This window comes from Vitis riparia, chromosome 13 (genome assembly GCF_004353265.1).
Source record: "Vitis riparia cultivar Riparia Gloire de Montpellier isolate 1030 chromosome 13, EGFV_Vit.rip_1.0, whole genome shotgun sequence".
Lineage (NCBI taxonomy): Eukaryota > Viridiplantae > Streptophyta > Magnoliopsida > Vitales > Vitaceae > Vitis > Vitis riparia.
In genome coordinates this window covers 29182328-29252012 of record NC_048443.1, presented here as the reverse complement: position 1 = coordinate 29252012, position 69685 = coordinate 29182328, and the positions used below count along the sequence as shown (strand labels likewise).

General features: G+C 37.4%; 9 protein-coding genes and 1 pseudogene across 15 annotated transcripts in view; 8 read left to right on the top strand and 2 right to left on the bottom strand.

Moving 5' to 3' along the window:
* LOC117929117 (probable zinc metalloprotease EGY2, chloroplastic) overlaps positions 1 to 2255 on the top strand; it is a 5721-nt gene extending 3466 nt beyond the window's left edge. The window contains exons 10-13 of the mRNA XM_034849332.1: positions 501 to 654; positions 1065 to 1272; positions 1461 to 1621; positions 1770 to 2255. Of these exons, the coding sequence (XP_034705223.1) occupies positions 501 to 654; positions 1065 to 1272; positions 1461 to 1621; positions 1770 to 2018 (772 nt within the window). The 3' untranslated portion in view covers positions 2019 to 2255. The remainder of the gene's footprint in view (positions 1 to 500; positions 655 to 1064; positions 1273 to 1460; positions 1622 to 1769) is intronic.
* Positions 2256 to 12826: 10571 nt separating this feature from the next.
* LOC117927613 (anthranilate synthase alpha subunit 1, chloroplastic-like) lies at positions 12827 to 21736 on the top strand. 3 transcript variants are annotated; one of them, XM_034847225.1, is made up of 11 exons: positions 12827 to 13072; positions 13584 to 13771; positions 13961 to 14150; positions 16131 to 16282; positions 16705 to 16820; positions 17107 to 17152; positions 17261 to 17317; positions 17505 to 17657; positions 20297 to 20377; positions 21038 to 21124; positions 21345 to 21736. In XM_034847225.1, exons 1-11 carry the CDS (start codon positions 12925 to 12927, stop codon positions 21666 to 21668), a joined length of 1542 nt encoding a protein of 513 aa, XP_034703116.1. In that variant the 5' UTR covers positions 12827 to 12924; the 3' UTR covers positions 21669 to 21736. The 3 variants fall into 3 exon arrangements, with proteins under 3 accessions (XP_034703116.1, XP_034703113.1, XP_034703114.1); XM_034847223.1 differs by having other exon boundaries at positions 12828 to 13072; positions 16906 to 17152; XM_034847222.1 differs by having other exon boundaries at positions 16906 to 17317.
* Positions 21737 to 32875: 11139 nt separating this feature from the next.
* Positions 32876 to 36394, top strand: LOC117927776 (putative receptor-like protein kinase At3g47110). Of its 2 annotated transcripts, none has more exons than XM_034847450.1 (2): positions 32876 to 35668; positions 35765 to 36394. In XM_034847450.1, the coding sequence occupies exons 1-2, from the start codon at positions 32965 to 32967 to the stop codon at positions 36154 to 36156; spliced, it is 3096 nt and encodes a 1031-aa protein (XP_034703341.1). In that variant the 5' UTR covers positions 32876 to 32964; the 3' UTR covers positions 36157 to 36394. The 2 variants fall into 2 exon arrangements, with proteins under 2 accessions (XP_034703341.1, XP_034703340.1); XM_034847449.1 differs by having other exon boundaries at positions 35753 to 36394.
* Positions 36395 to 40017: 3623 nt separating this feature from the next.
* LOC117927513 (pleckstrin homology domain-containing protein 1) lies at positions 40018 to 40734 on the bottom strand. The gene has a single exon (XM_034847043.1). It carries the CDS (start codon positions 40645 to 40647, stop codon positions 40216 to 40218), a length of 432 nt encoding a protein of 143 aa, XP_034702934.1. The 5' UTR covers positions 40648 to 40734; the 3' UTR covers positions 40018 to 40215.
* A 2149-nt stretch (positions 40735 to 42883) lies between these two features.
* Positions 42884 to 46263, bottom strand: LOC117928521 (annotated as a pseudogene).
* Positions 46264 to 48258: 1995 nt separating this feature from the next.
* On the top strand, positions 48259 to 49403 carry LOC117929296 (putative disease resistance protein At1g50180). Its single transcript, XM_034849571.1, has 2 exons — positions 48259 to 48871; positions 49342 to 49403. Exons 1-2 carry the CDS (start codon positions 48259 to 48261, stop codon positions 49353 to 49355), a joined length of 627 nt encoding a protein of 208 aa, XP_034705462.1. The 3' UTR covers positions 49356 to 49403.
* A 512-nt stretch (positions 49404 to 49915) lies between these two features.
* LOC117927859 (putative disease resistance protein At1g50180) lies at positions 49916 to 54573 on the top strand. Of its 4 annotated transcripts, none has more exons than XR_004653425.1 (3): positions 49916 to 51025; positions 53464 to 53562; positions 54197 to 54573. XR_004653425.1 is itself a non-coding variant. In XM_034847553.1 (2 exons), the coding sequence occupies exons 1-2, from the start codon at positions 50101 to 50103 to the stop codon at positions 53487 to 53489; spliced, it is 951 nt and encodes a 316-aa protein (XP_034703444.1). In that variant the 5' UTR covers positions 49916 to 50100; the 3' UTR covers positions 53490 to 54573. The 4 variants fall into 4 exon arrangements, 2 of the variants coding, with proteins under 2 accessions (XP_034703444.1, XP_034703443.1); XR_004653424.1 differs by adding an exon at positions 51296 to 53078 and having other exon boundaries at positions 53464 to 54573; XM_034847553.1 differs by having other exon boundaries at positions 53464 to 54573.
* A 251-nt stretch (positions 54574 to 54824) lies between these two features.
* LOC117928032 lies at positions 54825 to 56566 on the top strand. Its single transcript, XM_034847783.1, has 2 exons — positions 54825 to 56059; positions 56338 to 56566. Exons 1-2 carry the CDS (start codon positions 55234 to 55236, stop codon positions 56373 to 56375), a joined length of 864 nt encoding a protein of 287 aa, XP_034703674.1. The 5' UTR covers positions 54825 to 55233; the 3' UTR covers positions 56376 to 56566.
* A 4439-nt stretch (positions 56567 to 61005) lies between these two features.
* On the top strand, positions 61006 to 66557 carry LOC117928520 (putative disease resistance protein At1g50180). Its single transcript, XM_034848397.1, has 3 exons — positions 61006 to 62047; positions 65774 to 66459; positions 66513 to 66557. Exons 1-3 carry the CDS (start codon positions 61006 to 61008, stop codon positions 66555 to 66557), a joined length of 1773 nt encoding a protein of 590 aa, XP_034704288.1.
* A 258-nt stretch (positions 66558 to 66815) lies between these two features.
* On the top strand, positions 66816 to 68320 carry LOC117929177 (disease resistance RPP8-like protein 3). The gene is made up of 2 exons (XM_034849409.1): positions 66816 to 67592; positions 67876 to 68320. Exons 1-2 carry the CDS (start codon positions 66994 to 66996, stop codon positions 67883 to 67885), a joined length of 609 nt encoding a protein of 202 aa, XP_034705300.1. The 5' UTR covers positions 66816 to 66993; the 3' UTR covers positions 67886 to 68320.
* Positions 68321 to 69685: the final 1365 nt, after the last annotated feature.

Genomic DNA, 69685 nt, shown 5'->3' with positions numbered 1-69685 from the left:
ATTTCTAGTTCACCCAGGCACGCTTTTGAGATTATTTATTTATTTATTTTGAGTGAGGAGATAACATCCAGATGGTTTTGTTTTGCCTTTATTTTGTCCCTTCTTAGCTCTTTTGAATGATTCTGTCAGAATATGATGCATGTTGTGGGTCCAAATCTTGATAGCTTAAGTTTTTAGAAAAGTTGATCACCCTGTATGGTATCAGTCAGAGCTCTAGCTAACTGGAGGTCTCATGTTCAAATAAGAATCCTCCCCCATCGATTCATCTGCCAGCTCTCTTCACGTGCAACTACCTTAAGCTTTTAGATAGTTGGTAGTTCAACAATTTCTTTTATTTTAAAAACCTTGGTCAATTGTGCTCCTCAGTTTACGTTTTTTGTAAATTTGTCGCTATGTTTTTTCGATCTGTCGTGGGTCCTTATGTGCTTTGAACTGTGAGATTTTATTGTCAGACTATTTTGTGATAATTCCCTCTAACACTGAATATTTTAATGTCCCAGATCAGTGTTTGACAATCCAAATTTGTTAATGGATGGCCTCCCTGGAGCCCTTGTAACTGCACTTGTTTTGGGTACACATGAGATCAGCCACATTTTAGTTGCAAGAAGCACTGGGATTAAGCTTGGAGTGCCATACTTCGTTCCTAGTTGGCAGGTACAATATATGGTTGCTTTGCAATAATTTTTTAGAGGGGAATTGTTTTCTTTTATCTTCTTTCTTTCTTTCTTTATGTTTATTTTTTTCTTCTCTTTTTATTGGTTGGATTCAGTAAGGCTAAATATTTGCTGCCATACAGGAGGCAAGTCCCCTCTAGGGTTCACAAAGCAATAACTCTTTTGAGCTTTGTTATTAAGGATAGCCTTTTTGGAATCTTAAGATGTACCTGACACCAACTAATTGGTTTCTAACTACCACAAGATTAATGTCTAATGTCCTGTTTGGACATGTATGATCTTTGTATTTTTTGGGATTACTTACCCTTCTTTGTTCCTAACACTTCTATTGAGTTATTTTGTTCTTGTGCAAAGGTGCATTGAAATTCTAATGTGCTATTTTGGTGGCAGATAGGCTCTTTTGGTGCTATCACAAGGATTTTAAACATTGTTCCCAACCGTGAGGATCTTCTGAAGGTTGCAGCAGCAGGACCTATAGCTGGCTTCTCCTTGGGACTTGTTCTTTTGCTTCTAGGATTCCTTTTACCACCCAGTGATGGTATTGGTGTTGTTGTTGATGCTTCTGTGTTTCACGAGTCACTTCTTGCTGGGGGTATTGGTAAGCACTTTATGCTTCACATATTTGCATCTGTGCATTTGTGCAACCAAGGAAGGACCTTCTCAAGCTTGACTGATGTGGAATATCTCATCTTTGATGGCTCAATATGTTGTTACTACTCTAGGTTGGCTCCCGCTTTATTAAGCTATGATCATAATTGAAAGTGAGTTTTCCTTTTATTTATGCAGCAAAGCTTCTTCTTGGAGATGTTCTCAAGGAAGGGACTCCCATATCTGTTAATCCACTTGTAATATGGGCATGGGCTGGGCTTCTCATCAATGCCATCAACAGCATCCCTGCTGGGGAACTAGATGGGGGCAGAATTTCTTTTGCCATATGGGGAAGAAAGGTAAACGGGTGCCAATCCTTTAGGAAATCTGATCTTGCTCCTGGCTGTCTACAGAAAATAGAAGGATAAAAACAGAAGAAAAAGAAGTCTTTTAAGTCTTAACAGAATTGGGGTGTTATATATAGTAATCACACTTTTCATGTGGCAGGCTTCAGCTCGCTTCACAGCTGCCTCAATTGCACTTCTAGGACTATCCTCACTGTTCAATGATGTGGCATTTTATTGGGTGGTGCTGATATTTTTCTTACAAAGAGGGCCAATTGCTCCACTCTCTGAGGAAATTACTGATCCTGATGACAAGTATGTTGCCCTTGGAATTGTAGTTTTACTCTTAGGACTTTTGGTATGCTTACCCTACCCCTTCCCTTTCACAAATGAAGTCACCGTAAGTTTCTAGCTCTATGTTCCTAGTACAGTTCATTGTATAGTATCTCATAGGGATATCAGAGACTCCAGGCTACCAATATGCGTCAAAGAAAATTGTTAAAATTTGATTGGCTTATGAAGTAGCTGACAGGTAGTCCATGTCATATGGATTATTTTTGTGGGTTGTAATAAAATCAATGAACGCCTGTCATATATGTTGCCTGCCTATATTTGTGGAAAGTTTGAACAGTACATAATAATTGTTTCATTGCTGTTCTTCTCAACTAAAACCACTAATTAGCGAGTACTTCACACACTCTCCTCTGGTTACAAAACCAACTGTTGGATGAACCGCACAGGAAAGCCTCAAAATTAGGTGAACTCAGGGATTCAAACTTAACAACTGGGTCTATAACTCAAGACAGCAAGTGACTTCGATTTTTGATATTATGTCTTGGATAATGTCATTTAAACTTTGAAGCTATATGCTTGATGATGGGACTAGTTCATCGAAGCTTGGGAAACTGAAATTTTTATGCTTTTTCATTGACATGTTCGCCTTACCATGTATGTATATATATATCAGAGCTCACAGCTTGTACAGAACATGGTAATTAGTATTATGAAATCTCTTCCACAGTAGTTTCTTGGTATATATATGCATATATGTTTCTGGTTTCTGCAGTAGGTGTCGGTTTCAGTGGGAATAGATAGCAATGGGTTAAATTGAAAGTGCATACTTCGCCAGATTGCAAATAAATGGGCATACAGGGTCAAGATTATCCATTGTGTCATTCATCTGTCTCCAGAGCTGCGTAGTGGACTGCCATTAACCTACCTCACCCAAGCTCATAAATTGGAAATGGCCCTACATTACTTTTCTGCCTTTGTTAACCTTATCTTTGAATCTGAAACCAAAGGAATGGCAAATAAGGAACTTAGGCTCTGCAGTCTGAATGAAGTCTCTGGTAAACTTTAGTAGGAATGCTTGGTGTTTGCTGCTTAGCACTCATATTCGCGAGATGCTCTTATATTGCCTGTTGAAGCCACAGCTCTCCAAGCCTCATGCAGCATAACGCAAGCCCATATGATTCTGCTTTGTTACTTGTATTCTCAAAAGATTTGCAACCAAAGGAGAAGAAAAAGACAATACACTTTCATGTCCTAATCTTAAAGCCATGGGCCATCAAATTTTATGTGAAACTGAACAAAACACGGAGGAAGTTGGTACCCAATGTTATTGGCAATTAAAGGCAGTGAAATAACCAAAGACTGAAGTACTTTGGAAGTTGTTACTGACCAGTAATGGCAAAATTTGGCCAATAGTGAATATGCCTTGCAACTTCAATACTATTATTATGTTTCGTGGTTGAGTTCTGATTGAGAAAAAAATGTGAATATTTGGTGAATGTCAAGTGAATTTTTGCTGTCAGCGTCCTGCTGGGGAGCTAGATGGGGGCAGAATTTCTTTTGCCATATGGGGAAGAAAGTCTTTAAGTCTTAAGAGAATTGAAGTGTTATATATGGAAATCACAATACTTTTCATTTGGCAGGCGTCAGCTCGCTTCTAGGACTATCCTCACTGTTCAATGAAGTGGCATTTTATTGGGTGGTGCTGATATCTTTCTTACAAAGAGGGCCAATTGCTCCACTCTCGAAGGAAATTACTGATCCTGATGACACATGTATGTTGCCCTTGGAGTTGTAGTTTTACTCTTAATTAGGACTTTTGGCATGCTTATCCTACCCCTTCCCTTTTCCAAATGAAGTCATTACAAGTTTCTACCTAGCTATATGTTCCACAAACAATTCATTGTATGGTATCTCATAATCAGGTAGTCCATGTCATATGGCTAATTTTTGAGGGCTATAATAAAATCAAGGAACGCCTATCATGTATGTTGTAGGCCCTAGTGTATATTTGCGGAAAGTTTGAAGAGTACATAATGTTGAAGGCTGATGTTACCAGGATCACTCCAATTTCCTGATTTACTTGCCTCCTCAACTGAAGAAGATGCTTCCTTCCTTTGACCTGCAAAAGATGTCCGGACAGGAGGTCCGGACACACCCTCCGATGCCTTTGTTAGTTTTGCTTTCTAGCATATTGATATTTTTATGGGGTCCTTCTCCTTAGAAAATGCTTATCTTCTTTGATTGTGTGGGGGCCTTTTATAGTGCCAGAAGCTTTGTCCGTTTGAATGGTGGGAAGACTTTTTGGCTGTCATGATGGTGCTTAGAAGGTGGTAGAGTCATCATTATCCTACAGGCGACTGTCAGAGATTGCCGGAGGGATGGTTTTCCGTCATCCTTGTCTTTTCACTCTGCACGCGGCGTAGGGCAGGTCGTGGCAGGTCGCTTGAAGTGACCCAGAAAGGTAATGTCAAGCATGCTTTTGGTGAAATGAGTAATGATTGCCTGCGAAACACGGTTAAGAATCTTGTTTGAGATGCTAGCCACTGGGTCCAAACTAGACATCTAGACAGGGGATACGTACTGCATGTCAGTCCATGTGAACATCCGGACAGAGGGTGGAACGTGCCACGTGTCTAATGGAGGAGTGCCTTGTGAGGCCACCACGTGTACGCTTAAGGGTGGTCCCTACAATGCCCCCATTTTAACCCGACTATTTTGCCCGGGCAGAAAAGACGGGTTAAAAATGATGCCTTCAGCCTCATTTTTTCTTTTTTAGGGGTGGGTGCCTCCATGACTGCCTTAATTTGATCAGGGCTGACTTCTATTCCTCTTTGGGTGACCATGAATCCTAGGAATTTTCCTGCGCTTATGCCAAAGGCGCATTTCAATGGGTTCAGTTTCATGCCGTATCTTCTTAGCAGGTGGAAGACTTCTTGCATGTGGTGCGTATGATCTTCTCTAGTTTTGCTTTTGACCACTATGTCGTCAATGTATACTTCTATCGTGTGCCCAACCAAGGGTCTGAAGATCTTTGTCATCAGTCTTTGATAGGTGGCGTTGTCGTTTTTGAGTCTGAATGGCATGACTTTGTAACAATAAAGCCCATGTGACGTTATAAAGGCAGTTTTTTCTTCGTCCGCGGGGGCCATGGGGATCTGATGGTATCCAGAGAAGGCGTCTAGAAAGGAGAGCATTCCTTGCCCGGTAGTGGAGTCCACAATTTGGTCTATCCGCGGCAGAGGGAAGTTGTCTTTTGGGCATGCATTGTTGAGATTGGTGTAATTCACACACACTCGCCATTTCCCTTCCTTTTTGGGGACCACCACCACATTTGCCAACCATTCCGGGTCCTCAACTTCCTTGATGAACCCGACGTCCAGTAACTTGTCCACCTTATCCCAAATGATTTTTTGCCTATCCAGATGAAATCGCCTAACCTTTTGTCGGATAGGTCTTGACGAGGGCAAGACGTTAAGTCGGTGGGAGGCAACCGATGGATGGATTCCGGGCATATCGGAGTGTGCCCATGCAAAAACGTCTTGGTTTTGCCAGAGCGCCTCCTCGATGTTTTGAGTCTCCTTGGGCTCCAGGAGGGAACTAATGTAGGTGAGGTGATTGTTCTTCTCTGAGATTTGGATGGTTTGCAAGGGATCTGCCATCGGGGGATCTTTATCCACCGGGTTTTGTAATTGCTATTGGTTGGGTGCATTTACATGCTCAAGGGGCGGCTCGCGATCCGTTCTGGGTCCAACCTCTCGTGCTATTTGATAGCATTGGCGGGCTGCTAACTAGCTGCTGTATAGATCAATCTATCCATCTTCGGTGGGGAAGCTTACCATCTGATGGTATGTGGAAGGGATGACCTTCATGTAATGCAACCAGGTGCGTCCTAAAATGGTGTTGAAGGGGGATAAATCTCCCACCACTGAGAATTGTACGTTAAGGATGATTGGGCCTGCTTGGAATGGTAACACAACGTCTCCACGGGAGGTTGTTGCAGCTCCATTGAATCCTAAAAAAATCCACCCCGAGTTTTCTAGGTTGGAGGGCTTGAGTCCCATTTGTTTGATTACTGATACCTGCAAGAGGTCGGCCGAGCTGCCTAGGTGGACTAAGATCCGTCTTACGTCGAAGTCTCCAATCCCAAGAGATAGGATAAGGGCATCTCAGTGTGGTTGCAGTATTCATATGAGGTCTACTGGAAGAAAAATGATTGTCCCATCTATTGGGTGGGCGCTCCCACTGGTTATCCTTGGCCGGATGGAATTGATATGTTCGCGTACCAATGCTGCCCGCAACAACTTTTGCCTCTTTCGTTTGGAGTCGTACTCTTCATCCAGGGGTCCTCCATGAATGTAGTTGATTACGACCTTGGGGACGATCGGGGCCTTGGGGACTCCGAAGGCTTGACTCCGAGAAGTCTCTTCCCCCTGGCTTCTGAGATGACGTACTGTTTTAGGTGCCCCGCTCTTATGAGTCTTTCTACCAAGTAATGGAGACTTCTGCACTACTCCGTAGTATGCCCATGCTCTTTATGATAAACACATTTCCTGTTGTGATCTCTCTTGTTGGGTCTGCTTTGATGGGTCTAGGCCACTTAAAGTCGGACAACTCACGGATCATTAGAAGAAGCTTCTCATATGACACGGTAAGGGGTGTAAGCGGTGGCAGCTCCGGGTGGCTTTGCTCGCCTTGTCTGCTGCCGGGCAGCCTCTACTGGTTAAGAGGTTTGGAACTCCTTTCTGCGTTATTCCTGACTTGCTGTCCGGTAACCAGGACTTGTTGGGTGGCTGCGCGTACATCATCTTCCAGCATTGAGTACTTGTTTGAGCGCCAGAACAGGTCGTCCATAGTTGTGGGGGGTTTTTTAACGAGTGATTCGAAGAACGGTGTGCCTGGACATATGCTTCGCTTAAAAATTTGGAGGACAACGTTCATGCTATAGACTTCTACTTGCAGTACAACTTGACCAAACCGTTTCACGAATTCCCTCAATGATTTATTTTCTTGCATTTTTATGTTTTGTAGGGTGTTGATATTCTGTTTATGTCTTGAAAAACATAGGTATTGTCCTACAAAAGCTTATGATAGATCCCAAAAGTTATTAATAGAATTCATAGGGAGTTGATGAAACCACGAAAGAGCTTGGCCTTGTAAGTTGGCGGGGAATACCTTGCATAACAACACGTCATTCCTTATATCGAGAGTCATGAGCTACCGGTAGTGCATGATATGATCAAACGGATCGCTAGACCCGTCGTACATAGAAAATTTTGGCACGAGAAACCCTCTTGGGGGATTGTAATTGATAATACGCGAGCTAAAAGGCGTGGAAAACATGTCGTCCAATCGCCTACTGATGGAGCCTTGGGGGAGGAGGGAGGGGGGGAGGGGGGGGGGGGGGGGGGTTCATTTGATGAATTCTCTCCGGTTTGTCGTATTGCTTGATGTGGGGGATTGTCCCGTGTGATGGGTGCGACTGGGGGTTTAGGATACGTCTCCCAGGTGGTGGCCGTAGGTGGCCTATCCTTACCAGGTGCTTGTGGTCCCAGCCTCGCACGCATTGCGTCAGATAGCTGGGGTCTCTTGTTGCATTGTCTCTTTGATGAGACACGAGTAGAGTCCGAGCTTTCGTCTTGTGGAGCGTGATACGTAGGTAAGGGTCGTTCACCAGGCCGCTCATTGCGCATATCAGGGGTGACCCCGATGATTTCAGGATATGCAACTCCCTGGTTGTGCCTAAAGTTTGCCCCTTAACCTCTTGATCGTTGGTCGTGGGGAGGTCTTGAGGAAGATACCTGGATTCGCAACATATCGTTTTCCTCCCTGAGCCTCCTTGTTTCTTAGAGCAGGGTCTGCATTTGCCGTTCGCTTTCCAGCTGTCCTTTTTCCATGGTTTCGCGCCAGTCAAAATAGCCCTCATCTCCCATGGCTGACGAACGACTTCTGGAGGGTGTAGACATCTTCGCAAATGCTGGTTTCCCACAGACGGTGCCAATGTTGAAGGATGGCGTTACCAGGATCACTCCAGTTTCCTGATTTACTCACCTCCTCAACTGAAGAAGATGCTTTCTTCCTTTGACCTGCAAAAGATGTCCGGACAGGGGGTCCGGACACACCCTCCGATGCCTTTGTTAGTTTTGCTCTCTAGCATATTGATATTTTTATGGGGCTCTTCTCCTTAGAAAATGTTACCTTCTTTGATTGTGTGGGAGTCTTTTATAGTGCCAAGAGCTTTGTCCCTTTGAATGGTGAGAAGACTTTTTGGCTGTCATGATGGTGCTTAGAGGGTGGCAGAACCATCATTATCCTGCAGGCGGCTGTCAGAGATTGCTGGAGGGATGGTTTTCCGTCATCCTTGTCTTTTCACTCTGCAGGTGGCACAGGGCAGGTCATGGCAGGTCGCTTGAAGTGACCCGGGAAGGTCTTGTCGAGCATGCTTTTGGCGAAATGAGTAATGATTGCCCGCGAAACACGGTCAAGAATCTTGTTTGAGACGCTAGCCACTGGGTCCGAACTAGACATCCGGACAGGGGGGTACGTACTGCATGTCAGTCCATGTGAACATCCGGACAGAGGGTTGGACGTGCCACATGTCCAATGGAGGAGTGCCTTGTGAGGCCGCCACGTGTACGCTTAGGGGTGGTCCCTACACATAATAATTATTTCATTGCTGTTTTTTCAACTAAAACCACTAATTGCCAAGTAATTCACACACCCTCCTCTTTACAAAACCAACTGTTGGATGAACTGCACAGGAAAGCCTCAAACTTAGATGAACTCAGGGATTTAAACTTTTAGTACTTGGGTCCTTGATATTATGTTTTGGATAATGTCATTTGATCTTGGGAGCTATATGTTTGATGATGGGACTAGTTAATCAAAGCTTGGGAAAAAGGACTAAAAATTTTTATGCTTTTTTTTATACATGAGACCTCTTCCACAGTAGATTCTGTAGTAGGTACCGGCTTCGGTGGGAAGAGTATAGCAATTGGTTCAATTCAAAGTGAGTACTCCCCAACCCTGCCTCACCCAAATGGGCATGTCTATATATGTATAAACAGATTGCACATAAAGGACATCCCGGGTCAAGATCATCCAATGTGTCCTCATTCATCTGTCTCCAGAGCTGCTTATTCACTGCCATCAACCTACCTCACCCAAGCTCATAAATTGGAAGTGGTCCTACATTACTTTTCTGCCATTGTTTTCCTTTTCTTTGAATCTGAAACCATAGGAATGACAAATATGGAACTTAGGGTCTGCAGTCTGAATGAAGTCTGTGGTAAACTTTTGTAGGAATGCCTGGTGTTTGCTGCTTAGTACTCGTATTCGTGCAGATGCACCATGGCCTGTTGCAGCCACAGCTCCCCAAGCCCGATTCTGCTCTGTTACTTGTATCCTCAAAAGAGTCGCAACCAAAGCAGAAGAAAATGACAACTGTTTTCATGAATGCGAGCATCTACTCTCAAGTCCTAATCTTAAAGCCATGGGCCATCAAATTTTATGTGAAAGCAGGAGCATCGCCCTTTATGACCACCCCCTGCTAAGCCCACCAGCTCAACCGCAACCCATCCTCACCATTTATTTGTTGGCAGCATTTGTACCTAAAATTTTATTCATTTGTTATCCTCCATTAATGTGATGGCGAAGGAGCTCAGTGATTGCAAAGGGGAACTGGGTCATGTGACCATAACTCCACCACCTACACTTTCTTATTTATTCTATCCTGTGAAGTACACATGAACATAGTCAAGACTCATCAGCCTAGCTAGCAGGGCTACTACGGGAAGCTGAGGATGTGGATAGCGCGTGATTATGTTATGTGCGGGTGAGGTCTGATTTTAATTGTGGAATTAGAAAGAGGGTATCTTCGGATGTATGACAAATTCCTGTGTGGAAATTGTTGATGTTGTGAAACGTGAGGCGTCATTTCATTTCAACTGTCAAATTGTTTTTATAAGTATGTGACGAAGTTGCTGCGGCCAAACTTTTTATGTTCTCTCTCCACAGTCCACATGAAGATTGTGCTTCATTATAGAATGAGGAAATGTGGATTTATTTAATAATACTCATTTTAAATTTAAAACATTCTCGTCTTCCCACATCTAATTTGGCCTCGTCGTTCCTCTTTCCATTTATATTGTCAAGATTGATGAGGCGTCTTTTCCACAAAGAATCCAGCACTCAAGAGTTAAAAAGAACTTGGATGACAAAAAATATTTTAAAGTTTTGTGCTAGAAAGGAATGAAAGAGATAACTGATATTTTATAATTTAATTTGTGCCAGGAATGCACTGAACGAATATGTCTCATACCCTGAGTCTCAAGTTAGGTGGTGAAGGCTTAATAATAATATTGAATGGTGGTTCCTCTTTTATAATAGTGACACATGGATCAAGGGATTCTCAAAATCCACACTTTCCACCATTTCCCATGCTTTACAGGGAAAAAACATTACCAACTAACTTCCATCCTACTAGAAAGGCTTTGAAATTAGTCTCATTATTGGTGCTAGAATATGTTAGCTTTAGAGTTTGGTTCATTTCTACTCAATTTGGCTTGCTGTATAGGATTCATATCCTCACGCCTTCCTTTGTAAATGCTCTTTCTACCCTTAGTATCCATGCATCAACGTAGCCGCCTTCTTCACCATTTTTTTTGGTTCATCTTGTCCTTCTCAAGTATGATGACAAACTCTATCATGAAATCAATTAGCACTTGAGATCTAACTGTGGTCTCATATGGTGTAGCATATCTTGAATTCACTTAACTCTATAGGTCACTTTACCATTCATTTGAAGAGGGTGAGCTTGGACCACTTTACCATTCATTCGAAGAGGTTGAGTTTGGATAGGTCAATCGAAAAGGATATTCCATTACCATAATGGTGACAATTGGTTTACATGGGTTGGTGTTGTGTTAAGATTAAAAAAAAATTCATAAAATTTAATATATTTGAGCATGAACTTTTTAATAATTGTGCTAGATTTACTTTTTGACACAAATGTGACATGTTTAATAATCATGTTAGGCTAACATGGTACAATTCATGTTACTTATTCCATAAATAAGTCGAATCAAATCATATAGAAATATAAATTATCATAAAAATTGTATAAATAATCCATTTAACCTGGATATGATTATGATCCATGCACCACAATTATGAGTCAGTTACCATGATAAAACTTTGTGCAACCTATTTAATAAGTATGTAAATTTGGATTGAGTTAAAGTATATTAAATAAATATGAAAATTACATAAACACCTATGTAACAACATTATGAGTTGTTTAATTCCTTCAAAGCTTTAAATCTACATTAGGTTATTTTTCAAAATAATTATAAAAAATAATGAAATTTGCAACTATGTGAATAAGTGGTTATTTATGGTCTGAGGTATAATTGCATTGATATAACATTACAAATTACACATATGAAAACAGGTTGTTTTCATACTAAAGATTTAAACTCAAATACAACCAACTTAATAAAATAGATTAAGTGAATCGACATAAATATGATACAAATATGATTAAATTCAATTGAAACCATTAATTTTATATTGTTTACAAGTAGTGTTTACCATTCATGTTAAAATTTACAACCTCTACCTTTTTCTTTCATAGTATTGGATTTTTTTTTAATGTTTTCAAAGATATATTAACTTCATTTAAGTAATATTGTAAGTACACAATCTAAAATTTAATATCAAGATTTGGGCCTTACCTAACATTGTAGTGATGGAGGGAAAAAGATTTAACTTGATTTCCATTTGATATGTTGCTAATCAATTATACAATCAACTTGACCATACACAAATTTGGAATGAGTTAGAAAGAATGCCACAAAATTTTCTATTGGCCAATCATTTTTTCATTATTAATTCAAATTTGGATGGGGGCTTCCTATAGCAAATTTCAATTATAAATACTTAAAAAGAACTTACAATATATCTCATTACTTCAAATTGAAAACCTTTTACTTTCAAAATTTGATGATAAAGATTAAAAAGTTAAGTGAAATAAAGCCTTTTTATTTCCAAAATGTTTATTTTTTTTTAAAACAGAGAATTTAAGGGGAATTAAAATTTTTTTTTTTTGAAAAATAGATTTTAAAAACTAGTTTTGAACTTGCTTGTGTGATTTAAAAATATTTTTTCATTTTTAAAAATAAAAAATATTTTTAGCAATTTCTAATATTATTTGGTTCGTTGTTATCTGAAAACAATTTTTAAAAAGAAAATGAAATAAATAATAATTTTTAGAGAACAAGTAAAAATCATTTTCATCGGTTTTTAAAAATAAAAGAAAAATATGTGTTCATTTGATGATATTTTTTAAAATTTATTTTTAAAAACTGTTTTTAGGAACTCAAACAGGATAAATTATTTTTCAACTTATTTTTTTGTAATGATATATACAATGCAAAAGTTGATCAGATATGCTAAATTATCAATTATTGTTAAAAAAGCTTAAAAAGGAATCATATTTATTGTAAAAATAACATATTTTTAGTAAAAAATTTACCCACCAGACAGATTGTTTAATATTTTTAGAAGCTAATAATTTGGTGTTTCAAAACACCTTATCAAGTATCTGGACAGATCATAATTTGTTGCTAAAAAGGACGTAGATTTGAATCTCTTATGGATTGTAAATAATAAATATACCTAACATTTATATCTCTATTATCCATTTTAAAATAACAAAAAAGGACAAAAATCCACTAGCTTTTTATTTTTTTAAAAACAATTATTTCAACGACAACGGAGACAATTTTTTGTTGTTTTATTATGTTTTTTAGTCTCTCATGGTAAATTGCAAGAATGCAAGGGTGATACGGTGGTGACCTGGCGGATCCTTTCCCCAAAATGGACGGGCGGGCCGCGTGGACATGACACTGCATAAAGACCAGTCAGAGGTTTTATTACAGATACGAAGCCGTCTCCCACTCACCAGTTTTCTCCGTTTTCCATCTCTCCAAACACTACTTTCCCTCCATTTCCTCTGCTTTCTGACGATGGAAGCCCTAGCAGTTTCTTACCGTTCTATGCCTTTCAGTGACCGGATATCGCATGTTCTTCTCGCCGGAGTTTCTACTAGAAGTTCCGTCTCGGTTCCGTGTCAACGTGCTTTCAAATGCGTGTCTCTGGCTGCTCCCTCACTTGGTATTGCTGTCTTGTGGTGTTTTCAGCTATGTTTGGATTCAGAGAAACTGAGGGAAACACTAGGAAGTGAAATTTTCGAATATGGATGATGTGAAGAATGGTTTAAGATGCGGAGTCTGATTTCTCTTGTTTTTGTTAACTTTTGTCGGCACCCAAACGGAGCGTTGCGGGTGTTGTGAGATCGGAGCTGCGCGCCGTTTGGTTGAGGATAAAATGCGAGGAAGAAATAAAGAAATTCTGTTTTTTGGACTCGTGTTTTTATGTTGTTTTCGTTTTCTGTGTTGATGGAAAACTCAACTCAAATAAGCCAAACAGTTGCCCAAGGCTCAGTTTGGCCTAGTTGAGTGGAAGTTTTTTCCTCTTTCGTTTCCTCTGTTCTCACAGCAGAAATAATGGAAAGTTCTGAAAAATTCAATATTGATTTTGTTTTGTTATTTCTCCTGCATTATCTTAGCAAGCAATCGGAGCTTTTATTCTGAGTGATTTTGTTGTTCTGTTTTGGTTTCTTCAGTGAAGGACAATCCAGTGAAGTTCAAAGAAGCTTCTAGAAATGGAAATATTGTTCCGCTTCACGCCTGCATATTCTCTGATCAGCTGACTCCAATCCTGGCTTACCGCTGTTTGGTCAAAGAAGGTGATCTTGAGGCTCCGAGCTTTGTTTTTGAATCAGTGGTTCCCGGCTCTCAAGATTCAAGTGTTGTAAGAGCCCTCTCATTCTTTGTATCGCATATGAGAATCCTTGTCATTGCATAGATGATTGAACATCGATTTTGCTTCTTGGTTGTTTTGTATACGTCGTGTATACTTTTAAATTTTCAATACAATTGCTTTTACCTATGAAAAAAAAAAATTAGATGACTGAACATCGAGATGATGGTATACTATTAGGGACGCTACAGCGTGGTAGGAGCACAACCATGCATGGAAATTGTGGCTAAAGAAAATAAAGTTATCACAATGGACCATGAGGAAGGGCTGAGGACTGAGGAATTGGTCGAGGATCCAATGGTGATTCCGAGAAGGGTTGCAGAGGGGTGGAAACCCCAGCTTCTTGATGAACTTCCAGATACATTTTGCGGTAAGAGGACACTGTTAATTAATTATATGTTTGTTTATGATTCAGTTTAAATTATTTGAAAACCAATGACTCAAGCTACATGCTTTACCTGGAAATTGTCTTGAAGTGAAGAACCAATGATTTTTATTTGGGATAAATTAAAAAAGAAAGCATGATTTTATCAAACCAGCTGTTGTTTTCTTTTATTATATGTTGTAATGCCTGCAAATAGTAATGTTGCCTAAACATGCGGATCATAAGTTGTTTGAATTTTGTGTGAAGTTGGGTAGTCGTAGGAGTTCTTGGATCAGTTAAATAGATTTACTAAAAATATATATACAGCAGCTGTAATTATTTCATGTACTGTCATTCAGAATTTTGTATTTCTCATTCTCACCAGTGAAACCAGAAAATGAACAAAACACTGAGGAGGTTGGTGTATCAGCAATTAATGCCAGTGAAACAACCAAAGACCGAAGTACTTTGGAAGTTGTTACTTACCATTAATGCCAAAATTTGGAGATAAAAAGCTTTGAGCGCTTAAAGGGAAAATTTGGTCAATAGTGAATATGACTTACAACTTTAATTCTATTACTATTTTTGGTCGTTGAGTTCTGAAACAAGTTTGACTGACTTCTGCAAAGGAGTGAATATTTTGTGATCTGAAATTTCATCTCTATTTTGTGAAGCATCGACTTTTGAACATCTTAGAATATATAGCAAATCCATACTAATCTAAAAATTACCACAGGATGATTCTAGTTAAGAAATTTCATTTCTAAATAATAATCTTGTTGCAATGTTTTTTAACTATCTGATTGGAAAGCTTTCTCCTATTGGGCAAGGTTTGCTTTCATCTAAAGGAACAAGCAAGAAATTAGATAGTCCTCAATGATCTCATCGTCCTATTTTTATGCATACAGATCTTTCCAGTTAACTGTGATTAAAACTAAGATGGTTGAGATTGTGCACTCTTTGATTTTATCCTATCATTGTTTGATGGCTAAAAATATTTTAAGAAAGTGGATAACAAAGTTCTCAAAACCTAGATGGGCAAGTAATTTTCAATCATGATAGCTATCATTCTTGGAGTCTTTAATTTTGACTTATATAATTCCCAAATATGGTGCTTTACAACTTTGTCATATTCTGTGCATACAAACAATAAATTTTAACACTAGACTATGGCATGCCATTTGGAAATAGTCGCAGCAAGGGTCATAGAAAACGCAACTATGGAGTGTACATGCCCAAATGGATGTTCTTCTCTGAACATGGATGAAACATGTGATGTTGCAGGAGACTTAACACCTTTTGGCAGCTTGAAGGGTAGATTTGGATTAGGCAAGAGCGGTGGTGAAGTTGAAAATGAATAACTAAAATTCTATTGATGCAAATATGACATTAAGATATGTGAAAATCTTGAGGCAGGATGACATTTTCCCTATCTTTAATATATCCTCAATTTAGATGCTGTCCCCAATACATCCTCACTTTGTGACACATCCCTCAATATGTTAGACCACTAGGATAGATAACAATTCTCATAAACATTCCTTTAATCATGTTCACTAGTAAGGTTAGTGAGGCAAAGCAGGTGGAGAAAAGAGAAATTATGAACTATCTACTCCTGCAAAGAACCACAATTACTGAATGCTGTATGTTAAAGATGAAATTAAATAGAGGGCCTATACTCCCAAGAATGTACAATTCAACAACTAACCTCCAATTTTCATATCATCTGTGCTTTGTTGGTGTAGGTACACATGCACACACTGTAGCGAAGTTGATAATTGTTATATAGAAAAGCTAACTTATGGCATTTAATTGTTGATGCATGGTATATTTGTTACATTTGCATTTTGCTGTTAATGCATTATAGGCTGTGGATCTGTAGAAGTAGATATATGTGGGTTATGTTCCTTATTGTATTCTTGATCAATACTGGTTCCTTTAAAATATGAAAATCCATGCTTAGTAATTAACTACCGTTTTAAATAGGTGGATGGGTTGGTTTTTTCTCATATGATACGGTTTGTTATGTGGAGAAGAAAAGGCTGCCATTCTCAAAAGCGCAAGATGATGACAGAAATCTCGCAGACATTCATCTAGCCCTATATGATGATGTGATTGTGTTTGATCATGTGGAAAAGGTACTCTTTTTTGGTTGGTCATCAATGTTTGTTCTCTTAAACAGTGTATATCATTGAAAATCCTCCCTTCTACCACTTTCCTGCTTAATTCAACACTTGGAATGGATATTCTCCTATTTCCAATTCTTGATGTTGGAGAGAAGTTGTTTTCAATCTCTGGCTCCTTTGACATGCAAAGACTTTATTGGAAAGAAGTACATGGTTGGATGATCATGTCATTGAGGCATAATTAGGATATAGCTGTGAAGACAGATATGTCAGATAATTAGTGTTTTACTTTTTCTGTGTACTTTCCGAAAAAATTAATTTCCCATTTTAGTGCTTCAATGCTTGTCCCATAAGAACCACAATATTGATTCCTTTGCTACAAAGCATTTTTATCACAATGATTGAGCACTCATTGGCATTCTGTTCACTCCCAGAAAGTACATGTCATTCATTGGGTTCGGCTAGATCTGCACTCCTCTGTTGAGAAGGCATATGTTGATGGGATGAAACGCCTGGAAATATTGTTGTCTAGAGTACAAGACATTGACCCGTGAGTGACTATTATGCTGTTTAGTCTACACCAGTATAGTCTTGTGAAATTAATTCAATTTTTGATCGGATTTCAATTGTGCTAGACCTAAGCTATCTCCAGGTTATGTAGAGTCACATATTCAAAGTTTCAGTTCTTCCTTGAATGAGTCAAACATGACAAGTGAAGCATACAAAAAGGCAGTAGTACAAGCAAAAGAACATATTCGGGCAGGGGATATTTTCCAGATAGGGTTAAGTCAATGTTTTGAACGCCGAACATTTGCTGACCCATTTGAAGTTTACAGGGCATTCAGAGTTGTGAATCCGAGTCCATTTATGGCGTACTTACAAGTATGTGTGTGCTCCTCCACAAATACATTACTGTACTACTTTTACATGTATTTTTTTAGTAGTTCTGGGTTTGTAATTTTTTATATTTATCTTCTATTTCTCAATCAGGCTAGAGGATGTGTCCTTGTTGCTTCAAGCCCAGAAATTCTCACGCATGTAAAGAAGGTTAATTGATAGAACTATTTACATATATTACTTTGATTTGATGCTGTTGATTGAATTGATTCCTCAGCTTAGAAATGGTTTTTCTTACTCTATACGAACAAGGTTTTGATTTTAAGATTCCTAGTTCACTAAGTATAATGTTGATAACTTTTACGTCCACCAACAGTGAAGTTCAATTTATGGGCAGAATAACATTGTTAATCGACCATTGGCTGGAACTGTTAGAAGAGGGACAACGATCCATGAAGATGAGATGTTGGAAGGGCAACTGCTAAATGATGAAAAAGAACGTGCAGAACACATTATGCTGGTTGATCTGGGGCGAAATAATGTTGGAAAGGTTTCTCTTAACCAACTTCCTTTATGAAAGCATCTATTATGTAGTGTTTAAAGCTTTAAGCCCATAGCTTGCTCGTTTGGTGTTTCTGCTGAATTCTATCTCTCATAATTAGCTGGTGCATGTGATCTTTCACCATAATACTATCTTTCCTCGTGTCATCTATGTTGCCTTAGGTATTGTTTGTTTTGGATATTGATTTTCAGAGAATTGAAGTGCCATATCTGAATTTTTAAAATCTCAAATTAATCGATAAATGGCAATTGGCTAATATAGAATAAGGTAGCATTCTTTAACTGAGCCATCATACCCATCCTCTATACTGTCACCAGTTGCTCTTAACTGTTTAATTGCTTTTAGTTTGTTGTTCGAAATTTCAAATTCAGAGATCAGGTATTTCACTGTGTCAAGTTTTGTTTAGAAAACTTCCTAGATACTTTGTCTTGTGTTTGTGTTTATTGCATAATGAATATAGCATTATGGATTTTCCTTGTTGGGATTGCTATCTTAAAGATACATTGCTGAAGAAGTGAAGATTATGTTGAGTTTTTGTCATTGTATGTAGACAGTTTTTTCTGTTCCATGGATTGGGGTGCTTTTCAGCTTCAGTCTTGGGTGGAGAAAGTGAAAATAATAAGTATTGGTTTTTCTTTTCCTCTGATGAGAAATGGACTAGTAATACATATATATATATACATATATATGTATGTATGTATGAATGTATGTATGTATGCATATATATAAAGGAAAGATGAGATGTTCTTCAAGCTATGAAAAAGTACGGGAAAAGAAACATTAAAGGTCCTAAAGAAGCAACTGAGATCTGACAGCCTCTCCCCTTCCATTGCTAGAACAAATCTCACGTACCTAGCAAGATACCACTGAGGGATGCCCTAGAAAATTGCTTGCATACAAACATCCCAAAGGAAATGACATGGCATTTGCTATCCCAAGAATTATCCGCTGATTGCCTCCTATACTTAAAGATCCTGGCATTTCACTCAAGCCAGATAATCCAAGGTGATTGGAATAGCTTCCCCCACAAAGCTCTCCCTTCAGGATTTCTCTCCAACCTCTGAAAGATTTTGTTAAAGTGAACAATATCCCCATAACCTTAGTGCACAAGGGCAATGGAGGAGAAGGTGGTCCAAATAATGCCCACTCTCCAAGAATAATAAGCAACATTCAGAGCTAATTGTTCTATAGGGCTTCAAAAAACATTACCATTCACCTCTTATCAACCACCAATCAAGCAAAGGCTCTGACTTTTGGAGTTGTCTTAGCTAACCATATAAATTTACCATGACGGAAATGAGGAATGCCTAAATCATTTCTAAAGAGCGCAGGAAAAGGATTTGGATGAAAAACTACCACCAGAAGACAAACCTAAACAAATCTCATCTGCGTTTGGGGATTGAGTGGGTTTCTTAGCAAGACAATACGGGAAGAGAGGTCATCGATTCACTATTCCAAAGGCTTCCCCAAAAATGAAAATTCCAAGAGGAGTCATTAGTCAAAGAACAAAGTTAGAAACAGGGGAATCTCTTAATCTAGACCAGCTATGAAGAGGAGGTAATAGGATGCTAGAAGTGTTGGTTTCCTCATCAAGTATCCTCCCAAAATTGGATTTGTGAACCATCACCAACATTGTGTGGTAGGACTTGATTGAAATTATAAGATCTCAAGATATAAATGGTAGGATGTAAGAATCATGGGATTAGGTTTGAGAGGTTTTTTTATTGGGTCTGCTCATGATTGAACCAAGTTATGATTGGATCAGATATGTGACTATGTGACCAATGGTACTTCTTGTTTCTTTATTTTTATTAGGCTTATGCAATGGCATTTTTCACGTCTGTATTCCTAGGTCAATACTTAATCTTGTGTTCCTTTTTCAAATTATCACATGCCATATGCCACAAAGTCAGCTTAATGTGTCTTTGCCCTCATTATATAGGTTTGGGCAGAGCTTTAATGCAGATGCTTGAGGTCAACTTAACACAAACTCTCTTAATCTCAGTTAGATGGAATGGACATACCAATCTAAGAGAAGACAACATCGGGGATATGGGATTCCTACAATGTGTCATTACAATTTAACAGTACTCACTCTTTACATGTTTATTTCTTTTGAGAAAAGAAATTCATTTAATGAAACACATTCTATGCTAAAAGGAGATATGTTAATAACATGGTGGCAAGTTATTGCATGGTTCTTTTCAGAATCCAATTTGATGAGGAAAAAGAACTAATTTGAGTGAGTATCAAAATCCCTCATGCTTAAGCTGCTGTTATCTTCCTAGTAACTTTGTTGTATGATGGTAAATTAAGTATTGCCAATTTCTTAATGTCATTTGATGTTAAAAGAAAAAATCGTTACCTATAAATATAGAAAGAAAACTTCTGTGTTTCGAAGCAATTTATACCATTGTTACACAAACTTGTTCCCACACAATCTGGATGGATTTCAGGACTCCTCTATATTCAAGCATGTGCCCTTAACTAAGTATTAATTGTTTGGTAAACAAGTCTTTACTCTTTTTTCTTTGATAGGCTAAACAAGTCTTTATTCTTGCATGTACCTCAGAATTGTTGTGCATTCTTCTTTCAAAGCATATATTTCATGACAAGTTTTGTTGCAGGTTGCCAAATTTGGCTCTCTGAAGGTGGAAGACCTGAAAGCTGTTGAATGTTTTTCACATGTAATGCACATCAGTTCCACGGTAAGGATATCAGAATGTGGGTTATGCGTGTATTGTGAAGCATTACTGTTTCTCCTACAGAAATGATTTTCTGCATAAAGCAAATATCTGAACTTATGATAATACCTGGCATCTTATAACTTCACCTATATATATGTGTGTGTCTTTTCTGTTGTAATAGATCTTCCTTTAATAGAAAGAATTTTACTAATATGAAGAGTAATTTTTGTGCATATCATTGATGATCAAAATTCTTTAGTCTGATATGAGTTTGACTCATACATCCACATAGAGGTGGATTAGCATACTACTATTTTATTTAACAGCTATCAGAACAGCTATGCCACATTTGCAAGGGCTTTGTTTACCTTCTTGATTGTGGCATTTCCACACTGCATCCAAAGAAATCAGTACATCTGTAATTTTTTCTAGTTTAAAATGATTTTTTTTTTATTACATAAAACAAGTTTGGTTTAGTATCTCCTTAGGACCTTCTATTCTCCACTTAGTAGTTCTGGTGATGAGTGACTTCATTTATAGAATGATTTTGAGTACTCATGCTATAGAAGTTGAAACTGGATCATTTTGTTCCATGTGATTTCCAATCTTACAAGAGTCAGGAGAAAATTGATATAAACAATAAGTAATCTTTAGTTACAAAATGGATGCCATTTTTTCCAGGTTACAGGGGAGTTGCAAGATCATCTCACTAGCTGGGATGCCCTGCGCAGTATACTGCATGTTGGAGCAGTTAGTGGAGCACCAAAGGTTACTTATTTTGCATATTCACTTTGCTATGGTTTGCCTTTTATTCTGCATGTGTCTTGTTCTAGACCAGGTGATGAAATACTTGTGGATTAAAAACTTGATTTCCCATGCTGGAACTACTTACAAACGATCTAATTCAGATGGCAAATCTTGCCAAGTATTTCATTCCAAAGCAGGACACTTGCCTCGTTCTGATCACCACCAGCTATAAGTGATGCAGGTGAAGGCTATGGAGTTAATTGATGAGTGGGAAGAATCCAGGCGTGGGCCATATGGTGGCGGATTTGGAAATGTTTCCTTCACTGGTGATATGGAAATTGATTTGACTCTCAGGACCATTGTCTTCCCAACTGGAAACCGATACGACACACTGTTCTCCTACAAAGATACCAAATTGCGCAGGGAATGGGTTGCATACTTTCAAGCTGGTGCTGGGATTGTGGCTGATAGTGTTGTTGATGATAAGCAGAGGGACTGCGAGAGCAAAGCTGCTGCTTTGGCTTGTGCCATTGACTTGGCTGAAGCAGCATTTGTTAAGAAATGACCTCAACCTTTTTATTACGTAACAGAAAAGTGAGGGAAATAGAAGAAGATGATTCTTCATTGATTGAATTGAAAAATTACGGAGAGAGAAAAACAGAGAGAAAAACAACTTATATGGTCTAAGACCTAAACCCAAGGCATCACCAAGGATAAAAATATCGGTAATCATGGATATGTTGGTTTCGATTTTACTAATATATTGGGGATATATTGGATATATCGAAGATAAATTGGCGGATATTTTGAAAAAAAAAATCGGTAGGCCTAAAATTGTTAAAAACTCATGGAAATGCAATAAAAACCTTATAACAATATAATTAGAAATATAATAGACATTTTAAAGTTGTTTTATTGAAGAATTTGATATATGTATGATATAATTTGCAATATTAGATATAATTATATCATGTTGATTTATAAGAAATGTTAATTTTGTAATTATACACTCATTATGAAGTCACATAAAATACTTCATTTCATTAAATATCAATAATTTGTATATATTACATTGCAATGTCCCTTTAGTACCAAAATGAAGATCGATGTGGTTCAATGGAATTGCTAGGTGAAGGAACCTCGTCTTGTTGTTGAAGACAATATTGATACCAACTCAATGAGGCTCGATAATATTGGTTAAAAATTCTAACATGCCATGCATATATCTCTTGAGTCCTATTCACTACCTCTACATGGATAGGATACTCAAGGTTCACCCATGTGTTAATGTCAAATCCTTTTTCCATCTTATATGGAACTTGGTATGACATTTGTGTGGAAGGGGAGCAACGCGCATACCATACTCTTCATCGGTTGAACTTGAAGGTTGAGCATAACTCATCACATGAGGAGGGTAGATGTTAGCCTCATTCAAGGAGTCACTAAATTGAGTCCCTATACTCATAGATTCAAAACTCCTTGAAAGTAACTCCTCGTTATATGGTTCCATTGTTCGTTCTCTTCCTCTATAGGGCTTCCCAATAGCTCTTATGCTTGGATTAGCTCTTCTAAAGTCACGGTCTTCATCCTGTGTGTAGTGTGTGAAATCATTTTTACAAGTAAATTGGCTGATTGGATATTGATTTTGTTGACATTCCCAAATATCTCCTCCTGCATTATCACCTTCATCATCAATTCCACTTCTTGAACCATCGTAACCAGAAGCAGAAGTACCTGCTGCACTAGGTTTACTACTGTGGCCAACACTTGTGGAGTCAAACTCTTGGTAGGAATTCAATGCCGCTTGAAATGAATCATCAGTATTTTTGCTAAAACTTTCAAAGTGAACTTCTTTAGACAACACACGTTCAACATTAACTCCAAATTTTTTAGCATAAGCGGCAATTCGTGGATTAGGATTTCCAACTTCATCATCTAAGTGTATAGGTCTAACCCATTTGAACAACTGATTATCTTCTTCTTCACCCACCTCGGCTGAAATGTCAAGAAGATCAAGGTAATCTTTTTTAGCAACTTGATCATTTTTTGCCTCCATATCGCATAACTTTAGCCTCATATTATAGTAACAAAGAACTAATTTCTCCAGTCGATGGTAAGCCAAATGATTTCGTTGTTTTGTGTGGATGAGAGCGAACGTGCTCCAATTTCTCTCAAAAGCAGAAGATGACGCAGTTTGTAAAAGAACTTTGATGACTAACTTTCTCAATGTAGGTGTTTGATTCCCATACATGAACAATCATTTAGTTGCAACCAATTTGACATTTATATAAATACTGATATGGTGAATTTACAATAATGATAATCAATTTTTTTCCCATAAATACTCACCGGACACCATAGTTGACCTTGCTGCAATCATCACTCGATCACCGAATCTTTTTTTTGCATCTAAAAAAAGCACAAACTATGTATTCAACATTTAATTGTGTTAATATCATATTTGTTAGTAAACGTTCAAATAAATTGATGAATGAAATTATCATTTTTATTAACAAAAATAATAGTTTTTGATTTACCTCATTTCCAAATTGACCAAGTGATTCAGTAGTTGGGTCTAATTTTACAAAAAGGTCATGGACTGCTTGAAGTAGTTCCAGATCACTACTAACTCCATGCCTATATTGAAATCTTGGATTCAAGAAGTATGCTACAATAAAATTAAGTAAATTTAGTATTTTGTTTGAGAAAATTAAATACAGAGTAAAAACATATAAAGATAGATAGTACTTAAGTACTACATGAAGTGGATGTTTTAGTGTTTTCTCCCGACGATCTTTTATTATTTTGAAGATTCAATCTTCAGCTCCTTGACTAATAAGGTTCTCTTTTATCACATGTATAAGCTCGTACACAAATGGCATTGTGGGAACAATTTTCGAATCCATAAGTTGAAGCACCACGTATAATGCTCATATAATGAAACTATATTTTCCACTCTATCCCAATACGCCTGGTCAAACAATAATTGCTCCAATTCTCGTCCAATTTTTGCCTGACTGAGCTTGTATTGTGCCTATTCATCACCCATAAATTTTTTTTTCAAATCAACTATTTTTTAAAAAAGAATGTCAAGAGTAATATAATTGGTAGCAAACTTTGTAACTCCTGGTCGAACAATGTCTCCACCACAATACTTTCTCATTTGTGCAAGTAACCAACCATGGTTGTAAATGAAGTTAGTTATCTTGCGAGCATTGTTTTTCACATCAGTAACATTGGGTCTTTTACTAATGTCTTCAAAGATTAAGTCAATGCAGTGATGCGAACCTCAATCGACACGCTTTGAGACCAAACAAACAGTATTGGAATAATTGCCCAAGAAAGCTAAAATACAAATTTTTTATGGAACTTTGACCCAACGTTTATAAGTGAAACGCGAACCAAAAGTATAAGTAATAGACCTTGACCCAATAATTACAATGGAATCACAAATTGAAGGTATAAAGTTTGAACGCCACAAGGAAGAATCCCTGATAAGTTCACAGTTCTTGAAGAACCAAAAGAAGAGCAAAACCTCACATTTTCTGATTGTTTTATTCAATAAAAATTGTTTCCTATTACAATTAGTGTATGCTATTTATATGTCATGAAAAAAAAAAAAAAACTAACTAAATATTAAAACCTTAAATAAAAGTTGATTTGGTATGAAATTAGTAGATCCAAAATAGGAAAATAGCTAAAAAAACGTCCTAAATATTAAAACCCTAAATAAAGGTTGATTTGGTCTGAAATTAGCAGATCCAAAATAGGAAAATAGCTAAAAAATGTTCTAAATAATAAAAGCTTAAAATTAAGGTAGATTTGGCCTGAAATTAGAAGCCCTAGAATAGGAAAAATGTCTATTAACTGATATGGAGTTGGAAAGTCAATCAGTCATTAATCCACACCATAAATCATGTCTAATCAAGCCAAATTAGCTCTCAATAGCTTGGATTAAATTTATTACACCTTTATCTTCCTTTGGGCCAAGCTTGGAATGTATTGTATTAGAATCAACCCAAATCTCTTGGATTAGCCCATTAAGTGCTTCTTTGATATTTTTGGATCTTGCTTTAGTAATAGGCCCAACTGGAACATGCAATGGATCCTTGAATGCTTGTTGATTCTCATCATTCCCCCTCTCTTCAAAAGGATTCGTCCTCAAATCGTCACATTTTTCTCCTCGGAGTAGTTATGGCACTCGAAGATGAACTCCACCTTCTTCTCCCACTCCAAGTACACTTTTGGATCATTTTTCCCTTGGAACGATAGTATCTTCATTTTGATGTTTCCTAGGTTTCTATCAGTCCCATCTTGCCATCTTGGAGCTCTTTAGAAACCTCTACCATGCCTTTCTTCCCTTGGCGCAAACCTACCCTCATGGTTCAATGAAGTTTGATCCTCTTCATTTTCAAACTCATCCTCATGGTAGTCATCAGAATCATCAACGCGCGCACGCCTTCCTTGCCTTCTAGCATTAAGGGCTCTTTGGGTACGCTTCTCACACAAAGAAGCGATAACAACGTCTTGTCTATCCATTCGATCTCGAATATCATTAAACACCACATTCATGTGTTCAAACTGTTGTTGCATAGCCTGCAACATGTGGGATGACTCCTCCCCTCCTTCCTTATTTGATGTTTCGCCCCTGGAAGACATATTTTGAAACTACAAAAAAATGTTAGAAATCATTTCTCACAACACTCCCTCACATGTTTGCACTCACACTCGTGTTTCACTCTTAAATTGGTTTTTTCTCGATATTAGTCTCACACTTTCTTGCCTTTTTCCACTCGTAGCTTTCCCTTTTCAGTTCTGCTTAAACTAATAAACTTGATCAAGAAATTCAACTTGTAGTATTTAAACTAATACCAATGGCAAGAAAATTTGACAAAAACACTAAATCAAAGGAAGATGACAAAAGAAAAATAATATTTTGATTTGAGAGAATTGAAACTACACACAAATTTTATTTTATTTTTTGTTTTCTATTTCTTTTCTACAGTTTTTTTTTTTTTTTTTTTTTTGGAGCTTAGTGCACGATTTTAACCTAGTACACGTCAAAAAAATAAGAACGAAGAATAAAGAACTCAAAAGGAACAAGATAGGATGATAACAGGAAACAAAAAATAAAGGGATAGTGATCGCTCAGATTTTGTCGTTTATTGGATCAAAACAAAATTTATAACCTAATTCACTATTCTATAGCAATTTGTACCCGATCAAAAAGTGGTTTTAGTACAAACTACCGTAGTATAGTGGTATTTAGGTATCGTCCACAAGGATGGATTATTCTCGGTAATTAAGGCTTGAACGAGATGATAAGAAATGATGGTGATCAAGTGAAATTTACTTGAAATTGCATGATAAAATCTCAAGATAGCAATGTATTCAAATTGAATTGAAAATTAAATGTAAAAGAGAAGAAAATTAATAAGATGTGAGATTCTCGAAGTTAGGATTTTCTAGAGAGCAATTTCCATGGTGAATAGGTGTTGAGATATAATTTTCATCAAGTTAGATTGAAAACCTAAATTTTCATCTAAACCGATTTTTGATTTAGCTTTAGATCTAGACTCTTAAAATTAGGTAATCTAATCCAAGAGATCAATTTGAATCATAAATTCAATTCATCTTAAACTATCTTCCAATGATTCACACAATGCAACTATTCAATTTCATCAAATCTAACATTAAGAATTTGATGAATCTACCTAGCTTGCATTGTAGTAATCATTCAAGAGAATTTGAAGAGAAAAATCCCCAAATTTCGATTAATCAATCAATTGGATCTAATTACCTTTACAATTCAGGCTCAATTCTCTAATTCACCATAGATCTTGCCTCTAGATCCTCCCTCCTCCGAGAAAAACGAGATTTAGCCACTCATGTTTGGAGATTTGATCTCACAAGACATGTTTGGCTACCGAGAAAATAAGAGAAACTGAAGGAAAATGGAGAATTATATAGAGGGAAGAAGTATGAAAAGTTCTACAATTAGAAAATGTATCCAAAAAATTCTTAAATGAATCAATCCCGTTTCTATTTATAGGCCAAGGTAAAAAGGACACTTGACAACATTTTAGAGGTCTTCTAGATGCTTCTTCATCAAGGAATCTGGAGAGAATGCAATTTCGCACGAGCCCCTAGCAATCTCGCATGATGGTGCGAAGTGGAGAATCCAACAGCTTCAATTTCGTTCTTCTGGAGCGTTTCGCATGACTGTGCGAAAATTTCACATGGTCATGCGAAATCACTTCCTCAAAATTTCATTTTATGCTGCAGCCACCTCATTTCTGTCTCATTTCGCATGACTGTGCGAAAATTTCGCATGGTCATGCGAAACTGAAAATTATGCTATTCCGGCTCCTCTTTACAATTTCTCTCATTTCTTCATGTTTAATCCATCTCCACTACCTTCAATTAAGCTTCAAAGCTTGGCCCAAGTGCATTTCCTCTTCCTCTTTATCCACATATGTACCCTCCTCCATTTCATTTTCATTTGTCACACCATGCTTCAAAAATCACCTTAGAATAACTCCAAAACTCAACAAAAAACCATTAGTATCTCTTGCAAGGGTAGTAATGTATTACTTGGGCAAATTAGGCATAATTACTACTCAAAAGGTGTAAAACTCATGAAAGTTAGTATCTAAAATATGTGGTTTTTGAGTAGTAATCAAATAGAAAACTGATTTTAGAACTTGTGCTTTGATACCAAATGATGCGAACTTCAATCGACACGCTTTGAAACACAACAAACAGTATTGGAATAATTGCCCAAGAAAGCTAAAATATAGATTTTTGGTAGAACCTTGACCCACGTTTATAAGTGAAACGCGAACCAAAAGTATAAGTAACAGACCTTGACCCAATGATTACAATGAAATCACGAACCGAAGGTATAAAGTTTGAACGCCACAAGGAAGAATCCCTGATAAGTTCACAGTTCTTAAAGAACCAAAAGAAGAGCAAAGCCTCACTTTGTCTGATTGTTTTATTCAATAAAAATTGTTCCCTATTACAATGAGTGCATGCTATTTATATGTCATGAAAAAAAAAAACTTACTAAATATTAAAACCTTAAATAAAAGTTCATTTGGTATGAAATTAGCATATCTAAAATAGGAAAATAGCTAAAAAAAACGTACTAAATATTAAAACCCTAAATAAATGTTGATTTGGTCTGAAATTAGCAAATCCAAAATAGGAAAATAGTTAAAAAAACATTCTAAATAATAAAAGCCTAAAATTAAGGTAGATTTGGCCTAAAATTAGAAGCTCTAGAATAGGAAAAATGTCTATTAACTGATATGGAGTTGGAAAGTTAATCAATCATTAATCCACGCCACAAATTACACCCAATCAAGCCAAATTAGCCCTCAATAGCTTGGATTAAATTTATTACACCTTCATCTTCCTTTGGGCCAAGCTTGGAATGTCCTGCGTTAGAATCAGCTAAAATCTCTTGAATTAGCCCATTAAATGCTTCTTTGATCTTCTTGGATCTTGCTTTAGTAATAGGCCCAATTGGAACATGCAATGGATCCTTGAATGCTTGTTGATTCTCATTATGCAGTGTGTTGTACACGGAGTCCAATATAAGTTAAACTTCATCAATAGTTTCTCTACTTTCATGAACACCGATCCGTTATCTATGACAATTTGGATCACATTTTCTCAACTGACTTCGTTGATAATAGTCTTCAATAGCTCGTATATATACTTGTGGTATTTGATATTGTTCGATGCATCGACTGACTTAAGGAACACCGTGATCCCTTTTTAATAAACCATGAAATTAATAATACATAATTTTGTGGGTTATGTCCATCCATCTAACATTATTGTGCACCCATATGTCTTCCATTTTCTTTTTGTTGAATCACATAAGCTTCCATTTCTTTGTACTCCATTTCCAAGTACTTGTTCTTTATTTCGTATGGAAATGGAGGTTCAATTCCCATTCTTGCAATTCATATATAACAAATATGTAAAACATGTCACAAAAGACTATACTTACTAAAAGTTTGAAACAATATAACAATTCAAAAATTAATAATTATCTGCTTATTGTGCACCAATAATCATATTCTTGAAGTGATGAGACTTTGCTTTTTGGGATGCGATGCTCTCATAAATGAAGAATTTGATGATTAAGTGTCCCATCATTTCTTTAATTGAACCACCCTTTAATATATTTTTGATATTTTTTTGTCTTATTGCATAAGACTTGTAGAGCAAAGAGGCAATAAGGGGTAATTGGTTCAAATGTCGCATACTTTGTGATTTTAGCATCGTTGTCGGTCTACCAGTAGATCGTGAAGACTTCCCCGTTTTACGTTTGCTTCCTATAATATTCTCATATTGTTGATGTTCCCATTATGTCACTGTCGAGGCACGAACTGTAGATCGGTATGCATCTCACTTATCTGGGTGCATATCCGTCAGATACATATACACATCTTCATCATCATCATCTTCGTCTATCAGATGCGTATCACTAGCCCCCATTGTACCACGTAATTAAGCACAAATATCTGTAGTTTTCTTTGATTTTGCTTTATTTTTGTCATGCACCATCAATCGTATCTCTCATTTCACTTAGAGAGGCACTCTCGGACACTTTTGGTGTTGTTATGCGGGTCGTTATGCGTTAAATGGAACTTGAATCACGTGATGCATCCACTTTTCATCAACAACCCACAGAAATTAGAAATTGTCACATTTCTATTCTCTTCTACTGGTGAACAATACTTCCAAGCTAGATCTGCCCTGGCATAGGAGAACCACCTCTACTAGCCATGCTAAATCTATTGCAAAAAAAAAAAAAAAAAAAAAACACTTGAATGTGATTTCAATGTAAACAAAAATTAAGTAATCATTTCAATTTAACATGTTGCAATGGAATGTGAGAAGAAAATTAAATAATCATGTAAAATGAGTATATTCCAAATATACTAATTTATGCTAATAATTAAATTAATTAAATAATTTAGCTTAAGTTAGTTTACTAAATCTAAATCTATGAGAAATCTACAAAATATACTAATTAATTATAATTGAATGTGAAAATAAAATTAAATAATCATTTAATATGGAAATTTTTTTGAATCTAAATATAATTCTATGAAAAAATTACTAAGTATGAAAATTAATTATAATTGAATAAGAAAATAAATCACAATAATCATAAAAAATGAACATATTTTATATTCCGAATATACTAGTTCATGTTAATTAAATTAATTACATAATTTAACTAAGTTAATTTTTTGAATCTAAGTCTATTTCTATGAAAAAAATTTACTAAATATGAAAATTAGTTATAATTGAATGTGAAAATAAATCATAATAATCATAAAAAATGAATATATTTGATATTCCAAGTATATTAGTTCATGTTAATTAAATTGATTACATAATTAAGCTAAGTTAATTTTTTGAATCTAAGTCTAATTTTATGAAAAATTTAATAAATATGAAAATTAACTATAATTGAATATGAAAATAAATCACAATAATCATAAAAATGAACATATTTAATATTCAAAATATACTAGTTCATATTAATTAAATTAATTACATAATTTAGCTAAGTTAATTTTTTGAATCTAAGTCTAGTTCTATGAAAAATTTACTAAACATAACTATAATTGAATGTTAAAATAAATCAAAATAATCACAAAAAATGAACATATTTGATATTTCAAATATACTAGTTCATGTTAATTAAATTAATTAAATAATTTAGTTAAGTTAACTAGTTGAATCTAATTTTAATTAGATTGAATGTGAAAACAAAATTAAATAATCATTTAAAATAAACATATCCATCTATAATTAAATAATCAAATTAATCTAAGTTAATTCAATAAAAATATACAAATTAATTACAATTGAATGTAAAAATAACATTAAATCATTCATATTGCAAATATACTAATTAATTGAAAATACATGAACTAAATACAATTGAAAACAAAATTAATTACAATTTAATATAAACATACCTTAAGATAATTGAATAATTGAGCAACCTTAGAAAAATTTGGAGCAATGAGAGAGCAAATGAAGAATGAAATCAAAAGTGGATGAAATGGATGCAAAATTGGCTATTTATAGGAAAATTTTGGGCCAAAATAGATGTTGAAAGATGATTTTACCGTTGAAAAATAATTTTGGTCGTTGGATCAAAATATGGACAAAATCTGACCATTGGATCATGATTTTACCGTTAGAAAAGTATCCCAACATTGGATCAAACCCAGATTCAATCTGGGGCGTCGAATGCATGACCGGTGGAGGCATTGAAGGCGAGTGTGATTTGGGCCGTCAGATCACGCTGAAGGGAGAGGCAAAAAATTGCCAAAAAAACACACCGAAATAATTTCCACCATCATAGACGATTTTTTTTTTTCATTTTATCGGCAATTTATCGCCTTTCCCATATTTTGCTGATATTTTGCAATTTTTCTCCCCTCCGATAAAGCTTCATGAAATATTGTGTCGACGGCCTCCGATACACAATATATCATCAATATATCCCAATATTTTCTTTCATGGGCATAACAACTCTAATAAACTAACAACTCACCACTTCAGCTATAAAAAAACAAAAGAGGACCTGGAAAAAAAAAATATCAATAATGTTGTATTTACATAAGCTCAATTTTAAAATGATGCGAGTCAACATACACATTTCACAGCCAACCTAAATTTTTTAAAATACAACCTGCTTCTTGGTGAAGTGTGAGTTGCCGGTTGGCAAAGAAACGAACAAATAAGAGGAATAAAGCCGGTTGAATATCCTCTATACCAAACTTTTACATTCAATATACAGAACCAGGATAACTTATCATGTGATTCCTCAATTACAAATATTTGAACTCAGGAATTCTTTTGTAATTGCCGACCAATAATGTTTTAAAAGACTGTTGACTCTTATAGCTTGAGATTCATCCCAAGGCAAGCTCTACAAATTAGCTTTGAGGCTTAAGCCTCATCCTACTGAAGCTCATAGCTTTGAGGTTATTGAGGCTTAGTTTCAAATATTCAAAGAGTTTTAATAGTTAAGGGACTTTGTGGGCTTAAAACCTGGATATTCATTTTGTGATTTATGCTTTTTTGTGGTTTTGGTGTAGTTTTTCGGATCGAAGACTAGGGTTGGGTTTTTATAAAATAAAGGTTTAGCTGGGTTTTTATAATAGTGATACTGATAGTGAGGATAAATGGATGATATAGAAGTTTATTTGAAGTAGTCGTGAGAAATAGAAATTAAATATAAAGTATTGAGAATAACAAAAGATTTTGATTTAGTTATTATAAAGTTTATGGTTAATTGGAGGTTCAAGTTTCATGTGATGTTTATTTTACGTGATTTTATTAATATTATTTATTTATTTATTTTTGTTTAAGTCATTTGGATAGGTTGTGTCACGATCACTTTTTAAGTTTTAAAACATTGCACACAGGCACAGGATTATGATAGCATGTAAAGTCAAAGGTAAGTAGAGAGACCTATCAGACCCCTTCAATTGAAGTTGGTGGGAATTCATCATATTCGACAGAGAAGTCTAGCCTCTCGCCTTTGTACAAGTTACTGTCGTAACTTATTTTCAAATTGGCGAGTCTCCATCGTCTGACCAACCAGGCAACCAATACACTATTAAAAGTCAAAGAGAGAGAGAGAGAGAGAGCATCTGCTTGATATTTGTGTGCTGAATCAACGCCTTGATATCCAGTCCATCCACCCAGATATCTTCTCTACTAAAAGAACGGCTTTGTCAAGTGGTTATTTGTGCTCTTTCCCAATTAAGAGGGAGGCTTATCTTATATAGACAAGAAAAAAGTTCATCCTGATGAGAAAATCCACTCTATTAATGGAGATGCCAGTCTTTAGCTTCAGATTACAGTGGTGGTTTTTTCTTGTTAACCTTGTCATTTGTATTAGATCGCTTAAGTTGGAATCTCTTTCCAGCACGCCCACCTTCGGAAATGAAACCGACAAGCTTGCATTGCTCGTCTTCAAGAATCATCTGGCTGATGTTCCAAATGGAGTACTGAGTTCCTGGAACGACTCTCTGCATTTCTGCCAGTGGCAGGGGGTTACATGCAGTCGGAGACATCAAAGGGTCACCGTCTTGAGGTTGGAGGGTCAGAGCTTAGCTGGTTCCTTACCTCCTATTGGGAACTTAACATTCCTAAGAGAGTTGGTGTTGTCTAACAATAACTTGCAGGGTTCTATCCCCACTGACATCGGTCATTTGCGACGGTTGCAGCATCTCAATCTGAGCACAAATTCCCTCCAAGGTGAGATTCCGGTTGAACTCACTAACTGCTCAAACCTCATAACCGTGGACTTGACAAGGAACAATCTGACGGGGCAGATTCCCTTCCATTTTGGCCATATGTCGAAACTGCTAATTCTGAGGCTTGGGCGGAACAGTCTAACAGGAATTATCCCATTTACTTTGGGAAACCTTTCATCTCTTCAGCAGCTTTCAATGGCGTTCAATCATTTGGAGGGGGGTATTCCACATGATTTAGGCCGTCTGAAGAGTTTGAAGATTTTATATTTAGGTGTAAACAACCTGTCTGGTATGATTCCTTCCTCGCTTTATAATTTGTCTTCTGCCATTGAATTGGTTTTTACTGCCAACCGTCTGTCTGGAAATTTTATGTCAAGCATGAGGTTCAGTTTGCCTCAACTCCTCAGGTTTGCTATAGCACAGAATCAGTTTATCGGAATAATTCCAGATACACTATCCAATATTTCAGGACTTGAACTTTTGGATGTAGGCGAGAATTATCTAACAGGGCAAGTCCCTGGTGGCTTGGGAGTGCTCAAGGATCTCTATTGGTTGCGCCTTGAGTCCAATAAATTAGGGAGGGGCATGTCTGGAGATTTAAATTTTCTAAATTCTTTCACCAACACCAGCAGTTTAAGATTTATGAGTCTAGACCGCAATAACTTTGGGGGTGTGTTACCCAATTCCATTTTCAATCTCTCACTGCAGTCCCTCACACTAGGAGACAACAGAATATCTGGAAACATCCCAGGAGATATTGGAAACCTGATCAACTTAACTACATTTGGTGTAGCTCAGAATGATTTCACTGGTGTCATTCCCACTTCAATTGGCAAGCTTCAGAACTTAAGACAATTGGAGTTAAGCTGGAACAGGCTTTCAGGTCTGCTGCCGTCCTCCCTTGGCAACTTAAGTCAATTGTACTACCTCAACATGAGCCACAACAATTTGGAAGGGAACATTCCTGCATCTCTCAGGAACTGCCAAAATATGGAAATTCTGATCCTCGATAACAATAAGTTGAGTGGTAGTGTACCTGCAAATCTCATTGGTCAGCTGAATCAGTTGAGATCGCTCTACCTACAGCAAAACTTGTTGACTGGTTCATTTCCAGCAGATGTTGGTGAACTGAAAAACCTAAATGAGTTACTTGTTTCTGATAACAAGTTGTCTGGGGAAATCCCCATGGAACTTGGCAACTGTTTGGTATTGGAGTATCTTGACATGGCAAGAAACTCTTTCCTAGGAAACATCCCTCTATCCTTTGGATTTTTGCGAGGAATTAGATTCCTAGATCTTTCACGCAACAACTTGTCTGGAACGATTCCCAAAGAACTAGAACATCTTTCCGCATTGCTGAGTTTAAATCTGTCCTACAACTACCTTGAAGGTGAAGTTCCAAGTGGAGGAGTTTTTAAAAATGAGAGTGGGATTTCAATCATCGGGAACAAGAAGCTTTGTGGAGGAATCCGTCAATTGCAGCTGCCAGCATGCTCTGATATAGAGTCAGGAAAGAATGGGAAAGGGAAGCATCTTTCAATCAAAATTATCATAGCCATAAGCATTACTGGTGTTTCTTGCCTGGCTCTCATAGTGGCTTCAGTTCTCCTCTATGGGAGAAAAAAGACATCAATGAAGTCTTCTTCCACTCCTTTGGGATATGGGCACTTGAGGGTTACTTACCAAGAGCTTCTCAAAGCAACTGGTGGATTTACTTCTTCCAACTTGATTGGCATGGGAAGTTTTGGTTCCGTATACAAAGGAATTCTTAGTCAAGATAAAACACCTGTTGCAGTGAAGGTACTGAATCTTCAACAGCGTGGAGCTGCCAAGAGTTTCATGGCTGAATGCATGGTCCTCAGGAAAATTCAGCATCGAAATCTCCTCAGCATCATAACTTCATGTTCAAGTGTAGACCACAAAGGCAGCGAGTTTAAGGCTCTAGTATTTGAGTACATGCCCAATGGGAGTCTAGATAACTGGCTGCATCATGAATCCAGAAGTTTAAGCTTCAGAGAAAGATTAGATATTGCAATTGATCTGGCTTATGCTCTGGATTACCTTCATCATCAATGCCAGACACCAATTGTTCATGGTGATCTAAAGCCAAGCAATGTTCTTCTTGATGCTAACATGGTTGCCCATGTTGGGGATTTTGGTTTAGCCAAGTTCCTTCCTGATGCCAACGAGATTTTGAGTGGTGATCAAAGCAATTCGGGGCTGATGATGGGATCTATAGGTTATGTTGCACCAGGTACACTTCCTTTAAACTTAGCCTATTAGCCTTGATACTTTTCAAAGGATTTCTAATTAAAAATGTAAAGATAATGCATTGCAGAATACGGAATAGGTGGCTTGGTGTCACCTCAAGGAGATGTGTACAGCTATGGCATCCTTCTGCTGGAGATGTTCACGGGAAAGAGACCAACAGAGGACATGTTTTCAGATGGATTGAGCCTTCATAATTTATCTAAGATGGCATTTCCAGAAAGGGTGATGGAGATTGTAGATTCAAACTTGGTTGGGGAGTTGGATGAAGACAGAATGTACCACTGCCTGGTTTCAATTGCTAGAATTGGAGTAGCATGTTCTGAAGAATCAGCTAGTGATCGAATGGACATCAAAGATGTGGTGATAGAACTGAATATCATTAAGGAAGTGCATCTTGGGGCAGGAATCCATGGGGAGAGACACATCAAGATGCAATCAGCTGGGAAAGGACCATCTCTGCAGGGTGACTGAACAAGAAAGCTACTGATCTGCCACACGGTCCATTCAGACGTCTCACAGAGGAGGATAACCCTGTTTTTATTTTGAATTTTGATGCATCCCTTTATACTTGCAGCTCTCTCTGTCACTCTCATAGTGTAATTTCTTATCAGATATCCTTTGTTTTATTGTGTTGAGAAGTGTGAAACTCTTAATTAGTATTGATTTCTCTTTATGAAGAATATTGTATAAAATCTTTCCTAATTTGATATACCAGAAATATCTCTATAAATATTTTAGGTCAAGGGAAAATTTTATGAGATGAAAATGAATTTGTAAAGAATATATGAAGTAGATAGAAATGCAAGGAAGAACAAGTCACTTGGTGAAGCAAGAGACTCATGTTTCAAGAACCCAATAGTTGTATATAGTTTCTATCCTTCATAATATTCTTTATGGTATAGTAGAGTGATTTTCTCTCATCCATGAATGCAGGCAAATTTGACCTAGCCATGTTATAACGTCTTGTATCTTTATGTGGATTATTTTATTTTTGTGTCGTTGAACTAGAATTGTTTGCATCAAAGCTTTTGCGAATTCAACATATGATTTGTGGTGTATGTTAGAATTATGTTGAAAGTGTAAAGTCCTATAATCCTATTTACAGAAGGCATAAACTTTTGCACTCAAAACATTTCATTGCCAGCCTGATTTTTAAATATTCAAAACCAAATGGAGAATGAACACTTGAGTGGTATTGGAGACAGAAAAGAAGAGAAGTAATATTGGATCAAAGGGGCAAAGTTGAATGGTGATCTATTTCTCCAACACTACCACTCTTACATCACACACATTCCTTTTTTTTGCATTGAATCTGGTTGAGGAGTTTACAACCAATTTTTGAACTCTAAGAATAATATGTAAGTAGTGCAGGCAAACACAGGAATTTTGAAAGACAGGTAAAAATCAAATGACATTTAAAATCAAAGGTAAGTGTAACAACATGAGATACAATGGATACCCGTATCAAACACCTACAAGCTGCTGGGTCTCCATATTCTGCAGAGAAGTCTCATCTGCCACTTTGTACAAGTCAACAAGTGGCCAAAATGTGACCCACAAATACGTTATTAAAAGGGGAAAAGCAAAGGAAAGAAAAAGAAAGAGAGGGAGAAAACCTATGCTTGATCTTTGTGCACTGAATTAATGGTTTTACTTCCAGTCAATCCACTCAGATATCTTCTCAACTCAAAAGAAGGGATTGTAAAAATCCCAGCTCCAATTTTCCAAAAAAAAAACAGCTTAGTCGACTAGTCAGTCAGCTCTAACCATGACAACTTGCAACACCCCAGTATCCTTTGTTTTACAGAAGCTCTCAATTTTGTAAGTGCAGACGGACCAGAATCTCACTCAGCTCAGCTTCACAAATTCAAGTCAGCAATCACTCAAATACATTAGACTAATTTTTATGCTCTTCTCCTATTGAGAGAAAGGGGTGTTCACTTTAAATAGACAACACAAGTTTGTGTCAGTAGGTTTTATGGGTACCCTGATAAGCAAACCCCCTCTACTGATGGAGATGCCAAGCTTTAGCTTGAGATTACAGTGGTGGTTTTTCCTTGTCAACCTCATCATTTGTATTAGTTCGCTTAGGTTGGAATCTCTTTCCAGCACGCCCACTTTTGCAAATGAAACTGATAAGCTTCCATTGCTCACTATCAAGCATTACCTGGTTGATTTTCCAAATGGAGTTCTGAGTTCCTGGAATGACTCTCTGCATTTCTGCCAGTGGCAGGGGATTACATACAGTTGCCGACGTCAGAGGGTCACAACCTTGAGGTTGGAGGGTCAAAGCTTAGGTGGTTCCTTACCTCCTATTGGGAACTTAACATTCCTAAGAGAGTTGGTGTTGTCCAACAATCACATGCACGGTACCATTCCCAGTGACATTGGTCTTTTTCGACGGATGCGGCATCTCAATCTGAGCACAAATTCCCTCCAAGGTGAGATTCCAGTTGAACTCGCTAACTGCTCAAACCTCAGAACCATGGACTTGACAAGGAACAATCTGATGGAGCAGATTCCCTTCCATTTTGGCCATATGTCGAAACTGCTAATCCTGAGGCTTGGGAGGAACAGTCTAACAGGGGTTATCCCATTTACTTTGGGAAACCTTTCATCTCTTCAGCAGCTTTCAGTGGCGTTCAATCATTTGGAGGGGGGTATTCCACATGATTTAAGTCGTCTGAAGTGCTTGAAATATTTATATTTGGATGTAAATAACCTGTCTGGTACAATTCCTCCCTCACTCTATAATTGGTCATCAGCCATTGAATTTTATGTATCTGGCAACAATCTGCCAGGAAATTTTATGCCAAACATGAGGTTTAATTTTCCTCAACTCTGCAAGTTTGGCATAGCAGCGAATCACTTTACCGGAATAATTCCAGATACACTATCCAATATTTCAGGACTTGAACATTTGGATATAGGTGAGAATTATCTAACTGGGCAAGTCCCTGATAGCTTAGGAGTGCTCAAGGATCTCAATTGGTTGAGCCTTGAATTCAAAAATTTAGGAAGGGGCATGTCAGGCGATTTAAATTTTCTATGTTCTTTGGCCAATGTCATCAGTTTAAGATCAATCAATCTACAAGTCAATAATTTTATTTTTGACGTGTTGGCAACAAAAAGCCAGCTGCATGGGAAATTCCCAACTGATGTTCACTTCAGCTTTAAAAACTAACACTCAGGAGAAAATGAATTAGCAGGATCCATTCCTGTTTCATTTGGAGATATGTTTGGAAGACTGGTGCCTAGTGATCTAGGAAGTTAGCCACTCTTTGATTAATAGGTTGTAGTGGCCTCATTGCTTGAACCTAGAATAGCAGATACATGGAATCAATCATTTGAGACAGGAAACCTTTCCAACAGAAACCTTTTCAAATGAAGTCTCTCCAGTATAAAATGTTGAGTAGGAATCTTCAAAGTTGCTAAACTGGATTTCTCCAGGGCAAAACTTTGGTCAAACAAAATCCCATCCTACCTGGTAATTTTACCAGATCTGTATATAATCACCATTCAAACAAATGACCCCAACCTGCCTCACCCACCCAAGGAAATGAAAAAGAAAACCCTCAAGAATTTAAAAAACGTCAGAAGCAACAGGTATCAGACTCTCTACATGAACTCAATGACTGCATAACCACTTCGGTTTAACCTTCTGTTTTCAGTTTCATTAATATATGCCAAAAATCCTTCCCTAGATCACTACCATTAGTAGTTGGCAATTTAAAACAACATGGTAACATAGATGTCCAAGAATAGAGAAGGAAGGAATGGTTAGGAAATTGGTCATGCAAGTCCATATAGGAGAAGGCATCCACAGTCTGCACATGAAGAAATTGTGGGAAGTTTCACTTGACAGCATTATTAGTATAAAGTAAATGAATAGAATTTCCCTATTTGCATGTTACTCTGGAAGTGCTTCATTCTAAGACACTAGACAACCCATGATATGTATTTGATCACTACCATTGACTAAAATAGGAAAAAACTGATCTGTCAAGAGTACTTTTGCTGAGCAAAAGTCCAATAATTTTTTGGGCCTGGAGAGAGAAGGCAAGTCAGATATTAGTGAATGGTAATATAATGATGTGTAATTTTCTTAAATTCAGATGTTCTGGTCCATTGAAGTAGCGCTAACCAAAGAAGCAGTGCCAATGGAAGGGGCTCAAGGCAGAATAACCACAATAGTGATGTGTTCACTTACATAATAACAATGGCAATCTAGACAATCTCCACGGGCAAAACTGATGCTTCTGATGCTGAAACCAGGATAATTCAGCGAAACAAGCAAATAAATCATAGAAATATCCTAATATGACAAAACCCTAACAACCGAAACAAGATAGACTTGAATTCAATCTAAAAAAAGAAAAAAAGAAATTCCATATAATAAAGATCGGATCATTGTGTAACGGAGCAGTCATACAAGGATCAAACACGAAACGATCCGAATTGATTTATACACACAGACAAAAGTCGTTGAAAAAGCGCACCTATTTTTACAAAACACGGACAGATCAATCTTCATCGCTTGCTATCGTAGTCGACGATCTCGGAATCGGTGACGGAGCGGGAGTGCTGAACAATTGATCGCCCGATGGAGTTGATCCAATCCTCCTTCTCCTTCTCGGAATCGGCGATGAAGTACATGGTCTCAGTGCGAGTTGAGAGCTCGAAAGCGAACTGTTTGTTGAGGACGTCCTCGGCGCCTTTGACGGTGAGGCAGGAGGCCACTGGAATAACGCCACGCGGCCTGGAGGCGCGGGTGATGGTGGATTCCTTGAACCAGAAGAGCTTGCCTTGCTTGAGGACGAACCAGCGGCGACGCCAGGTCTTGATGTACTCGCCTTGTTTGGTGAGCCAGCCCGTGCGCTCAGGGTTTGACCAGAACTCCACGCCGCCGTAGTCGTCCGAGTCATCGGCGGTGCCGGTCGCCGCTCGCCATAGGCTCCACATCACTGCCCCTGCTCAATTGAAAACTTGGATGGGAAGATGGGAATTTCGATAGCGTATGATGATCACGGGGCATTTGCAATTTATTGTCCTTGTGATGCTTTGGTCCCATATTCTCAGACTTCATCACCAGTTCACATCTTTCCACGTAAGCACACCCTCTCTCGATGAAGTATAAAAAATATGAAAGATTTGGATTTATAAAAAATTATTTCATTTTTTAACATCATTTATGATATCGAATATGGCTTTTCAATATCATACAAAGAAAGTATTAATTTCATTTGTTTATATATAAATATTATTTCCTTATTTGGGTTTAAGTTTTGTTTTTTTTATATCCTTATATATCTACCCACATTTAGAGTTGATTAGGATACTTATTAATTACCAGTAAACCTTAAAAGCTGAATTTTGATTTATGGAGTGAGGCCTATGTTGAATTACACGAGTCATTTAAATGTAAGTTTTGGAGAATGGGTAGAAATAATTTTGGTTTCCCTACAACCACTATTTTGACCCAAAACTCTTATAGGGGCTACAAAGGTGTTTGATTAAGGAGGTGGCCTCTCACTGTTGATGGAGACAAGCCTGCAGGTGTATTGGCTGTGTTCTGCATGGGGTGAGAGGGGTGTTGTCGAATGACAATGGTGGAATGGTAGCCTCATGACTCATGAGGACCTGTGTGTCAAATCTTCCCAGGTTTTACGTGAGTCTTTTTTACAGTGATGGAGAAGGGTGTCATCAAGTCGGCGGCAATTGGTTAAGGCTTCAAGCTGGGTGGTTCTTCACTTCTTTGCACAGGTATGGACGCATTCTATGTTATTTTCAAATATGATTAATTATATCATACACATTTTTTTATTATATATATATAAAATAACTTCAAAATATTTAGTATTACTTATTATGTCATTTTTAAAGTTTTTTTCAATATTTTCATAAGTTTTGACCAATTTTAAATTACCTAAATTTTTTTTTAAAATATTCGTTGATATATCTATAAAATTGAAATATCGATATATTCGTAATTACCGAAATATTTTCATCAATGACCACAACCCAACAATTTTTATTTTATTTTAGTTATGATCTCTTTTGACAAAATTAGTAAGAAAAAAAAAAGTATATTAAACTTTGAAAAAAAAAATGCATTGAACTTTTTATAAAAAGTTTTTGTTCTCACAGTTGAAAAGAAAGACTCCCATGGATGCTGTTTACAGGCATCCAAAAGGAAATGATGGAAAGGAGATTATAGATGGAGGGAGGAATGATACCAGACAGGTTGTTTATGCCCAGAGAAAGAGACACTAAGCTTGTCAACTGGCCTAATGTATGGGGGATGCTTCCCTCAAAATTATTACTTCCCAAGTAAAGTTATGGAGAAATGAAAAGTTCCCAACAGAAGGGGGTATATAACCTGTCAGATTGTTGGAGCGCAGTGAAAGTACTTGGAGCTTTGATAAAGATGTCCCAAGTTCCATTGGAATTTTCCCAATGAGCTTGTTTCGCCCCAAGTCAGAGAAAGTTTACCCACTGATGCCTGCTCCCACATGAAACATCATGCTATCGACCAAAGTGACCGTTCCATGATCTCAGAATCCGGCTAGGATCATAGGTTATTTTAGCCTTGAATGCAAGCAATGCCAGTCGGTCAGTCTCATTCCTTCCTGGTCTAAAGCTGGCCATGGCAGTGGGGAAGCTTGAGTGCAGCATGCATGCTCAAGCAACATAGAAGGATAGCACGGAAGAAAACATTGAGAAGTGAGCACAATACACCATAACTCAACCCCAGATGCCCCATTGCAGAGAAGGGAGACTTATTGTAGCTGCAAGGGGTGGAAAGGATATGGGTGTTGTTGGTTCCCTTAGAACAAAGCAAATGGATTTATAAGAATTTAGGTTCGGTGGAGTTGGCTTCAAGTCTTCATTAGTTGAACAGAGAAGCCGTTGCCGGTCTTCACAATAGACACGAGACAGGGGATACGAAAGAAGTAAAAAACCAAACTTCTAAGAGATTCCATTTCTATTTGAGAAAGAATGTGAAAATCTTTCTTCTCTTCAATCCTTTGTTCAAATTTGTATTCAACATGTATATGATGACTATGAATGGTAATTTCATGCAAGCCATTTTACTATCCTTTAAATTTTGAAATCCTCGTTTATTTCACTTTTACAATAAATTAGACAAAGGGAGGCATCACATTGACAGTACTATAGCAAAATACAAATAGAGACGCTACAAATTGCAGGGTAGAGACTTGACATCATTACCCTGATAATCAGCACCTGAGCATGCAGTGAGTACCTTGACAAGATTCTGATGTCTGATGTTCCTCAAGACCTCACACTCAGCTATGAAGCTCTTGGAAGCTCCTTTTCGGAGAAGGTTAAGTACCTTCACAGCAATGACTGTTCCATCATGAACGAGAATTCCTCTGTACACAGACCCAAAACTCCCAACACCAATCAAATTGGAGGAAGAGAACCCATCAGTTGCCCAAAGGAGACTTTGGTAGGACACCTTCAGAAGTGATTTCTCTGAAGAGCTTGAAATAGGTTCTCTTCTTTTCTTGTTTAACCTGTAAAAGATCAGAAAAGCCAGAACAAAGCCTATTCCGAGAATCCCAGAGACAGTTGAGATTATTATCTTCACGGCCAGGCTCAAGCTTCCCTTCTTAGGCTCTTTGAAGATGCATCTGGGCAGCTGAAATTCAGGGATGCCCCCACTGAGCTGACTGTTTCCCACAATTGAAGTTGCACTTGCATTCTTGAAGACTCCTTTTATTGGTACCTCTCCCACAAAATTGTTGTAAGAGAGATTCAAACTTTGCAGTGAGTCGAAGCCCTTAAAAAATTCTGGAATCTGGCCTGACAAGTTGTTTCAAGAAAGATCTAAACCAATTAGGCCTTGCAATGGCCTGAAAGATGAAGGAATGGACCCTTGGAAGGAGTTGCCCTGCATGGATAGGAGCTCCGGTCTGATGCCACTGCCAAGACTGCTTGGAATTTCACCTGATAACATATTATCAGAAACATCTAATTCACCAAGATTTTTCAAATTTCCAACTTCTATTGCAAGAGGACCAGTCAAGTAGTTTTGGGATAGACCAAGATAGATCGATAGGGATGAGAAACTGACTACTTGAGGGGGTATGCTACCACAGAGATTGTTATAGGAAAGATCCAAAGCTAGCAAATTTTGGCAATTCCCTATGCTAGAGGGGATGCTGCCATGGAGATTATTACTTCTCAGGAGCAGTATTGTTAATTTCGTTATCTACAGAGGATGGAGTAGTCCCTGAGAAATTGTTTCCATTGAAAATCAATACGTCTAGCTCTTGAAGCTTACCAATATCAGAGGGAATGTTCCCTGATAGCTGGTTGTTCCACACCTCTAATCTGTCCAAGTTGACAAGATTTACAATTCCAGTTGGGATGCCCCCATAGATATGATTGTTATCTACTAAAAATATTGCAAGCATGATCGAGATGCTGCCAATAGATTCAGCATCCCTCCAAAATTGTTAGTGTGAGTGTTTAACTAGGTTGGCAATTCCGGACAAAATTCCTAAGTGTCCTCTAACTCGGCTTTCCTATTCCTATTCGGACTACTTGACTTTGAAGACTAAGACTTTGCTAAGAGGCCGAGGTATGTAGTCGAGTGTGTGGTGATTGGATGTGAATCAACCCGGTTTTTAATCTTTAAATGTGTTAGAAAGTTGGGGAAAATGGTTTTTGGTGCAAGGCTTTCATTCCTCTATTTCTGGATCGATCCAGGTATAGGGGTGGATCTATCCAACTAATGTTTTTTTTATCAAATCTCAGTCATTAGATTAAGGGTTTCTTTTTACACTTTAAAAACCAATCTTCTCTCATTTTCTGGGTAGAGAGACTGCTGAAAACGTGGGGAGAGCAGCCACACTCCAAGTGTTCTTCATTTTCTCATTTTTGCTTTCCTAAGTTGGGGTTTTTGATTGCAAAGAAAATCCACTTCTCTTAATGTTTTCAAAATTAGTTTTCAATGGATTTTCTTGAACAATAAATGGGTTGATTCATTCCTTCATTCACATCTAAATCTCTCATTCTATTTGGGTTGTGCAAAAACCTATTTTCTTCTTGTGTGGATTCAAGAAGAGGCCGAGATTGAGCTTGGTGTGGACTCCAAGTGTGCTCCAAAAGGAGAAGCTGAAAATGAAGGTACTAGTCAAGTATTCCGGGAAGGATTGGTTGGCTTGAGCTAGGTAAAACCTTGTACTCAGTTTTTATTCTTCATAGTGGAGTTTTCAATCGGTGATAGGCCCGTGGTTTTTGATCTCTTCGGAGGTTTTCCACGTTAAAAATCCGGTGTTCATTGTCTCTTTCTCTCACTCTATATTTTGATTTATTTTTGAGGAGTGTTGAAGCATTTGCATGTGTATTGCATTTATAAATTGTTGGGAGAGTGTTGATGCATACATTATTGCTTGTGGATGTTTTGCTTTGTTGAAAATTTATTAGAAGAAAAAAATTCTTGACATTAAGATAGTTTAAGGTTAGGTAATCTTTGTTGGGAGAATTTTTAAATTGTTCTACAACACCTATTCACCCCCCTCTAGGTGTAGTTCATTATTGAGATTCACATTTTCAGTTAGCGTTTATGGTCAGTAGCTCTAAGCTTGAGGCATTGGTCAATGAGGACAGAAAGTTTAACTCATCAGCTTCCCCACTTCCAAGATTGTTTGTGGACCTGCTAAGCCATGCGAACTGATTCAGCTTTTCTAAACTCGGCACTTTTCCTGTAAGTTGATTACCTGTAATTATTAGGTTTGCTAGCTTTGAAGCATTGGATCAAACAGGAAAGGTTCCAGTGAATCGGTTAAGGCCGATGCCAAGGGATTCAAGATTAGGAGGGGAGTTGCCTATATCTGCGGGAAGACTCCCTTGGATTTGGTTCCTTGACACATCAAAATCAAAAACTGCAAGTGAAGAGAGATTGAAGAATGAGGGAGGAATGGTACCAGACAACATGTTTTAGCCTAATGCAATATAGGAAAGATTTTTCAGTAGGCCTAGACCATCCGGAATACTCCCAACCAAATTATTCTGGGTTGCAAAGAACTTCCCAAGAGATGATAAGTTTCCAAAAGAAGGAGGGATACTTCCAGATAGATTGTTTCGCTGAACTGCAAGAAATTGGAGCATGGACAATGAGCCAAACTCTTCAGGAAGTTTCCCTACCACACTGTTGAAACCGATAGTTAGAGAAATGAGATTAGAGCAACTGGATATATTGGAGGGAATTTCACCATCTAATGAATTACTGTCGAGGCGCAATGTCTCTAATCGGCCCAGACGACCAACCTCTTGAGGAATTTCACCATTGAAACTATTGTTTTGGAGCAGCAGTACTCTGATGAAGCTCAGGTTCCCAATATGGGGTGATATTAAACCCACAAGTTGCTGAGAATGTAGGTCTAACACAGTCACCTTCTGGTGTTGGCGACCGCAAGTGACACCACTCCACTGGCAGAAGTGGACTGATTCATTCCATGACCTCATGATCCCAAGAGGGTCTTCGGTTATTTTAGCCTTGAAATCAAGCAAGGCCAGTCGATACGTCTCATTCCCTTCAAGCATGGGTGGCTAAGCCAAAGTGTAGGGACACCCCCACCCCCAGAGTCCATGTGGCACGCCAACTCTATCCGGGTCCCCCAGAGAGGCACACGGTACTCTCAAATATTATACCCGGACGGTGCTCTATTCTATCCGGATACATTGACCGTAAAAAGCAAGTCATGTTGAGTCACCCCAGACAGCCTGTCACAGTCCACGTTCCACCACCTGCAGAGCGAAAGAACGAGAGTGATGGCAAGTCACCTCCCACGATTTCTGACAGCCGCCTGCAGGGTGATAATGATTTTGTCATCACTTCAGGGATATCATGATAAGCCAAAAAGTCTTCCCACCATTAAAGAGGGGAGCAGAACTTCTGACACTATATAAAAAGGCTTTCACGAGGAAGGTAAGCTATCTGACTCAGAAAAAAAGGCAACAGCTTGATCCTTTGAGATATGGCTAACAAAACCATCAGAAGGTGTGTCCGGGCACCCTGTCCGGACATCTTTTTCAGGATTGACCGAGTCAGAATTCATCCTTGGTTGAAAGCGCACATCCACTTGGCAGCTGCGTGGATCCCTAGGACGCAAGGCATCAACAATGTTGAAAACTGAAATGAAGAGCATACATTGGAGACAACCTTCTATTCTACTTTTTACTTTCTATTGTCTCTCATCATTGAGTGTGCTACTACGCATGTAACTAGAATTATCGGCAATGAAGGAACGAGGGATCCGATGCTTCTCAACAGTCACCACAGTCACGCCGCTGACACCAAGGCGCTGTAGTCCATCCGTTGTGTTCTCAAAGACAATCACAGGTTGGACTGAAAAGCTTTTTAAGGACATCATTGGGTCGTTTTCTCCATCTGAAAAACTTTTCCTTTTGAAGAGAATCACTGATTTTCAGAAATTTCTCAATTTTTAGTTAGGACACATTGAGTTTAATTGGATTTGATTTATTTGATAAAAAGCTTAACTCCAATTAATTAGGAAATAAATTTTTTATATTTAATATTATATAGTGATTTTAATATGTAATAATATGATGTTCTCAAGTATTATCCTACTTAATAAAAAATTTAATTAGAAAATGATTTTTGTTTCACACCTGATTTGTTTTTATTTTATTATAAGGCTGGAATTAATCAAACAAGATTAGGTGAGTACAGCTGACCAGCTCACAAGGAAAGTGGGGCATTGTTGGTATTTTCTAAAAATGCTGGTGCCGTCATAAAATAGACGAGGCCTTAATAGCGCGGAGTGGAGTCCAATTTCGAAAACTACGAAGGTGTTACTGTATTTTGTCACAAACCTGAGGGCATGAGGGTGCAAATGAAATTTTGCGTAAATTATGTAAAAGTCAAGTAGGAGGTGTAGAAGTGATCTCTAACCAAAAAATTGACATCCAGATTTCCATCTTCCATCATGCCCAACTAATAAAACCCCAAACCATGAGAAAATGGACGACCCTTCAGGTGATGTCCGGTTGCCATATATTTGAGCGTAAAATAGAAAGGAAAGAAATAATAAAAATTAGATTTAAAATTAATAAATTATTTTTATATGATAATTTAAATTTATTTAATTTATTTTAATCCTTTAATATAAAGATAAAATAATTTAAAATTATATAAAATTTTAATTAATTTTAATTATATTTGATTTTTTTTATATTTTTCACAATACAATAATAAATATTAGATCTAATATGTGTTTGGACTTAATGGGAGCGAGTTGAATTAGAATAATTGAAATCAATCCATGTCATATTTGGAGTAATGACAACAACAGATGCCAAAAAGATAAGAGCAATTGCAAGTTGAATTTCATTAATTAAAAACAAGCTGTATGAACATGAATAATTAATAAGAATCTAATATGTGTATGGAGTGATTGTAAACAAAAGTGATTCTTCCGTCCATAACATTCAAAAACCCGAAAGAATGCCTCTAAACTTAACATCAATTCAAACCAAGAGCCAAAACAGGTTTCTGTGAAAGGCAAAAGAGGAAAAATGGCCGAGGCTACTGTTTCCTTTGCCGTGGAAAGGCTAGGTGGCCTGTTAATCGAAGAGGCACGTTTCTTACATGGGGTGGGCGACAAAGTTACTGAAATTCAAGCTGAGCTAAGGATGATGCGATGCTTTCTGAGAGATGCTGATGCAAGACAATATGAAGATGAGGTCATTCGCAATTGGGTTGCAGAAATCAGAGAGGCTGCTTATGATGCCGAAGACACTGTAGAGACTTTTGCCTTGAAGCTTGCCAGGAGGAGGAGAGGCGGTCTTGAAAACATCCTCAAGAGGTATGCTTGCTTCTTATCAGAATTTAAAGCACTGCATGAGGTTGGGACAGCGATTGATGCCATAAAAAGTAGAATCTCCCATCTGACTGCAAGTTTACAAAGCTATAACATAAGGAGCATAGCAGAAGGAGAAGGCTCTGGTTTCAGAAATGAGACCCAACGATTGCCTAGACAGACTTACTCCCACGATGTCGATGAAGATACGGTTGGGTTGGAGGACAGCATGGAGATTTTGCTGGAACAGTTGATGAAACCAGACGAGATGCTCGGTTGTTTCCATATGCGGCATGGGGGGTCTGGGAAACAGCTTTATAGAGTTGGAGGTAATTCTCAAACCGTCTAGTCTAATTTCAAACGACCTTCATTCCTTGAGATTACATCTTGTAAAGACCAAAATGGAAGAAGTGGATTTAAGGCTAGTATTGATGTGTCAATATCTTTACATGCTATTCTTAGGAGGAGAAATAAGCAACTTGCCTGGACGCCACCACTTCCCTCCTAAGTTAACCTGAGGGATTCTCATCTAAAACAATACCCAATACCAATTCTGGAGAGGCTTCTAATTAACTTGACAATCCTTAACTTATGGTCTGATTTTTACACTGGGGAGGAAATGGTTTTCTCTAAGAAAGGTTTTCCTCCACTCAAATATCTACCACTCTTCCATACCTTCTCCTTACAAAGGTTGATGGTGGATAAAAGTGCAATGCCTAGTCTCAAGAGTTTAATGCTTGGTATGTGTATATCATTGGAAATGGTTCCTGAAGGACTGAGATGTATCACTACCCTTCAGAAATTGTGCATTGACTATATGCCGAGAGAGTTTGTGGACAAACTTCAAGTGATAAATGGAAAAGAAGGGAAGGATTTCTACAAAGTCCAACTTATGCCCTGCATCGATCTCACTATCACATGCCCTCCATAGCATTAACCATTGGTACGTCAATTGTGTTTCTTCATTTCTCCTTCTACATATACAAACACAAAATAAAATAAAAAAATGGCATGCATTCCAATTTTTTTATTTTATTTTTTAATCCATGAGCTGTTTAACTACAAATTTTCATCCTGCCCAAAAATTCTTTCACGTCATAGAGATAACTGAATATTCAAAATTAGAATTGAAATCTTGTAAGAGAAACCAAGAAAACATGACATCCAGGATATGTATCACAGACCCCACTTGCCAGCCTTATGTTTCTGCTTTATTTGTTTGATTCCCCGTGTGCAAAGAGGGTGTATTATTGGAGAAAGCCTCCAAAAAATAATAGCCATGTATTTAATGAGAGGGGTGTCAATGTATTTTTTTCTCAAATTATATCAAAATACAAGTGAGATATGAGGAGTAGAAGACGTCAGAGAGGCAATCCAACTTTTCCACGGCTCCTCCATCCTCCCTCTTGGAGGAACAAGTATCAGCAGAAAAAATGGCGGAGGCTACTGTGTCCTTTGCTGTGGAAAGGCTAGGCGATCTGTTAATTCAAGAGGCAAGTTTCTTATATGGGGTTACTAATGAAGTTGCGGAAATTCAGGCTGAGCTTAGGTGGATGAAATGTTTTCTCTAAAGGATGCGGATGCAAAACAAGATGAAGATGAGATGATTTGCAATTGGATTGCTGAAATTAGAGAGGCTGCATATGATGCTGAAGACGTCATAGAGGCTTTTGCCTTCAGAGTTGCGCTGAGGAGGAGAAGGGGTCTCCAAAATATCCTCAAGAGGTATGCTTTCATCTTCTCTGAACTTATGGCAGTCCACATGGTTGGGACAGAGATTGATGCCATAAAAAACAAACTCTCCAGTCTCACTGCAAGTTTACAAAGGTATGACATAAATAAAATTAGAGGAGGAAGCTCAAGTTCCAGAAATAGCAGGCAACAACTGATCCGTAGGCCAACTTACTCCCACCTCGATGATGAAGATACAATTGGGGTGGGGGAAAGTACAAAGATTTTGGTGGAACGGCTGGTGGAACCAGACAAGAGATGCTCCGTTGTGTGCATATATGGTATGGGGGGTCTGGGAAAGACTACTCTTGTTAGAAAGGCTTACCATCATGTCCGTGTCAGGCGTCATTTTGATCATTTTGCTTGGAGTTCCATATCTCAATACTTGGACATCAGAGCTGTTGTGCAAGGAATACTGATCAAATTGACATCTCCTTCGGGAGAGCAGAGAAGGGAAATTGACAACATGAGTGATGATGAAGTGTTGGAGAGATTGTATAAAATTCAAGAGGAAAAGAAATGTCTGGTGGTTCTTGATGATGTGTGGAGAAGACAAGATTGGGAGAGTCTAAGACCTGCCTTTCCAATTGGAAAGGAGGGCAGCAGGATAGTGGTCACCACTTGGTGCCAGGCAGCTTCAATTGTGGATCCAAACATGGCTTTCTTTCACCAACCAAAGTTTTTAACAGGGGAGGAGAGTTGGGAGCTTCTTCAGAGAAAAGCATTGCCAACTGGAAATGATAATGGTACAGGTATTTCTCATTGTGCCTCCAAAATTGGGCTTTCCTCTGAACAGTTTCTATTCTATCTCTTGTCAGTTCCATTTTATAAATTAGCTATAACACAAGGTTGAGTTGTCAAAGCAACAAGTCAATTGAAACAAGGGCTGTACCACATGGGACCAGTTTGAGCTTCTAGCTTGGGTCCATGCTGGAATTTGAACTTTTTCCCAAGAAATTGCATTACTCTAGTTCTTCAAGTAATTTTGTTTTTCTTGGTAATAGTTTCTCATAATTTGGTAGATCCTAGCATTGACAACGTGGAGGAGTTGGGAAAGGAAATGGTAAGATATTGTGGAGGTTTGCCATTGGCTATTGTTGTGCTTGGTGGACTTCTAGCTACAAAACACACATTCTATGAGTGGGAGAGAGTTCATAGAAATATTAAATCATACTTGAGGAGAGGCAAAGATAATTACGAGCAGCAAGGCAGTGGAGTGTCTGATGTGTTAGCTTTAAGTTATCAAGACTTGCCATACTACTTAAAATCATGCTTTCTCTATTTAGCCAATTTTCCTGAGGACTATGAAATACCAACCAGACCTTTGGTTCGAATGTGGGTGGCTGAAGGGATTATATCAGAGGCAAGAGAAGAAACATTGGAAGATGTTGCAGAAGGGTATCTGGATGAACTAATTGGAAGGTGTATGGTTCAAGCAGGAAGAGTAAGTTCAAACGGAAGAGTCAAAACTTGTTGCCTACATGACCTTATGCAAGATTTATGTTCATCAAAGGCAAAAGAAGAAAACTTTCTTGAGATTATTAATCTTCAGGAAGTGGAGACATTTTCATCTTCTAGAGTAACAACACTCGTTCCAAATAAAGTCCGAAGACATGCCATATATCTAGATCGATCTATTCATATGGAGAGTGTTAATAGAAATGAAGGCGCTAATAGCGATGCCAACTTGAACGTAGAGAATGGTATGCACCTTCGATCTCTCCTAATATTCTATCCACCAACAAAAAATTCAGTCCACTGGATGATGAGGAAGTTGGACTTGAAGAACTTCAAACTATTGAGAGTGCTAAGTCTTGAGGGACCTTCATTGGAAGAAAAATTACCAAGAGCAATTGGTAACCTAATACACTTGAAGTACTTAAGTCTTAAATATGCTAAGCTATTATGCTTTCCATCATCCATAAGAAATTTAAGTTGTATCCAAACTTTAGATTTACGGCTTGTCAGTGTTCATTGGGTAACTTGCTCTAAAGTACGTGATGTGATAGGTAGAATGAAATGGTTAAGACATCTTTGCCTTCCTCAATATCTTAATATGGATGACAGCAAGGTGCAATGGGACAGCCTAAGCAACTTGGAGACGCTAAAAAACTTTAATGCAAAGCAATGGGCTGTAAAGGATTTGGCACACTTGGCCAAGCGTCGGAAATTGAAGATAAATAATGTCAAAAGCTTTAAAGAGTTGGGGGTAATTCTCAAACCCTCTTGTCCCATTTCAAACAACCTTCATTCCTTGGTTTTGGATGATGTAAGTTCCAAAATTGAAGAAACAGATCTAAGGTAGTTATCTATATGCCAACATGTTTATAAGCTATTCTTGGGAGGAGAAATAAACAGTTTGCCTAGGCACCACCACTTCCCTCCAAACCTCATAAAGTTAACCTTGTGGGAGTCTCACCTAAAACAAGATCCGATACCAATTTTGGAGAAGCTTCTTAACTTGACAACCCTACACTTAAAAGATTGATTGTTACTTTGGGGAGGAAATGGTTTTCTCTGCACATGGGTTCCCTCGACTCAAGTATTTGCATGTCTCCTATATCGATTACTTAAGAAGGTTGAGGGTGGATAAAGGTGCAATGCCTAATCTTAAGAGTTTAACAATTGTTAGATGCAAATCATTGGAAATGGTTCCTGAAGGACTAAGGTATATCACTACCCTTCAAGCATTGGAGATCAAGTATATGCACAAAGAGTTCATGGAGAGGCTTCAAGTGATAAATGGAAAAGAAGGGGAAGATTTTTACAAAGTCCAACATGTGGCCTCCATCTCATTAATTGTTGGTAAGTCATTTGTACTTTTTCTTTTATCCTTCTACATATAAAAAAAAAAACATAAAAAAAAAAAGGCAAGAACTCCACATTTATCCATGAATTGTTTGACTACAGATTTTCATTCTACCAAAAATTCTTTCAAACAACTCTTTCATCATGTCATATGTTATATATTGAGAGAGAATGATTTTCTCTTCAAATGATTTCCCTCTACTCAAATGTCTGCAACTCTCTAGCATCTATTGCTTTTTAAGGTTGAGGATATTGGACAAAGGTATGATGCCTAGTCTTAGAGAGTTTAACAATTGCTAACTATAAATCATTAGAAATCATTGTTGAAGGAGAGGATTTCTATCACTATCCTTAACAAATTGAAGTTTGAGTTAATGCCCAGAAAATTCGCAAAGAGGATTCAAGTGATAAATGGAGAAGGAGAGGATTTCTACAAAGTCCAACTTGGTGCCTTCCATCTCATTACTTGGTCATCCCATGTGTAAGTCATTTGTACTTTTACTTTTTCTCCTTCTGCACATACAAACACACCAAAAAATTGGCGAGCACCCCATTTTTCCCCATGAACTGCTTGACTACAAATTTTCATTCTTCATATAAAAAAAAAAAAAAAAAATCTTTCATGTCATTATTATTCAACCATTTGTTTGTTTATTCAAAATTTCTTGTCTCCTCATCCTGCTATTTATTTCATTCAAACTAATAGTGAATTAAAAAAAAATTAACCATTTGAGGATAATTTGCTTAAATATAGGGGTTTTTAAATAATTCAATTGTTTAATAGGTAACAAACACAACATGTAGTGGACCAAGTTCCTTTTCTTTGCCTTAAAAAGTACACATTGTTTTCAGGGATTCAACTATTTATGGAAAGCTCATAGATCAACTGCAAGATATGAAAAATAACTAAGCATTTGCTTTCTCAACCAATATTCCTGGCTGTTTATGCTTTTTGATGAGTTTGTGCATTAAAAAAACATGTTAAGGACAACATTTTGTTGTTGCTTTTAAGCACCCATAGATTGAAGTTATAATCAAAGTTTCACTTATTTTAACAGCCTTAAATTGTTGAAATGCTGCTTCTAACCATGATTTTGATTATGAGGCACCTAAAGATGAAGAGAGAAGGAGCAACCACTGAATGAAAAACTTACTGATGGATTTCATCCAATAGGCCCTGATGGTGAAGTGATGCTAAATGGCAGCAGTGACTTGTGAGCAGCCAGCCTAATTGGGAAATTAGTGTAGTCCTCCATCTTTCACTGCTTCTTGCCCGGTACTCTTTTACCAAGTAGAATGAGTGCGGTGGTAGATGAAATTCAACTGTCTGTGATCTGAAAACAATGTTCTCTCTCTCTCTCTCTCTCTCTCTCTCTCTCTCTCTCTCTCTCTCTCTCTCTCTCTCTCTTTCTCTCTCTCTTTCTCCTCTTAATAGTTGGTGCGTTGCCTGTCAAAGGACAGCTTTGCTGTCCACACCTTCCTTATTTTAGCCCTCCACACCTTCCATATTTTAGCCCACACTTGCTGTCCACCCTTCTTTCCTTATTTTAGCCCACAATTGTTTCCTTATTTCTCCATTTATTATTCTGTAGAGTTAGCATATATTATTTGACAGATTATAGTTTACATGTATAGGGCTAGAATCATGCTGTAATTTATTTGCTTTTATTTGCTTTCCATGTAAAGCATCCTTGTAAAGTCTATATATAATATACAAAATTCAAGGCCAAAGTATTTGGTCATTCACACAATATTTTGACATGGTATCAGAGCAAGGTTGCTAATTTTTCTTTCCTCAAATTCTTTTCTGTCTTTTCGGTTTCGGAGGTGCCTCTCGTGTCTTTCGGTCAAGTCTGTGTTGATCCGTGCTGCACCCAACCACAACCATTTTTCTCAGTATTTCTGTGGTTGTTCAGTTTTCTTCTGGGATTTTTTTTTTGGTCCATCCTTTTGTCTCGGGTTCTATTTATTTTTTATGGATTCCGCACCTCTGTGTGTTAAGTTTACAGGCATAAATTATTCTACCTGAGCATTTCAGTTTGAACTTTTTCTCAAGGGAAAAGACCTTTGGGGTCATATTGATGGCACGGATGTTGAAAAACCATCAACTTTTGACAAATCTCAGGATGTTGGGTCTTCTCCTTCATGGGCTATGCTTGATGCACGCATCATGTCTTGGCTTCTTGGTTCAGTGGAGCCTCATATTGTCACCCACTTGCGGCCCCATCACTCCGCTCAATCTATGTGGGCTTATTTGAAGAAAGTTTATCATCAGGATAACGATGCTCGTCGTTTTCAATTAGAACATGCGATTGCCATGTTTCAACATGGTAGTCTTTCCATCCAGGACTACTACTCAGCATTTCTGACTCTTTGGCATGAATATGCTGATTTGGTTACAGCGGATGTTCCTATTGCTGCTATTTCAACTATTCAGACTATTCACGCGACTACTCGGCATGATCAGTTTCTTATGAAACTACGTCCGGAATATGAATCTGTCCGCTCCTCTTTACTGAATAGATCTCTTGTTCCCTCTCTTGATATTTGTTTTGGTGAGTTACTTCGCGAAGAGCAACGCCTTAGTACTCAAGCTATTTTGGAGCAATCTCATGGTAGTTCCGAGACGACAATTGTAGCTTATGCTGCCCAAGGTCGCGGACCACCTATGCATTCTAAAAACTTGCAGTGTTTTTGCTGCAAGGAATATGGGCATATTGCTGCCACTTGCCCTAAGAAGTTTTGTTCTTATTGCAAGAAGAAGGGTCACATTATCAAAGAATGTCGTATTCGCCCCCAGAATCGTCAGGCCCAAGCATTTCAGACTTCGGTTATTATCCCTCCTGTAGCAACTTCTGCAACACACGACTATCCTTCAGCTGCGTGCTCTATTCCTACACCTCCTGCACCAGATTACTGCACCCCAGAAATGGTGCAACAGATGTTAATTTCAGCATTATCAGCAATGGGGTTTCAAGGTAACAATTCTACTAAACTCTGGTACGTGGAATCGGGGGCCTCTAATCACATGACTAATAATCCCACCGCTTTGTGTCATGTTCGGCCCTACGCTGGTCAATCTTCCATTCAGACTGCCAATGGCAGCTCTTTGCCCATAGCTGCTATAGGCGATGCCTCCTCTAAGTTCACTGACGTGTTTCTTACTCCTCAACTTTCCACGAATCTTATTTCTGTTGGCCAATTAGTTGATAACAATTGTGCTGTTAATTTTTCTGGTAATGGTTGTGTTGTGCAGGACCAGGTAACGAGGAAGCCGATCGCAAAGGGACCTAAAGTGGGGCGCTTGTTTCCACTATTTTTACCTGTTCCAGATTTTTCTCCACTTTCTTCTATTAAGTCTTTTGCTTATAATAATGTTTCAGATCTTAGTATGGTGTGGCATCGTCGTTTAGGCCATCCCAATACTCAAATCTTATCTCATGTATTGAACTCTGATTTACCTGGTAATAAGGATCGTTATTCTTGCAAACTTGGTAAAAGTAAAACTCTTCCCTTCCCTTTGCATGCAAGTAGAGCATCTCACTGCTTTGATCTTATCCATAGTGATGTTTGGGGACCTTCCCCGGTTAGTTCACATGAGAAATTTAAATATTATGTGACTTTCATTGATGATCATAGCAGATTTACTTGGGTTTACTTTCTTCGCTCTAAATCTGAGGTCTTTCGTACTTTCACTGAGTTTTTAGCGTATGTTGACAATCAATTTTCTACTTCTATTAAGACATTACGCACAGATTCCGGTGGTGAGTATTTGTCTACTGAGTTTCAAGCATTCTTGGCTTCTAAGGGTATTATTCATCAACGTTCATGTCCCTCTACTCCTCAACAAAATGGAGTTGTCAAACGCAAAAATCGTCATCTTTTAGATGTGGTACGTACTCTCTTGTTAGAATCTTCTGTTCCATCCATGTTTTGGGTAGAGGCTCTAAAAACTGCTACTCACTTGATTAATCGTTTACTTTCTCAAGTCCTACATATGGAGTCTCCCTATTTCCGCTTATTTGCTAAGCAACCTAGTTATGATCACCTTCGTATTTTTGGTTGTGTATGCTTTGTTCATTTACCTCCTCATGAGCGACATAAATTATCTGCTCAATCTGTTCGATGTGCTTTCTTGGGATATAATATGTGTCAAAAGGGATTTGTTTGCTATGATCCTACATTACATCGTACACGTATTTCTATGAATGTTATTTTCTGTGAAAATCAACATTTCTTTCTTATATCCTCTTCTACTGTGTCATCCTCTTCTACAGTGGTCCTTCCCTCCTTTGAGCAACAGTTCTCAGATCTTCATCCAATTAGTACTCGCTTTCAACCAGGTATTGTGTATACGAGACGCTCCCGCCCACAGTCTCTTTCGGTGGCTCACCCGATATCTGATCCTACCACGCTCCAGATGCAATCAGTTGCAGCACCTTCAGTACGTCACTCTTCTCGAGTGTCTGTACCTCCGAATAGGTATGGATTTCTCTCTTCCAGTTCTGGCAATTCTATTTCAGCCCTTACTGCTGCATTGTCCAAATTTGATATTCCCACATGCTACTCACATACTGTTAAGCATGATTGTTGGCGACAAGCTATGCAGGAAGAAATTGCCGCTCTAGAGGCCAATCACACTTGGGACATTGAGCCCTGTCCTCCCACTATTGTTCCTCTGGGTTGCAAATGGGTTTACTCAGTCAAAGTCCGATCTGATGGAAGTTTGGATCGTTACAAAGCTCGGCTTGTTGCACTTGGGAATAATCAGGAATATGGTGTCAATTATGAAGAGACCTTTGCTCCTGTGGCTAAAATGACTACTGTTCGTACGATTCTAGCTCTTGCTGCTTCCAATGATTGGCCACTACATCAGATGGATGTAAAAAATGATTTTCTTCATGGGGATCTTAAAGAGTGTATTTATATGAAGCCACCCCCGGGATTGTTTCCCTCTCCGACTTCACATGTGTGTAAGCTTCGTCGCTCTCTTTATGGTCTCAAACAGGCTCCGAGGGCCTGGTTTGATAAATTCCGCACCACTTTATTACAATTTTCATTCAAGCAGAGCAAGTATGACACTTCCTTGTTTCTTCGGAAATCAGACATGGGTATTGTTGTTCTTTTGGTTTATGTTGATGATATTGTGATCACTGGTTCCAATTCTGCTTTACTTGGTCAGCTCAAAACTCATCTCTCCGAGTCCTTTCATATGAAAGATCTTGGGTCTCTCACATATTTTCTTGGTCTTGAGGTGCATCATAGTCCCTCTGGTATTTCCCTCAATTAACATAAGTATGCGAGTGACTTGGTGGCTACAGCTGGTCTACAAGGGGCTACTTCTATTGATACTCCCATGGAATTAAATGTCAAGCTTCGCAAAGAAGAGGGCGACTTACTTGCTGATCCCAGTTTATACAGGAAGTTGGTGGGTAGCCTTGTTTATCTCACCATTACTAGACCGGACATTTCTTTTGCTGTACAGTAAGTCAGCCAGTTCCTTCAGACTCCTCGTCATCTTCATTTAGCTGTTGTTCGTAGGATCATACGCTATGTTCAAGGCACTTCTACTCGTGGCTTGTTCTTCCCTGCAGGCAATTCTACTCGCCTTGCTGCTTATAATGATGCTGATTGGGCTGGTTGTGCGGATACCCGTCGCTCCATCACTGGTTGGTGTGTGTTCTTAGGTGATGCATTGATATCTTGGAAAAGTAAGAAACAAGACAGAATCTCTAAGTCATCTACAGAATCTGAGTACCGGGCGATGTCTCTTGCTTGTTCTGAAATCATTTGGCTTCAAGGTTTGCTTGCGGAGTTAGATTTTTCTGAGACCGATCCTACACCTCTACATGCCGATAATACAAGTGCTATTCAGATCACGGCCAATCCTGTCTATCATGAGCGCACAAAGCATATTGAAGTGGACTGTCACTCTATCTGTGAAGCCTTTGAAGCTCGTGTTATCACTCTTCCACATATTTCCACCGACTTACAAATAGCTGATATCTTCACCAAGGTTCTCCCTCGTCATCGACATTGCTTGCTAAGTAGCAAATTGATGCTTGTTGATCAACCTGCATCAATTTGAGGGGGGCTGTCAAAGGACAGCTTTGTTGTCCACACCTTCTTTATTTTAGCCCTCCACACCTTCCTTATTTTAGCCCTCCACACCTTCCATATTTTAGCCCACACTTGCTGTCCACCCTTCTTTCCTTATTTTAGCCCACAATTGTTTCCTTATTTCTCCATTTATTATTCTGTAGAGTTAACATATATTATTTGACAGATTATAGTTTACATGTATAGGGCTAGAATCATGCTGTAATTTATTTGCTTTCCATGTAAAGCATCCTTGTAAAGTCTATATATAATATACAAAACTCAAGGCCAAAGTATTCGGTCATTCACACAATATTTTGACATTGCCATAAAACCTTTGCTAGTTTTCTTGATGTCGGGATTGTTTTTGGAAGGTTCAGATTGTGCTTTTTTGTGATGCTTCATTGTCCTGTTGTGTACAATAAAAGTGGTTGTTTCAATGCAATTTCCATTTGTTTCTTTGGCTTTTTTAACAGGTTGTGCTTTCATATGCCCATCTAGAAAAGAAAGAGAGAAAACCCCAATTGTTCTAACATCATCTCCGTAGTATAGCACAAGTATGGCAAGCAGTAGGAAGTAAATCAACCAATTGAACTGCATCTATATCCTGGGATATTAAACAATACATCTTCCTTTTTTCCCTTTTTTACTCTTTTGCATGTCCTGCGCAATAAAGATTTGCATTTGGTAACTTAATTAGTCCCATTGAATCTTCCTGTGGAAGGTCCCATTTGAGGAATTCAAGGTGGTCTTTCCATCAATGAGGATTGGGGAGTCATCTCCAAATTCAGTGGGCATGGAGTAGCTAAGCTCCCATTCAGCTTCCTTAAGCACCTTCAGTATCTCCTCCACAACTATCTTGCTTCCCTCAGCAGATAAATCAATCCCATCTTTGGAAAAGGAAATGAAACTTAAACTTCCTACACTAAAAACTTCTAGCCATCAAAGTAGCTCTAAAATGTAAATCTGAGGAAAACAAGAAAATGATATGCAAGCATCTATTTTATTCATCTGCACAAACAGAAGATCATTGAAAAGGAGGACGGTATGATTGGGTTGATTCTACTCTGTACTATCCTTGAGCTATACTTCTGTCTTTTGGTAATTGGAATCCAAGCGCCTTGACCCACACACCATTGACATGTTGCTTTCCCATGGTCACAGAGATATCATATATGGGAGCTGAATTGTAATTTGGGTGAGTGACAGAGTTGAGCAGTTTGCAAATGGAGCTCAGGAGACTAGTGTTGGTAATTAATTGGAATGTAGAAGGAATTGCTTGCAATGTAACGTCTGCCCAGCAGCAGTGTCGAAAACCTCCTCAAGAGGTATGCTTGGATCTTATCCAAAGGTAGACCACTCCAAAAGATTGGAGAGAGAGGTCGAGTTGTTAAAATCAGTATCTCCAACCTCACAATTGGAAATGGGGCGTGTCCGGTAGACTCTAGTTGTTTAAAATCAGCTGACACCCCTGTTTTCCCTCCCGAGCTGCAGAGAATATTTGTAAGAAGTAGAATTGGATGTAAAGAGAACCTTTGAGTAGAAGAGGAGAAAGAAATTGCCAATATGCCCAAGTGAAGAAGTGATTCCTCCATCCAGAACACTCAATAACACAACTGAATAAACTTACCCCAGCTGCAGAGTATATTTGGAAGAAGTAGAGATTCTTTGAGTAGGAGAGTAGAATATCAATTGCCAATATCCCAAAGCAAAGAAGTGATTCTTCCGTCCATAACATTCAAAAACACAACAGAATACCTCTAAACCTACCATCAATTCAAATTAAGAGCCAAAATAGGTTTCTATGAAAGACAAAAAGAGAAAAATGGCAGAGGCTATTGTTTCCTTTGCTGTGGAAAGGTTAGGTGACCTGTTAATCCAACAGGCAAGTTTCTTACAAGGGGTGAGCGACAAAGTTACTGAAATTCAAGCTGAGCTAAGGACGATGAAATGCTTTCTGAGAGATGCAGATGCAAGACAATATGAAAGTGAGGTTATTCGCAATTGGGTTGCAGAAATCAGAGAGGCAGCTTATGATACCGAGGACATCATAGAGACTTATGCCTCCAAGGCTGCGCTGAGCAGGAGAAGCGGCCTCCAAAACAATCTCAAGAGGTATGCTTGCTTCTTATCAGAATTTAAAGCACTCCATGAGGTTGGAACAGAGATTGACGCCATAAAAAGCAGAATCTCCCGTCTGACTGCAAGTTTACAAAGCTATAACATAAGGAGCATATCAGAAGGAGAAGGCTCTGGTTTCAGAACTGAGAGCCAACGATTGCCTAGGAGGACTTATTCCCATGTTGTCGATGAAGATACAGTTGGGGTGGAGGATGGCGTAGAGATTTTGCTGGAACAGTTGATGAAACCAGACAAGATATGCTCGGTTGTTTCCATATACGGCATGGGGGGTCTGGGAAAGACTACTCTTGCCAAGAAGGTTTATCATCATGCTCATGTTAGGCGTCATTTTGACCATGTTGCTTGGAGTTCCATATCTCAATACTTCAATATTAGAGATGTTGTACAAGGAATATTGATCCAGCTCACCTCTGCTAATGAAGAGCACAAAAAGAAAATCCGCAACATGAGGGATGAGGAGCTATTCGAGAGCGTGTATAAAATTCAAGAGGAAAAGAAATGTCTTTTGATTCTGGATGATATGTGGAAAATAGGAGACTGGGAGAATCTAAAACCTGCCTTTCCACTGCATAAGGCGGGTAGTAAAATACTGCTCACCACTCGGATCCAAGCAGTGGCTTCATATGCGGATCCACAAGGCTTTTTGTACCAACCAGAGCTTTTATCTGAGGAGAAGAGTTGGGAGCTTCTTCGAACCAAAGCATTCCCCAGAGATGATAAGAGAGGTATTTTTCAACACATCCAAAAGCATTTTTCTATTATTTTCCTTTCCAATTAGATTTCATAGCTACAACATTGGACTGTCACGATGAGAAGTAAATGTTAGGTTTATGCTAAACCAACCTAGGTGAATTGGGTACTGGTTTCTTTCTCCTGTTTTTACAAATATGATTTTAGATGAATGCAAATGGCTATTTAAGAAATACATAGAAAACATGATGAATGAACAATTGTATATAAAATAAAGAGAGAACTGTTGAAGAAATCTTAAACTAGATTTTATAATAGTGGCTCAACGTAACCCTACTTACATCCATTTTCATCAAACTCCAAATGAAATTTGGGTTCCACTACTCTCAGGCTTTTCAATCAAAACAAAGCCTTCAAACTTTTACAATTAAATTATAGTTCCAATGAACCTTTTCATGAGGAGATGTCTAACACTAAAGTCCTCGAATATTATCCCATGCTTGGCAAATCCCCTCATGCAATCCCCACACTCGAGCAATCTTATAAGGTTACAATTTGAATAAACTTGCTAGTACAAGTTTAAGATCAAATGCATACAAGACAAAACATGATTTGGAAAAATATAAAGGAAATGAGAAAATTGGCAATATATGCAATTTCATTTACAAAAATAATGTAACAATAAGCATGCATAAGGTAGATTATTGAAACACGCAAGCACATAAGCATTTTATATTTCCTAAGGTTTCATAAATTATATCTTCTTTTTTTATCTCAGCCTTATGCTAGCAATTATTATCCATTTGATGAGATTATAAAGATTTTTCTATGCATGATCATAATTCAAAATATTATCTATTTTGCCTCATGAAAATTTTAAATCAAAAGGATAAAATAGCAAAAAAGAAAAAGAAGTCAAGTATTTCTAAGATAAGAACAGAGACTTTTACCCCTCTTGAATTAATTTCGATCTTTGATGATAAGTGGTGTTATCTTTAATCCTTTTAAGATTCTTTATTTGCTTTTTCTCTTTAATGTAGAGTTTTCTTTTATTTTTCATTTGGCCTTGCATTCTTTTCCATTTTTCCTTGTTGTGAAGTTAAGTTTTATCAATATTATTCTTCAATCCTTAACTCATCATCACTTTTACAATCTCTCAGCAAAAAAAGTTTTATAAATCAAAAACAAAAATTGCTTCATCATTAAAGTAAATCAAGTTTTTCCAAAGACTTTTCTTTTGATTTGAAAAATATTAAGCACTTGCATTCAAATGATAAATCAAAAGATGATTTTTTTTTATAAAAAAAAAAAAAAAAAAAATCAATGATTTATACTTTGCAAATTGATATTCAAATCAAGACATTAATGATTTATACTTTTCATTACCAACAAATTCTCAATGTCAATAATCCCTCTTTTTACATTGTTTCAAGGTAAGTGTATTGTCTTTTCTTATTGGTTGGATCCCTACAAATCATATTCAAGTAACTTTAATACTCATATTTTTTTTGTTCCTAAAAGGTTATCATTTTTCTCCTTTGGAATTCAACATTTGTATCTGTTGCAGATTCCAATTTAAATGGTATTCCCATAGTAGAGTTATGGAATTTCAGTTTATGGGGGGTGGTATAGGATTTGTAATAGGTGAGAAAATTACCCATTTGATCAAATATGCCACCAATGAATTTCTACCTCTTATTCTAATGTGTTCTTTTGGAGGAGCACGTATGGAAAAAGGAAGTTTGAGCTTGATGCAAATGTCTAAAATATCTTCCACTTTATAATATGATTATCAATCAAATATAAAACAAAAATCTTTAGTAAATTTCATTATAAATTGTAAACATTCTTAACATTGTTAAACAAGTTTTTTTCTTGATCTACCTTACCTAGCAAAGTACAAAAAAATAAGTAGTCTTATCTTTTCGCATCCAATCAATACAAGCTCCTTTATATGGATTCTAATAACTAATAAAAAGAATATACCAACACCAATGTTATCTAAATCCTAAAATGTAAATTCCTAGACATTTTCCTACATCAAACTACTTACGTTATTCTAAATCATTAAGAAAAAAGAGACAAAAAGAAGACAACCCTCCTGTTTGATGATTTCATAACTAAATATGACATTAAAGGACAATTACAACTAAAATAACTTCCTCCCCCATAAAAGTTACAAATGGTGCTTAGATTACTTTTTAAAGTCTCTTTCACAAAATAATTTTTATAATACTTTTCACTTTTATAAGGCTTGTAACCTTATCCCTTCTCATCAAAAATACATTTTTCGATTTACTAAATCATATTGAAAATCTCTTACCCATTGGAAAATTTTCAATAGAGGATATGAGTCATTCTTTTTTTTTCAAAACTTCATTTTCTTTAGAAAAAATCATTTTATCCTTCTTTGGATAAAGTCTTCCTCCCTTGATCTTCTTAGGTTTGATATACTTCATAAACTTCTTAGAAATGAGATCAAAGTTTTCATCTTCACTTTCCCCCTCTTTATCGTCAATTGGTAAAGCTTTGAATGCAATATCATATTTCTTCTTTTCTTTAACTCTTTGATGCTTGTTCATGTGTATCTCATGAGTCATAAGTGACCTAATTAGTTCTTCAAGAGGCATTGTGGTGGGATCTTTAACTTCTTGGATGGCAATCACCTTAGCTTCACACTATTTTGATAAAAACCTCAAAATCTTTTACTTTCTCCACTTCAATGAAGGTCTTTCCCAAACCATGAAGTTCATTTATAATCTTCATAAACTTAGTAAACATCTCACCAATGGATTCAAAATTTTTCATTGAAAACAAATCATAATTATTCACAAAGATACTTATCTTAAATTCTTTTACTTGGTTGGTGCCTTCATAAGTAATTTCTAGGAGTGGCAATATATCTTTAACCTATTTATATTGGGAGATGCTATTATATCTATTTCTATATCTTTAACCTATTATATTTATTTCAAAAAAAAAAACATAAGTGAGTTCCATAATTTGTGAAACTTTTGCATCTTTAACATAAAATTCTTGAGGAAACCAAACAAGATAAACTCCTTAACATTTTGAAAACTTTTTAAACCATGAATAACACTAATCAATTGTAGTTTTTATTTAGAAAAATTCTTCATCCAATTTTGAAAAGATTCAAGGCCCGTTTGAAATCAATTGGATGAGTTTTGACATGTTAGGTGCTTTAATAATAATATGCATTCCTAACTTAGCACAAACCACAATCTTACATAAAAGTAACCTAAAAATGATCTATGTAAACCTTCTTGATATTCTCTTTTCTCCATATATCTTCTACAAGATAGTTCTATGGAAATCTTCTTGTCTAATTCACTAAATTAGAAAATGTTAAATCTAATCCTTATTTTGTTATTATCGAAACATGAGTTAAAAAACCTTGGTCTAATAATAAATTGAAATTAGGGTTACAAATTAAAATATGGGACCAATTTGAGCTCATAGGTTATGTTGCCCATGTTCATGGCAGGACTTTGAATTTTTTTCCAACTTTTTGTGAGTTATGGATGAGTAATTGTATAATTTATCTATTAAAATGGTGTAATTTTACAAAAACTATTTAGAAGATTGGTGAACTAGTATATGTTGTATAAGAAAGAGAAACACAAAGAAAGTCTTGTAAATTGGTTACTTTTTATGCTACATGGGATTTTTATGCTAAATTGCATTACCCTCATTAGAATGCTTACCATAATATTCTTTATCAATTTCTTATGATTTTCTAGATCCGACCACTACTAACCAGATGGAGTTGTTGGGAAAGGAAATGGCTAAATGTTGTGGAGGTTTGCCACTGGCGATTGTTGTGCTTGGAGGACTTCTGGCTACAAAACACCATACCTATGAATGGGAAAGGGTTCATAAACATACTAAATCATACTTGAGAAAAGGTAAAGACAAATACGAGCAGCAAGGTAGTGGAGTGTCGGATGTGTTAGCTCTCAGCTACCAAGATGTTCCATACCAATTAAAATCATGTTTCCTCTATTTGGGCCATTTCCCTGAGGACCACGAAATACACACAAAAACTTTGGTACAAATGTGGGTGGCCGAAGGGATTGTGTCACGAGTGGGAGAAGAAACATCGGAGGATGTTGCAGAAGGGTATCTCGATGAGCTAATTGGAAGGTGTATGGTTCAAGTAGGAAGAAGGAGTTCAAATGGAAGAGTCAAAACTTGCCGACTACATGACCTTATGCGAGATTTATGCTTGTCAAAGGCACAGGAAGAAAATTTTCTTGAGATTGTCAATCTTCAGCAGATGGAGACATTTTCATCTTCCATGCCAACAACACGCACCTCAAATAAAGTCCGAAGACGTGCCATATATCTGGATCAATGCGGTCCTTTAGAGAGTGTTGAAGAGGCTAGACTACCGTCTAAAAATGAAGATGAAGATGCCAATAGCTATGTCAATTTGAACCCACAAAATGGTACACACCTTCGGTCTCTGCTAATATTCAGTATGCGAGATTCATCGGTAATCCCCTGGGTGCTGAGAAAGACTGACTGGAAGAACTTCAAATTATTAAGAGTGTTAAGTCTTGAGGAACTTATTTTGGAAGAAAATATACCTAAGGCATTAGGCAACCTAATACACTTGAAGTACTTAAGTTTAAAACTTGCTTCTTTGCCAAGTTTCCCATCATCTATAAGAAATTTAGGTTGTATTCAAACATTGGATTTACGATTTTATTGTGTCGATGGTCAACCGATAAATTGTTTTGGAATAAATAAAGTGATAGGAAGAATGAAATGGCTAAGGCATCTCTACCTTCCTCTAGAGCTTAAGGTGGATAATAGTAAGGTGCAATGGGACAACCTAAGCAACTTGGAGACACTAAAAAACTTTGATGGAGAACAATGGGATGTACAAGATTTGGCCCAGTTGACCAAGCTTAGGAAATTGCTTATAAAAAATATCAAAAGCTTTAAAGAGTTTGTGATGATCCTCAATCCCTCCTGTCCCATTTCAAACAACCTTGAGTCCTTGGTTTTGGATGAAGTAAGGGCCACCATGGAAGAAACAGATCTGAGGCAATTATCGATATGTCAACATCTTTATAAGCTATACCTAGGAGGAGAAATAAGCAATCTACCTGAGCACCACCACTTGCCTCCGAACCTCACCAAGTTAACCTTGTGGGAGTCTCGCCTAAGACAGGATCCGATGCCAATTCTGGAGAGGCTTCTTAACTTGACAACCCTGTACTTATGCTCTAATTTTTACTCTGGGGAGGAATTGGTTTTCTCTGCAAATGGGTTCCCTCAACTCAAATATTTGCAACTTTTCGCTGTCTATGCCTTAAAAAGGTTGTGGGTGGACAAAAGTGCAATGCCTAGTCTAAAGCATTTATCGATTGACGCATGCTTATCATTGGAAATGGTTCCTGAAGGGTTGAGATATATCACTACGCTTCAGATATTGGAAATTGGGTCTATGCCCAATGAATTCATGCAGAGGCTTCAAGTGATAAATGGAATAGAAGGGGAGGATTTCTACAAAGTCCGACACGTGCCCTCCATCTCATTCATAGATTATTGGTAAGTCATTCATTTCTACTTTTTCTTTTCTCCTTCCATGTATACAAACACGTTAGAAAACAATTGGCAATCACTCAATTTTTATCCACCAACTGTATGACTACAGATTTTCATTCTCCCCAAAAATTCCTTCACATCATATTATTATTCAACTATTTGTTTGTTTATTCAAAATTACTGCTCTCTTCAAACTTGCTATTAATTTCAACAGCCCTTCTATTTCAATATTCTTTTATTAACAGATAATTTTAGAAGTCCTTCTAACTATGATTCCATGTTTAAGGGATGGGTGAGTATCTAAGGAGAGGCAGAAACCCATGAAGAAAAATTTGGATTGCAGATTCAGTCCAATGGGAATGGATTATGGAGAAGTAATGGTAAATGGCAATTGTTACTTGTTAGCAAGCAGCCTAGTTGGAATAATGACGGAGTCCTCCACCTTTCACTGAATCATGCATGTTATACATCCTGGATGCGGCTCCGTTACTGTCTTATCAACTATATTAAGCGTGCTACTACATGATATTAGATTTATTTTATCTGAACACAATATTCCAACGATTTTTTTCTTTCTTTCTTTCTTTTCAATTGGTGTGTTGGCTTGTTTATGACTGAATCTGGTATTGTTTTTTCTGATGGTTGTGACTTTGCATCTGTGGTCATGTTGTGTGCCAAAAGAAAATGGATATTTCAATAAAATTCCCCCTTGTTTCTTTGGTTTTTTTTAAGCAGCTTGTGCTTCCATATACTGATCCAGACAAAGAAAAAGGGAAATCGCCATTTTTCTAACATCATCTTCATAGCATAGAACAAGAATGGGGAGCTACCAACCACTAGACAGTAAATCAAACAATTGAACTGCACCTATAGCACTATAAAATATGTAATGCAGCATTGTACGTAACAATTACTTTAATTACACATATTTGGCCACTTCCAATGAGCAATAGCACTACAAAATATGTAGATATTCATCTGTCAATCTCAAGTTCTGTCCTATTTCCCTTTTTTTTTTCTCTCTCTCTCTGCATGTCCTGGGCAATGAAGATGCATATTGGTTTTGTGTTAGTTTTGGGGGAGTATTCCCATGTAGGAAACATAGGCAAAGGATGGGTTCTAAATTCAGTGGGCATGGACTTCCAGCGTAGACTTGCCTCCCATTCAGCTTCCTTCAGCAGCTTCAGTATCTCCTCCACGACTGTCTTGCTTCCCTCAGCAGATAAGTGAACCCCACATGTGGAAAAGTATAAGGTAATAGTTGAAGACTTCACTACTACTAAAAACAATGCAACTCGTTATGAATGATGTATTTCCATCTTCCAATATTTAGTTTTCCTAAAGACGACTATTTTACCCAACAAAGTGGGACAAAAACTCCTGTCCTGAAAGTGGGGAGTGGAAGATTTCTCTGCAGTACATTCAAGAACAGAAACTCTAGAAGGATTTAGCTGTCACAATTTAACCAACATCCATTGAGAAATGAGCTTGCCCCCAAAATATCACATATCCGTAGCCAGTAGGAATCAGGACATGATAACACTACCATAGTATATATAGATGGCCAGGTAAAACTGAAAACTGAATATTCAAAGTTGTTCTAGACATGTATACCTGAGATAAACAAGAAACTAATAGGCAAACATCTCATTCATTCATCTACACAAACAGAAGATCATTGTGTCCAGTAGATGAAGATAGAAGATACCACTGCTGCATGAAAGTCCGGCAGAGATATTGGACATTGAGTATATGCCAAAAGGATTCATTCATAGGCTTTAAGTGATAAATGGAAAAGAAGGGGAAGATTTCTACGAAGTCCAACACGTGCCCTTCATCTCATTAATTGTTGGTAAGTCATTAATTTTTACTTTTTCCTTTTTTTCATCTACATATACAAACACATAGCACTCCATTTTTATCCACCAACTGTTTGGCTACATTTTTCATTTTATCCAAAAATTCTTTCATGTCAAATTATTATTCAACCGTTTGTTTGTTTATTTAAAATTACCTCTGTTTTCAACCAGTTACTTATTTCATTCAAACAAACACAGAATTAAAAAGATTAACCAATTCAAGAAAATTTGATTAAA

What these genes read in the sequence shown, in the direction of transcription:
- LOC117927613 (XM_034847222.1), top strand. Translation starts at nt 12,925, where the DNA reads ATGGAAGCCCTAGCAGTTTCTTACCGTTCTATGCCTTTCAGTGACCGG. An exon ending in AGAGTACAAGACATTGACCC is followed by an intron (nt 16,821 to 16,905) that starts GTGAGTGACTAT and finishes CAATTGTGCTAG; the next exon opens with ACCTAAGCTATCTCCAGGTT. An exon ending in TTCTCACGCATGTAAAGAAG is followed by an intron (nt 17,318 to 17,504) that starts GTTAATTGATAG and finishes ATTTATGGGCAG; the next exon opens with AATAACATTGTTAATCGACC.
- LOC117927776 (XM_034847449.1), top strand. Translation starts at nt 32,965, where the DNA reads ATGAGAAAATCCACTCTATTAATGGAGATGCCAGTCTTTAGCTTCAGA. An exon ending in TATAGGTTATGTTGCACCAG is followed by an intron (nt 35,669 to 35,752) that starts GTACACTTCCTT and finishes AATGCATTGCAG; the next exon opens with AATACGGAATAGGTGGCTTG.
- LOC117927513 (XM_034847043.1), bottom strand. Translation starts at nt 40,647, where the DNA reads ATGTGGAGCCTATGGCGAGCGGCGACCGGCACCGCCGATGACTCGGAC.
- LOC117929296 (XM_034849571.1), top strand. Translation starts at nt 48,259, where the DNA reads ATGGCCGAGGCTACTGTTTCCTTTGCCGTGGAAAGGCTAGGTGGCCTG.
- LOC117927859 (XM_034847552.1), top strand. Translation starts at nt 50,101, where the DNA reads ATGTTTTCTCTAAAGGATGCGGATGCAAAACAAGATGAAGATGAGATG. An exon ending in TGGAAATGATAATGGTACAG is followed by an intron (nt 51,026 to 51,295) that starts GTATTTCTCATT and finishes ATAATTTGGTAG; the next exon opens with ATCCTAGCATTGACAACGTG.
- LOC117928032 (XM_034847783.1), top strand. Translation starts at nt 55,234, where the DNA reads ATGCTTGATGCACGCATCATGTCTTGGCTTCTTGGTTCAGTGGAGCCT. An exon ending in ATCAGCAATGGGGTTTCAAG is followed by an intron (nt 56,060 to 56,337) that starts GTAACAATTCTA and finishes TGTGTTGTGCAG; the next exon opens with GACCAGGTAACGAGGAAGCC.
- LOC117928520 (XM_034848397.1), top strand. Translation starts at nt 61,006, where the DNA reads ATGGCAGAGGCTATTGTTTCCTTTGCTGTGGAAAGGTTAGGTGACCTG. An exon ending in CCCCAGAGATGATAAGAGAG is followed by an intron (nt 62,048 to 65,773) that starts GTATTTTTCAAC and finishes ATGATTTTCTAG; the next exon opens with ATCCGACCACTACTAACCAG. An exon ending in ATGAAGATGCCAATAGCTAT is followed by an intron (nt 66,460 to 66,512) that starts GTCAATTTGAAC and finishes GCTAATATTCAG; the next exon opens with TATGCGAGATTCATCGGTAA.
- LOC117929177 (XM_034849409.1), top strand. Translation starts at nt 66,994, where the DNA reads ATGATCCTCAATCCCTCCTGTCCCATTTCAAACAACCTTGAGTCCTTG.